The 72,089-nt window shown below is 38.9% G+C and overlaps 2 protein-coding genes across 3 annotated transcripts in view; one reads left to right on the forward strand and one right to left on the reverse strand.

Moving 5' to 3' along the window:
* Positions 1-9,357: 9,357 nt before the first annotated feature.
* On the forward strand, positions 9,358-49,667 carry drd2a (dopamine receptor D2a). Its single transcript, XM_068710900.1, has 8 exons — positions 9,358-9,687; positions 28,369-28,676; positions 34,165-34,274; positions 39,550-39,686; positions 41,899-42,107; positions 45,928-46,014; positions 46,329-46,722; positions 47,282-49,667. Exons 2-8 carry the CDS (start codon positions 28,401-28,403, stop codon positions 47,476-47,478), a joined length of 1,410 nt encoding a protein of 469 aa, XP_068567001.1. The 5' UTR covers positions 9,358-9,687; positions 28,369-28,400; the 3' UTR covers positions 47,479-49,667.
* Positions 49,668-65,415: 15,748 nt separating this feature from the next.
* ankk1 (ankyrin repeat and kinase domain containing 1) overlaps positions 65,416-72,089 on the reverse strand; it is a 10,001-nt gene continuing 3,327 nt past the window's right edge. For both annotated transcript variants that reach the window (XM_068719297.1, XM_068719222.1), the window contains exons 5-9: positions 71,851-72,006; positions 70,696-70,817; positions 67,648-67,681; positions 66,934-67,174; positions 65,416-66,615 (exon numbers count right to left, since the gene is read on the reverse strand). In XM_068719297.1, coding sequence (XP_068575398.1) covers positions 65,583-66,615; positions 66,934-67,174; positions 67,648-67,681; positions 70,696-70,817; positions 71,851-72,006 — 1,586 coding nt within the window. In that variant the 3' untranslated portion in view covers positions 65,416-65,582. The remainder of the gene's footprint in view (positions 66,616-66,933; positions 67,175-67,647; positions 67,682-70,695; positions 70,818-71,850; positions 72,007-72,089) is intronic.

Here is a 72,089-nt window from a genome sequence, read left to right on the forward strand (position 1 = left end):
TCAAGTGCAGTTTCAAGCAACTGGGGTAGACACTACTGGGGTTAAACACTTTCAAATTAAGATTCAGGACAAATGGTTTACTGTATGTGTGCACATTTTTTGCACAAAATAAAAGAACTTACTAAAAAAGAAAAAGATTAAGATACATATTGTGAATGCCATTCAGAAACTTAGCCATTCCTCATCTTGCGCATTATCCTCTAAGAGACCTTAGCAATAGGCATGGTACATTTGGATTTTTAATACTGCTGCACATGTCTTCCTTGAATACTAAACTAGCTTTCACTTGAAATTTGTGAAAGCTGAATGAATGACTTAGCCACGTTTTTGCACAGTGATACAACGAAGCTTAGAGAAAAAAGACAAACACATCAATACTAAATTTCCCCCTTTCTTCGCTTTTCTCTTTGGCTTTTAGTCTCTTTATATCTGTTCGGCTATTTTTTTTCTTTTGCCCAACACTTTTGCCTTTGGATTGCACAGTAGGTCACAGGCACGAGTGTGTTTGTGTGGTTAAAGACCGGGGCAGACTCGGTGACTCTGAGAAAACAGGGGGAAGGGTTCAATACAGCCTCAGTGGAAAGGTGAGACCATGGATGTTGTGTGGATGTGGTTCTCTATATGTGTGGGTAGCAGCAGAGACATCAGCAGCTGTAGTAGTGTGAAGTGTAAAAAGACTCAAGATTAAGCCTAAATTGACTATTATCAGGGTCAAAGTGGACAAGCTTGTGCAGCGTTTTTGTGTTAAAAACTTGATTATTCTCTAATGATTATTTAATTAACAAAGACCACACTAATAACAATATGGGTTTCAAATGGTTTATTGCATGTTTAAGTGAGAGGGATGGACTTCGGGAGCCAAAGGGATGAAAGGATGAGGGTCGTGGGATGAAGGTATGTAGGGTAAGGGATCAAGGGATTTTGGGTAAGGAATGAAGGGGGTGTAGGGTAAAGGAACGAGGAGGGTAAAGAGGGTCGTGGATGATGGATGGAGGAGAGCAATGATGGACCACTGACGTCCGATGGCTAGTGGGAACTCGGGGAGTGGAGACTCTTAAATATGGGGCTGTCTCTTCGGAAGCTCTGATTATGCAGAGTCCCCCGTGGTCCTGTAATCAAGTGAGAGAGAGCGAGAGGGAAATATAGAAAGAAAAAGGTGTTGGGGGAGTGTTGTTGGAGCTGAGTCAAAGAGGACGTTGATGGGTCGGTTGTGCTTAAATACTTTATGCGGAGGAAATTAGATACGTTCGGGGCATGGTCCTTGTTATACAACTTATATATGCATATATATATATATATATATATATATATATATATATATATATACTGGTATATGCAGTACAATATGATTAGCACTTATTAGATGAGAAGATCAATACCACTCACATCTATTTTAAAAAATTAAGATGGATCCCGGAGACAGTTAGCTTAGCTTAGCATAAAGCCTGGAAGCAGGGGGAAACAGCTACTTTGACTCTGTCACTATATATACATTTTACTACATGATTATTGAGGAAAAGCATTCACAGTAACAACAAAATTATTGCAATATCTATAGAAAATTTTAAAAAAGAAATTACTATCAGTCAAATTCATCTTTAATTCAGTTTACTTTGCGTTTTGTATTTTTTGGGGAAAATTGATTCCACTCGTAATACGAATGTAGGGAGATGGAGAGTCTTTAACCATAACTGTGCACAATTTAAGATGCGCTGGATTATTTACACTACATTATCAGATGTGTATTATTGTCATATCAATATTTAATCTTTAAAATAACTTTTCAAAACCTGTATATCACGACAGCCCCAAAGGATCAAAATCTGCCAGAAAAGCAAGAAATCAGCAATCTGCAAGAAAGCAAATCAGCTAGTTCCTGAAATGTCAACCATTCATCAAACGCTTATACACTGCAGCTAAAATTGTCCTGCTTAGTTCTAGTTGAGGCAGGTATAGGTATAAATATTATTTATTTGTTTGTAAATGTATTTAATATGTGAATGAATTCACAAAAAACAACCGTGGTTGCATCCTGTTATGTGGAATACGTTATTAATGACAGAGGTGAGAAAAGGGTGGTAACTAAGAGTCATGTGTTATAACAGGACATGAGATCCCTTTGCGGCTTTGTGTCCACATTGAGCTGATAAAACCACCAGTGAGGCCTCTGAAGGGAGGCAATACTCCAGTCTGCAGCACAATATAGCCAATAAAGTCCGTCACATGCCAGAGTGCTGCTGCCATTAACATCAACATGGTGCAAGGTTGAATTGTTTATGCTCTGCAGTCTTTTTGTGGTTTGAATTTTATATGCTGTTTATCTATAGAATAGCCTGTCGGCTCTTTCTTGAGGTTCAACTATAATTAAACCCTCCCATCCATCCATCCATCCATCCATCCATCCATCCATCCATCCATCCATCCATCCATCCATCTACCCATCCATCTATCCATCTATCTATCCATCTATCCATCTATCCATCTATCCATCTATCCATCTATCTATCTATCATTTAAAAAAATAACTGACAAAGTTGTGAGCAAAATTTAAAAATGAAATCCAACAACAGGCAAGTGCAAACAAAGGCAAAAACAAGAATTGATTTTGGATTCAATCAGACTGTAAACAGCTAATTTTTCCATTTGGCTTCTGCATTGTGTGTAATCACTCCGAACTCACCCAGAGAATAGCTTTTTATATTTTAAATCAGTTTGCAATCAGTTCCAAATAGAGGGAACAGGATACATTAAAGCATCTTAACAAATTCATTGCTGACGGACACTCAGTCATTAGCAGCATAAGGCTAACAAGCTTGTTTGAGAATGCAAAGACTACTCCACAGTGCCCTATCGTACTGTCCACATGCTGCTGGGCTTGGCAGCTCCAGCACGAGTGACCTTGAGCCTCACAATTACCAGACTGTTTCCTCTTTTCTCCGCCTTAACTCGCCTCTCTTTCCTTATTCTGACAAAGCCACAATTTGCATCAGATTCCCTTAATGGACAAATAATCTGTGCCTGGCCATCATAAAGCAATGAAACTGCAACCGATAAGATGTTAAAATATCCACCATCAATTATTTATCTTTCATTCAGTACATCTCTGTTTCTCGCTTCCTCCTGCTTCCCCCTACCTGCCGCGCTGAAGCATCCAATAAAATGTAACAATGAAACTAGATGGAAGGTTGCCATGAAAGCTGTAAAGCTCCACTCAGCTGCAATGAGCAAAGTTCAATCACACGTTGCACAGGAAATAGTACAATTAAACAGCTTATGAAATAAACATAAATCTTGCCAGCAGACAGCAGCTACTTTCTTGTGTTAAAATAAATGTTTCCTCCATAATGTTCTCTAAAATGGATATTTACTTTGCCTGAGCGTACAAGCTATATCTGTATCTGTTACTGCAAAGGAAGAAAAAGTTAATCTGTTCTCCAGTAAATCTGCTGCGCGGGCAGTGGTTTTCCTCCGAATTAATTTAGATTTAGCATTTTACATTTACAATAATTTTCCTCTTTTGCCCTCTTATTCTCTCCTTTTTTCACTAACATGATTAATACTGATTATTTTCTCACAACTGTAACACATTTGTGTTTTATCACCATTTTGATACTTTAGTTTTAGTTCTGTCATTGTATCTTCCCTCTCTCTTTGTGAATTTTCTTAAATCACATACAGACTATCTGTGTTTTATGTTTTTCCAGACCAAGCAGCATGTGCTATGGGAGGAAGATAGTGGTAAGTTATCCAGTGGTGGCACTCAGTGAGAGAGGCAGTAGTTTCCCATCATGTTCTTATTAAAGGATAGGCTGGTGTTATATGTTTCTTGTTGTCAACATATTTCCATGAAAAGACCAAAACCAACAATGTGTTTGTCTGCCTCTCAGTATTTTAAAAATGATCTACCTGTCTGTGGCACTCAATCCAAAACCTGCAGATAATCGTTGAAAATAGATAAACAATAGTTGTATTTTTGTTGTATTGGTTTGTGTTAATGGTTAGAAATGTTATCGAGAAGCTTTACCTTATGATGCAGCATCAGGGGATCACACAAGTTATTGCAATTAATCCAATGGGGATCATGAATGTATGTATTTAGCACATTTTATGGGGATTTGTCCATGACTTGTCCACACATTTTACTCTAAAAAACAAAAATATCTGCCGGTGGGAACTAATTAGCAAATTTTGCCCCAATCCATTTACTGTAATAGATGCCAAGGTACACCTGATAAGCAGATGTCTGCCTTGCCTCTAATGAGCTCTGGGAGGAGCCACAGGCTCTCCTGTGCTGTCTTGAGTCAACAAACAGGTGAACTGAATCTGCCCTGAATCAGTGTTCTTATAAATAGGAGTGTAAATGCATTGAACTGATAATTTTTTTTAGCATACAAATCTGGAGAATTTACTTTGTTCGGGACCTTTTTGTCTCAGCAACACACTTTTGCAAGATCTGGCAAATAAGAGTCACGCATGCCCTTGCTAACAAATTTTGGTAACGATCTATATGGCTGTTAGCTGTGTAAATATCTAATGCTGGCAAAAGAAAATATGACTGACTGGCCACTAGCATGGCAGCATAATTTACTCAATTATATACAATTGCATTGTAGTAAAAACTACAATGCCCTGGCAACTATTTTGAATTAATCCATTTGTTCATGCACTAGTCAGTGGGATAGATTCAAAATAAAAATCTGTGCTTGGAATATGTTGTGCAACATTGTGGCTGACTACACAATAAGTGTTAATAGGATAAATTCCTCATTGGTTTTTGGCTTGTTTTGTGGGGATGTGCTTAGAATAACCAAAGTAGAGAATATTGCAAGACTTATCGTTCAAATACCCGACTTTCCCTGAAGGAAAGGCAGCCAGTGGTGCATCTCTCATACCCGGATCCCTTGTCCTAGTCATTTCATCTCTCTCTTCCTCATCTCTCCAAAACCCTCTCCCCCTTTGTGTCTTTGTCTCATTCAACACAGCGTGTAAGCTCATACAGCGAGTAACAACCAGGGAACGAGCCTCAGTTTCAGGCATAGGATGTCACGCATGCTTATTTGGTGCTAACCAGTGGTAACATCGTAAATTCTTTATAGGATGAGGTGAACTTTACAGCGATGACAGGTAGTGCATAAAATATGATTCACTTTCAGGATTAGTCAATGGATTGAGTATGCGTGTGTGCTGTATGTGTTCATGTGAGTGAAAGAGGGAGTGAGAGCCCTTCAGTAGTGTTCGCCTTCTTTCCAGGCCTGTGCCTTTCCCTGGCTCACCTCAAGTCGGCATGCGTTCACTGGTGGTGGCTTTGTGCCTTGGCCAGGCTTTGAGGAGCAGTATAGAATCTACAATCTGTCTCTCCAAGTCCTGTTCAACATGAAGCTATAATGAATTCCATTCCTGAAGTGAATTTACCCCTGACATTAAGATATAATATTGTGGATCTCTCGGCTGAAATAAATCCTTGGTGGATTATAAAACGTTTCAATAGTTTGACATAAGGTTGAAGCCGGTGTGTAAAATAACATAAACTGAGCACCACTATCTACGTTTCTGTGATTTATTTAGCACACTGCCAACATACACTCCTCAACTCAAGTTAATAGTGGCCATATCAGACAGTACCAGGCTGCTATGTTGCCTTATGGCAGTCTTCAGTTAGATGTGTTTGTGCCTCCCACAACAAGCCTGGGGACTGTGCATGTTTGTGTGTACTGTTTGGGCATATTCATGTGTAGGTTTAAATGTGTATCAGTAGGAAAGTCTGAACTGTGATTTGGCTATCTGCGTAAGAACAGATGGCGCCACAAGAGCACACAACTGTGAGGAGCCATTTATTGAGAGGGCAGCTTCCCATAGAGGAAAATTGCGCACTCAGGATGTATCACTAATCTGTGATATTTCATCCACTGTGAGGATTTTAGGTGTTGAAATGTATCTAGGATCCCTTGTACTGTGATGCTTCAATTACTTGTGTCCTACATATCACAAAATGCCTCTTGGGGGTCTCGGAGAACATCCCCAGACTTGTTGCATCTAGCTGGATTTTACACAGAAGAAAATTTAGCAATGAGTTATGGTAACATTAGTGGCCTGAGAGTGATTGCAGTAAAAAAACAATTCTCAAAACAAAATTAATCTGGCAGTTTTGTCGTATTATGGGTGGTTTAGGGTGCAGAGATGTGTGGTGGTTTCTCTCTGAATGATTACTAAATATAAATGAATGCAAATGTATCAACAAGGTTTTTAATTTAATCCAGTTGATATTAAAGCTTGCCATACAAAATGTCCTACTTGGTACATTTTTTTTTATTTTCACCAGGAACTAATTAATACTGTACTCTTCAGGGACACTCAATATGATAAATCATGCTGTTAGTTGACTATGTCACATTTTGTAATGAATGTTACGTTATTATTAAAAACTGTACTTTCCCCCTTGCTGTGTTGTGGAGAAAAAAGTAAAACATGGCAATATAAAATACTCAAATAAATGACCTAATTCAGTTAATATCAGCAATGTTTTTCTTACAGTGCCAAAGGTCTTGGAACATTATCGTATTTCCATGTCAAATGGAGAAAGTTTAAAGGTACAAAGATGGTCTGCTAATCTCAATGAGAGGCTCTGACAGAACACAACTGTTCAGTGATTGCCCTCTTTTTGTCTTCTGGTAATGAGAACAAGGTGCTCTATTGATTATATTGTGTTGTGTTGTGTTTTAGACAGATTATTCTGTAACAAAAGTCCTCATTTAAGTCTCACCTGAGTGAAGTAGTAGAGCAAGCTGATATAAAACCACTGGACAGTTTAACACATGTTATCACACTGGCAAAAATGTATATCATAAAAACCATCCATGAGTTCCTTGAAAATATTTACTTACACTCTACTCGATTACAGTTAGACGCATAGCTCTAGCTCTAAAATAATGAGATTTAGAATAAGGATCTTCACTGTAACCATACTGCTTTCAGGGATGCAGACACAACTAATAACATCGGTTACAGGGTAACCCAAAGCTTCAATCTCTGAGGTATATGTGGCACTTGAAAATGCTCTTGTGCTATTTCTAACATACATCATACAAAACAAACTTGTGTCATATGTTCTTGTGTCTGCACATAAACATTCAGCTCTCATTTATAACCATTGCGTGCGCACAAAACAGGGCCTGGAAAAGGTGTACGCCACTTCCCACGCAAAAGTTTTAATCTGAAAAAGCAAACTGATGGGAGAATGTGCTCACCTGTACGGTAACTCTGACCCATACATGAACATTTTGGAGACTGGGGAAATTGGCAAGGTGAGGTGGTGAATTGAAGCTGTAGAAATTTAATGTGATATTTAAATTTATTTATTTTTAAATTGAATGTGATTTAATGTGCATCATTACAGGTATAATGATGCCGCTCACACATTTAATTTCACTTCATATCTCACATTACTTTGCACTTATACATTCTCTTTATCATTAACAGTCAAACCAGCACTGACATTGTGCTTGTACTAGTGAGCCATAACTATAAGCACTTTTCAATTCACTTTTCAAAAGATATGAACCAACTCAAAGCTCAAATCAAATTTTGCTTAATATTTCATTAGCGCTGTCTGCTCTCCTCAGCGCAGAGGAGAAGGGCCGAACTACCAACACTCGTGGTCAGCTGTGGAGCAGCTGTAAGATAAAGTCAACCAACATTAAAGAAATGCAGAACAGAGCAATAATCTTCTAATACTGTGCATATATCACCAAGTACAATTTTAGTTTTAATTCACAGGTTGATTTGGGATTTAGAAAAGGAAATTGTGCACTGGCAGGCATATGCTATATAAATCAGAATATTTCTTGGTGTACTTGCATTTCCTCCTTTGAATGTAAGCTAATATTTAGTGTGGATCCTACACACTTTTTTTTTATAAATGAGACCACCGGTGTGTAGTGGAAAGCAAATATATTTAGATTCAGACTACACATATTAAAGCAACAAGGTCAAGAGTGGGTCATGATGCAAATGAAGTTACTAATCAAACAGCTCTTCTCCTGGTTTGTACTTGTCTTCATTTGCACAGACTGAGGCAGGTGATCTGTGTTGTTGGAAGCATCTCAAATCTACCAGTTGAAATAAATCTCAAATGTGATGTGATGAGGAATTCTTGACCCATTGTTTCTCAATGATTGTCCTCGGGGTATAGAATACTACTGGTTTTCAATCCTTCCAAGTTAGTTGCATTCACAAAGCATCCCATTTGTACAATGGCTGCTGTTTACATGGAAACTAGAATAAAAAGCCAGGTGAGCTTGGAGGTGTCACTTACTGAATTACGACAGGGGGTGACCCCACCCATCTCAGAACTAGGCCCTCATCTTGATATCAACTACGCACCTGTAACGTTCCGTTACTGCAGCATTTGCATGGGTGTGACGCTATCACGGTGACACAAATCTGTCCACAGACAGACAAATATAAACACCTGATGATTCACACAAAGACTTACAAGGTAGAAACAATACCAGCGCCATAACTGGTAATAACTATTTTGGGATGAGTTCACACCAGCTGCTACACCAAAATAGGCCAAGGGTGTAAAGTGGGGGGTAAGGCCCTTTCCCCACTTTCTACCCCCATACTTCCACACCCTTGGTCAGACCACACCCATCTTCGAACTTGAGTGTGAGGCTATCACATTGACAAAATCTGTCCACAGGTAGACAAATGTATAAACACCTGGCAATGTGCTCAAAACAGCCTATGTGGTAGTTCCTAAAACAGCACGTGTTTCTAGGATCACAATTACAATAGTAATGCTGACTCACAGGCAGACTCATAAGGTGAAAATAAATAACAGCCACATGGCTGGTATTTATTTTCTAAGATTGAGAGGGATTTGTTAAAACAACCGAAGTACGTGGGTCCACATGCAGTGTTCACCACAGTCCAACTGTTTTATTTATTTTGTTCACTTCCCACTTTATTACCATTTCCCATGTCTTGCACTAATGCACTCTGCAGCTCTTACATGAATGTGCGCTCAATTATTAGCAAACTATTTCTCTTTCAAATCTCGTCCACTTCGCCATCACAGGATGCAATCATTTACATCCCCATACGTGCCTTTTTTAACGTACTAATTAGCAAAAAGTGCAGATCGTGGCGCAAAGTGGAGAGTGCGGTACACGGGAAACGTGAGGCAAACAGAAGGTGATGTAAAGTCTCCCCCATGCTGTTGGCAGTAAAGGAAATATACGTCTCCGCCAGGGTTTAAACAGATGTAACCCCGCCTAGATTTTCCACAGTTCTTTATAGTCGCCGCGTCTCCTGCCTCTGTCAGTAGCGAAGGTAACTCCGTGCGTAAAGCTCCTGGAAACCATACGGACACCGTACAGTTTCAACCTCTGTCGCTCTTCTCAAAACACTGAAACGGAAGAAAATCATTTGAGGTTTCCGCTGAACAGCCGGAAAACATTTAGTGATTGAAAGCAGATTTTATTTTTTTTACTTCTGTGTATTTTCTGGCTCGCAAACATTCTGTTCTGATGCCTCGCCCCCGAGCCGCTGCACCAACTCGGTTAAATTATAAAGAGTAAACAATGTGCAAAGCGAATTACACCGAAGGAGCTAACTGTGGATGCTGTTGGATTTAACAGCCGGTACCTGTAAAAACAAAGATTCAGTCAAACTTATGGCGTGAAGGTAAGGCATTATTTTTTGTGAGTGTGTGTGGTGTAGCAAACTTGACAAAAAAAGGCAGTAAAAAGATAATAATTTATAGCTTCGATCAGTCTAAATATTGCTCAATACCATGAATGTAAAATAATTTCCAGCCAGCAGGGTTCAGTTGTCCAGTCCAGCAGGGTGATACAAAGTGATGTATTGGGTGTGATTCCTGAGATATAAACTTTCAAGGTGAATTTGCTGTAGCCAGATTATTCCGCTTCACCCAGACGTGTGTTATTTGTCCATTTCCAAATGAACACTTTGAGTCCGTTTCTGTGAATGAGTGTGAGCGTGTAAGCGCGTAAACACTCTGTCTTACACACATACACGCATCTGCATTAGGGACGATTTATTTGTAAAGCAGGTCGGTTGTTTACAGTATTGATCCGGGTTGGCCTTTGGTGTAGAACGACAGAAAGCAAACATTTGCTCTGTGCCGTAATCCAGCCCAGGAAAAGTGTTCTAAATGAGCTGCAATCTATTTTAATTCTTGAGATGTGGCAGTGTGCCTGTGTCAAGATGTCCTTTCCAACCCACGGAGCGCTGATTTCAGATCTGTTTGTACCTTCCAGTTTGTAATTAGCTGGGTTCTCCTGAGGCAGCGCGTCCTCGACACGGCGCGTCTTGCCGGGCAGGTGACTGACTGCTGTGTTGGCTGCACAACCCGTGCTGTATCCTATCGACCCTTTAACAACAAGTTAAAAACTGCGGGCGATTAAATGAGGTGAAAAGAACAACAAAAGGTGGTTTATCTGCAGCTCTCATGATAAACCTCTGTGGGCTAACAGCGTGTCTAAGATATTTGCCTGTCACTGAGTTTAGTGGCCTCTTTATGATATATTTTAAATTGCCGGCATGTATATAGACTATAGCCTGATGCTGCACTGTTTTATTTTCTGGTGAGATATACTAATGTATTTGTCCTTTCCAAACTTTACTGCACATTTACAGTATTTTAGTGTTTTTTTGCCAAATTCCAAATAACACGTGGCAGAGAATGGCGATAAAAATAATGCAGATATTGATATCCAACCTGTCACTTTTTAATGAGTCAGTGACGGCTGTAGAAAACAGGGGGAGAATGTGATAGGCAATTGCTAATTATGACCAAACCTATATCAATAACTGGTTACTCAGGTAAAAAAGAAATTGTATAAAAAAACTGCTTCGACATGTGGTCAGCAGCTGCTGTAAGTCAGCGGGTATGGATCTTTGGAAAGCTCACCCCTGGACATAACAGCCAGTTGCCAAATTGCTGCTGTCACTAAAAAGGACACTGGCAGATTCTATTTGACAAGGAAAGTTGGTTGTGTCAACTACACTTGAGCAGAATTAACAATTTGAATGCTCTCCTCATAGAGGAAAGTAAACAACTAATCCCAAGTAAAAACATATTTAGTTTGATTACAATATATTTGCTGAGACTGGATGTTTTCTCCATTTGCTATTCATCCAGTGACAGTCTCCAGACATGCTCATCCATATGGATTCTACATCTTCCTGTCTCTGATCGGTCACATAGTTGTAAAGAAAACAATGTCGTCAGAGCTGCCTGATGCACCACTTGTCAAGTCCAGCTGTTTGACACAGCTCCATTTAATCAAATCTCCTGGATGCATCAAAACAACTGTTAACTTAAAACCTGATATTTATCTCAGCATGAACTACTTTAGTTAATATTAGGAAAATGTATTACTAAAAAGGATTCGGCTATTGCTCTACATTGTGAGTAGACAGTCTTAAAGTGGATTAATGGCACCAGGCACAATATTAGCACAATAGTTTAAAGGCAATGTGATTGCCTCTTAATGGCTCTCAACATGGCGATGCCTGAGCCAGAGGCTCGTAGCTGATGGTGCTAACAGTGTGAGGGGGAACCAGAGGGTGGGTGCTATGCTTCAGCGACGACGCTGTCGGTCGGCACGGCATTATCAGCTGTGACCGCCGCATGAGAGCAGTGCAGAGCGACAGTCGTGAGCCAAACAGTGGGGCACGCTCACATGCACTAACATGCACTAAAAGCACACGCAGCTGGCCCGGCTATGACAACAAATCAAGGAGAAGCTCTGACAACAACACACACAGAAGGAGAGCGACTTCATTCTCTGCTCAGGTAGACATTACTCCACTATATCCTTGCATAGCAAGTCGTTGTTTGCTGCTATATTAATGTTCAGGATGTATTTTCCTCTTTTAAGGGGTTCAAAGTCAAATCAATTGATGCAGCTGATCAGTCAATAGTGACATTTAAATTCAGCACACTGCTCCCAAGAGAGATTACATGTATTCAACAAAAACAACACAGTGTGGCAGCCTGTGCTTATTAAATTAAATTACAATTCCAAACAAATATTGTTTGTTTACAGGGTTCTAGCACCCACATTTGATCCAATCAGTGAAATCACAACCTGATTTATTAGACAGACACTCTCCAGAAGAAAGCCGTTCTCCAGAGAAATTCTGTATGTGATAGACTGGGGTGAAACCACAAGAATGTACTGAAACGTTTAAAATTGAAGCATTACTTTCACTTTAACAAATTGCCAAAAAAAAAAGAAGCTCAAAAACACTGTGCTATGTCACAACTGTTTTTCTTAATCGTTAATTTTCTTTTCTGTAGAGGCAGCAGTTTAGGAAAAAGATAAACTCCTAGAGTAAAGTAAAGGTGTTATAGTGAAGTGCTACATGCCTTAATGCAAGTTAATGATTATAAATTGGTGTCTTTGACATGCATATTTGTAATGCTTTCAGAAAAGTTAAGTCAAAGAAATCCACAAACACCTTCTAATCATGAAGCATGAAAACACCTAGGGTGACTGGATGAGAATGATTCAAATTCGGGACAGGGTCGGCAGGAAGGTAACGTTGTTTGGACCAGAATAAACAAAAAACACTAAGGAATGGACACGAGAGCTTCAGTGACCTTTGCGTGTGGTTCTGTTTGAAACATCAGTGAACTAAGATGAAATATAAATAGTTTACCTTTTCAGTAGAACCTAAAGCACTAACTGGAATCTCAAAACGGCCTCCAAATCACAGACAGTGTAAACATAGACTCCTCTAATATGTAGTGGAATTTGTGTATGTCTCAGTAATATTGCTTATGTAGGCTGTAGGCTTATCTACCTCAAAATCACCAGTGCAGCTCCTCCTGTATGTCTTGTATTTTCCTGTATCTGTTTGTGTGTGGCAGACATGTGGCTCTACAGCTCCATTGTGTTTTGACCAGTAAATCATTTAATTGTATTGAATGTATCCAACTGGCCTACATTCTCTCTCTCCTGAAACCCGTTCCCTAGCATGTCAAATATGTCAACACTCTGGGGACCAGCACCATCACAGAAAGGATGCATCAGCCAATTAGGTCCTAAAGACAATAGAAGATCCATTTGGTTATGCTCCAGGTTACAGTCATATGCTGAGAAAGTTATGTTGGCAGAATTGTCAGTTGTCTATTAATGGTGTGGTATATATTGATCCTCATGGTGTACACAAATAGTATGGTGGATTAATTTTTTTGCAATGAGAAGGCTTTGTTTGTTGTGTTTCACAGAATATTCCATTTTAACTGATTGTATTTGCTCTCACAAATATTTTATTTTCATTTTGAGTGCCTTCATGGTGAGGCGTACACACCCAGCACTGTATTCTGTGCTTTTACAGCGCAGTTACATTTGAATATCACCTCAGAAATTCATCTTTATATTTAGAACATATGCACATGCAAATACACAACGTTGCTAAAGTGACTGCCTTGGTGTTGAAAGCGGACCGAAATAACACACCAAATGCTGCAAACGCTCTGCTGAATGGAAATGCAGCATAATATATTTTTAATTTAAAAATGTGGTCTTGGTCTTTTGAGGTACGATGAGCAGCAGGCAGTCAAAACTCAGGAAGAACAGTGAACCTTTCCATGATTGTCTATCTCACTGATCCACTGGGGAGCTACACATACACACACACACACACACACACACACACACACACACACACACACACACACACACACACACACACACACACACACAATATATCCCCAAAGAGGTGTGAAAGTGCTTTAGCTTCAGTTAGGCTGCATTGTGAGAGGATACCAGGCGCCCTCTTGTACAGCAACATACTGTATGGTTGGATAAATGCGCATGTGCTTCTCATACAGACACATAACGACTGTCATTGGACAGGAACTGTCCTAATTGGTTGTGGCTTCTCTAGAGCTTGATAAAATATCAGTGCTAAATGGCTTGAAGACTACTTCCAGTCCCACAGGGTTGGGGATGCTTTGAATGTTCCAGTGAACAATCCAATGGGATGACAGACAATGCGCAGCGATTGACAGGGTGAATATTAGAAGAGAGGGCAAGCAATGGGGCTTAATAGTACAAGTTGAAAGAAAGACCTGAATTTCCCTGGAGAAATGAAATTTCTTGCCAATTATCTTGATGTGTAGTGTGCTCTGTTGGATACCCTGAAACGGGAACGTGTGGTCCAGAGTGTCTTCCTGCAGACTTTAAATTAATGGCACTATTTCCAGATCATTCCAACACCAGCAGATGGTGCCTGACACACACAGAACCTCAAGGTGTGGGTCGAAAAATGATTTACACTGCTCACTCACAAGCTCTTTTTTGGATCTGAAGCTCTGCCTTTAAAAGGCCAAAAATTAAAAGGTGATGTGAGGTGGCATATCACATTTAAGCTTGGCATGACATGACTCATGCGTCACTTTGAACAATCTTTTTTTCAACCTCTTGTGTCAAGTGCCAAATGAAACCTGGGGTTGTACTAAACAGCCTTTCGGTGGCAGCTTCCTTGACATTTTCTTCAAGAGTCTGGAAGTCTTTTGTTTGGTGAACAAAGCAAGCATAGATCCCCATGTCTGTGTGACCTTTTGGTCTTAGCTTTGATAAATTATTGCTCAATCACATACTTTCATGGCATCTGCTGAAGTCTGAAAATAGCAAAGCCTACAGACACCACAGCTTTGAAATAATCGGCAGCGGAGTTTTTAATTGATGTTTTTAATTGATGATCAAGTGACTCATATTTAACAGGGTGATTAGTCATCTCTGTTTTTTAAATATTTTTACTGTTATTATAATACTGTGCTCATAATATTATCATGTAGTACAAACATTGTGTCTAAATGGTAACCCTAGATTAAGAAAACTGACGAATCCTATCATAACCCCTTTAGGTCAATGCCTTATCTCCACCATCTTGCGAGAGTTTTGCAAATGGAGGGTTACCATCTAGACACGACCAAGTACAATAGTATGTACAAAATTATCTTAATTGTCTCATTCACTAGCAAACACTTGAGCATGTCAGCTCCTACATAACAGACCCTGCAAAACCACCACTTTAGAAACTAACCTACCAGTGTATTAGTATATTTTACCGGGAGCAGTGATTGATTACATTCTTTTATATTCTACCAACCCATCAATAATCAGCAATTTTAGCTTTTTTTGACATAGAAATTGGGGAGAGATTTTCCTTACTTGCACACATCTCAGCGATCACAGAAACAACCTCATCTCTTTCAAATACCTGGCAAAAGTGACAACCACAAGAACACAATGTGGTTTCAGACCATCTGAGCCATGTGGCTCACTTGTTGCATCTCATCCTACTGTTGTCTGTTGATTTTCTGGTTATAAAACTGGTGGAAGCATCTGCTCAAAATCTGACTTTAACAACTTGGGTTGTTTGTCACACTACAAACATTATTCACACTACAAACATTACTCTCCAAATCCCTTTTTCAAAAAGTCATATTTTTGTAGCTTGTAGTATGCTTCAACAGTCCCCTGCGTTTGCTTGTGCAAAGTAGTGATGCAGATACTGATTAGATTTTTGTACTTTCATGAAAGGGAGGAGATTTCTATACAAGTTGAAATAAATTACCAGTACAATTGGCTTTTTTTACAGGCTGCCACTAAGAATAACTCACTAATCACTGAAATTAGTTTGGGTCATACTCCCCTTCCCCTCTCCCGTTGAATGCAATTAAAATAGACAACTTTGCTGCAAATATTTCAGCTGTTCACAGCTTTATTACAGAACTAAAAAAGAAAAGCAACCAAATCATACAACATTTTGACCAAGCTTTGAAGTTCAGTCGTGTCACAGTTAATCTTGGCAATGATAATGCTGTGGTGATGACTGTGCTGTCAGCTTGAACATGGATCAGAGAGGAAATATCCAGTTTTATTCACCCCACCTTTTTTTTAATAAACAATACAGCTGTTGCAGACAGGCACAGTGGGGTCTACAGTAGCACTTGATTTACCTGGGGCTTACAAGCCTCTGTTGAGCAGGCAACGTGTGTCAGGTTGAGCAATGATGCTGTGTGTGGATGTCTGCATCCATTCCTTTGTGTGTGTCTTCTTGGCTTTTAGTGGAAAAGCAGCCAGGAGTGTGTGTGTGTGTGTGTGTGTGTGTGTGTGTGTGTGTGTGTGTGTGTGTGTGTGTGTGTGTGTGTGTGTGTGTGTGTGTGTGCGTGCGTGTGTGTGAAGTATATGCGGTCTCACAAGAGACAAGATCGGTTGTTAGGTTGGAGCTTCCCTATACGACCTAATGAGGTCGATGGAGGCTTGTTACCTTCCTCCCTCTGCTCTTCTTCCAGTCGGCGGATGCTCAACCGTTTTTACCCTTATGGCTTGATTTGAGTAGGTAATAGCTGAAATCACCACTGCAATAACCTTTATGTCTCACTGTATCAATAACATTGATGCATAGGTGGAATTTGTACCCCGGGGGCTTTTGTCTTTGTGGATGATGCATCAGTGCCTTTTATTTAGCCCTTTATGTCCGTCCTCCTTTCTATCAATGTGACTCGTCTTGAGGCTTCCTGGACGGTCTCCAATATTTCACTTGTTTTCACTTCTTTCTGACAGCATCTCCAAAGTGAAACATCCCTTGACAGAGTTCAAATTTGTACTTTGAATGCCATTTGCTATGAAACAGGTTATTGCACACATCAGTCAAATACATGACTGAGTGGTTCCTGTCTTACTCTTAGTCAGTAAGTTCAGCATCCTGACAAACTGTTGTGTCAGGTATTTTCCTCCTCTTCTTATTTTTTCTAAACATCACATGCACGCTGTCTGAAAATATAGATTTGATCCATGAGCTTCATTTCAAAAGCTTTCTTTCCCTCAATCTGCAACTCCTCAAAAACTGTGGTTGTTTGATGAACATATTAGTTCACCAAGAGCAGATCGTGGCTGCAAAAGTCCCTTTTCAGATAAAAAAGGAAAAGCAACGTACAGTATATTCCTTATAAATCTTTCACCATTTTCAAATTATTTTAATTATCAATTATCTCAGAAGGGTGTCCAACTGAATACACCTTTACATAAGAAGGATGTTGCAAGAAAAATAGTTTGTAATGGTAAGTGCAGAGAGAAAGGGGACATAATTGCAATGCCAAGATAATGACACTGTAATTGCTACTCTGAATGTGCAGGTTTATTTTCAGCACAGTAAAAGTCATAGCAGCTACCACCACACAGTCAGTTTGTAGAAAGCGGCTTCAAATTTATGAGTAGCCTCCTCACTCATACAGCAACAAAAGGGAGCTATTTCACGAGAAGTAAAGTAGATAGTCATTGACTTAGCCACCATCAATGATTTTGACCTGGCATCTAATAGGGGCTGTGGCAGATAGAAAACTAATTAGGATGAAGGCTATCTCAGGTTAGAATCAAACACTTTGACAGTATTGACCGAGTGGTATCAGCTTGAGGTTTTGCTTCCCCTTTGCATAGGCTGATACTGGGAATTAGGAAAAGATTTAATGGTGCAAGAGCTGGAGAGGGTTTGCAAACTAAATACCCTATTTGCACCATTAGAACTGCATGCAATTATTATTTTCTTACACAAACGATACGATGAGAAAAATCAATTGTGAATGATAAACTCACATATTATCTACACACATTTTGATTTATGAATCCATTATTAATAGACTTTTTTCAGTTAGTTTTAGTTAGGATGAATATTGCTCTTTGAAACAGGTTTCTAATCAGAGCATTTCAAACAATGCCCAACAACATAAAGGGAACATGGAGAATGGAGCGCAAAACAACACTAATTGGATGTATCGTGTACTGTAGAAGGGTGATGAAGGTAATGTCGGAAATGGTGTGTATCTGTTTTGTTTGCATGCAAATGGGGTTTGTGGCGTGCATGTACAATATAGAACTGTGTCTATGCATGACTGTGTGTCTGTATGTTTGAGGTTATTTGACAATCAAATTTCAGGGCTCGAGAATAGCTGTGATTCAGTACAATTAGATTGTTGATTAAATGGGGCTTATTGTAAGATTAACAGTGTGGTTTATTGCAAGATTTAATAAACTGATGACTGCATCGCTGCTGCATGATTGGATGAGATTATCATTCTACAGCAACAAGGAACCAGCCTATTAGTTTTTCTCTGCCTGATACCAGTTCACACATCATTCAAAATGTTTTGTGAGATTTTATTGCAATTACAAAACAGTTGCTGTGTATGAAGCAGCCTCAATAAGATCACAACCCGAAAATAATGCTGTAAGTATTTTCTACTTAAACAGTTTCTTCAATAATATATTTATGGGTAAAGCAAAACAAGCACAATTTGTGTATTTATGGGGAAATTATGAAGTAACTAGAAGGGCACTTCTCACCTCCAAGGCAATGCCGTATATGTTAATGAAAGTGAAAAATAATCTGTCTAATCTTCCCCATGAATCAGATCTGCTCCAAATTGAATGGGTCCCACCAAATTTGTATTACCCTTCTGACAAACAAATAAACTGAACTGAAAACATAACCTTCCTGGAGAAAGTAATTATGGTTAAACTATTTTTAATTAGATGTTTATAATTACTGGGTAAAGTCATGCCTATATTCCTCCCCCATATCTAAAAGATGTTACCTCCTATTATTATAAGTGCTCCATCATTACAAAATAATAATAAACCTGGCTGCAATCTTAAACAACATCGCAGCAAGTAAACTATAACAAACAACACCCATATAGTCATACTGTTATTCATATAATAACAGTTAGCAATACCAATGCTTACAAATCAGAAGATTCAATCTCTGTAAGTATTATAAGATGTCAATGCTTTTGTGAATGTTTGTGACAGAAATTGCAAGTGTTGGCTATTTACTCTTGGAATATATTCCTTCCCTTTATCTGATGAAAGAAAGAAAGCAGCCAACCCTACATGGAAGACATGTAGTCACTGGGTATAAGACAAACACCCTCACTTGAGCCTCTTATCTGTTTTTGTTGGGCAGTCAGGGCCGGTGTCTGCTGAGAAAAGGTTTGTCACTAGTCACTACTGTGGAAATCCAGAATAGCCAGATAATGCTTCCTGCTGGGCTTACCAGGGAATAAGGTGAATGTTGGATGTGAGTGATTGTGGGTAGATAGTGAGGTCAGGCTATTTAAGGATTATATCCAGGACAGGTCAACTGTTTACAAATTTATAGATCACCTAGTTGGCGACAGCACTATTTTACCTGTTTAATGACGAGAGATATAACTGCTGCTCTTAATCCATCTGTTTAATAATGTAAAACCTTCACCTGAATATGAGTTTGAAGGAAAGACTCCCTTATGAATATATCATGAACAGCTCTCAGCGTGCTTGCAATATCTCAATGTGTCTTTTTATACTGCCGTATGTGACAATAAGAAAAGCGCTTTTTCAAAGTTATAAAGCTCCCAGTGCACACATATTGATTAAACTCAGTCCTAATTCTTAAATCATTGTCTCTATAATAGGGGTGTAAATACATTATTGCATAGTGATCCATCAGTTTAAGAACCAGCTGTGTTCAGTTACTGCATGCAGACTCTCACAAATCTTATTCTCATGGTAAAGTAGCTTTTTATTTGTAACAACTGTCACAATTTTCACATCATTTGTGTGTATTCCGGCACATTCTGCCCTTTCCCCGCCCATCTCTCCACCTGTGTCTCATTTTCTCATTAGCCCAGTCAGTGTCATTTTGTCTAAGTTGACATGTGTCTCATGCATTTTTTTTTTTCCAACATCTATAGTCTGTTTACTGTAACTTGTAATCTGCTGGTTCTGAACCTCTACCTGATCTTTTGGACTTTAAATATCCCATCTGCCCCCTTGGCTTTGTTTGCCGGACTGCCTTGCTGGTTTTGACCTCTCTCTGTCTGTACGTTTTTGCAAATTCTCCATTCAATTGCCTTAAGTTGGCTGTATTAACCATTGAAAATTATATAGCTAATGCTTGTTTTTTTTTTTTTTTTTTCATGAGTTTGTTGATGGAGCTTGGTTTCCTCCTTTTCCTCTTGTGTATGATTTGATTGGCTAGCGAGCCTTTGTTTTTGGGTATGCTACGTTAATTTGGCACTTACTTGGTAATTCCAGCTTTGTGTACCTGGAAGTTGGAACGTTTGTGTAGACAGATCATTGTGAGTTGGCTTTGTCTAGCTGCAGGCCTCGTGCTCGGCACTTGTGATGAGCTCCAGTGCAATTTGTGAGATCATCATTTTGATTTTATACTTTGGGTCAGCAGTTGAATCTCTTTTCCTGCTGACCATACTCCTCACTGTTATGCTTTTTGCTTTCTTATGTTTCAGCAAAAGATCATCTGCATGTTGAGGTAGGTTCTCTTTTACACTTTTAGGTACTTTTTAGGTACTGATCATGAGCGACTGTCTCACGCATGCACTCATAGGCAGTTTTTTCATGTGACTTTTTACTTCCCAATTCATCAGCTTTTTGATTGCTCCACTGGGTCCAAGGCTGCTGGGTGGGAGATAAGATCTAGTAAGCTGGAGGGTTGTTGGAGCTTTAGGTCACTGTTCATATGGGAGTATATTTATTATGACAGCCATTCGAGTGTACAGGGGACACTTGTAAAAAAACAAGCTAAAATTGGATATTGTATTGTTTTTGACTTTGGTTTGTGTTCCAGATGTCAAGGTGGAACCTTGTTCTTAAACAAGGTAGCAAGGGAGGGTCGTGGGCTTAAACCTGGTCCATGTGTTCATTCTGTCTCTCCACCCTACAACTGCCATTCAGCCTGCATTGTTGTCTTTTGGTCCTGAACCTTAACACCTCCACAGCACACATGTCACACATCCATACACTGTTTTCATTGCTGATCTGCCCACTCCATTATTCGTTTGACTTTACATTAGATAAACAAAATGTTTAAGTATAACCTTGCGTGGGCTCCCTCGTCACATTTCCTGAGCCAGTTTGTGACTAATGTAATGCTGTCTCAGGTTGTTTTTACTAAGGTTGCTGGAGTGAGCTTTTCCATGTGCAATGGAGAGGACATGGGCACTAATGATCACCTAATAGTGACCTCTATAGTTGCATCTCTGAAAAAGGTTGTTGAACAGTCAAAGCCAAAATAATAAAGCACACACTCTATTGTATAACACACCAAATAACTGCTTTTCACAATTTCAGCTAGAATAGTCCATTTGATACATTTTTAGCATTGCTTTCACACTTAGTTTACTTTGCTGGTTGCCAGGTTTGTTTAATACAGTGTAGGACATGGAGAACACCCACTGGGCTACTTCACTCTCTGTGATTGTATACTCCACTTTGAAGTTAACGCTCCCAACTGAATCCTGGTCATTTTATTTATATAGCTTTGTGTGAGAGTTTTTCTACCAGCTTATTGACTGCTGCTGTTCTTTACACTCCACATGACAGAGCAGCTTCTGAGCCTAGAGGATGTTGAAGGATTGCAACACCCCTGACAGGTGTCTGGCACTGCTTGCTGTTGCCCCAAATAGTAAACTAAAACAACAGACACACATTTAAGAGTCACATTTTCACAAACGCAGTGAGAATGACGGCTAATTACTGGGGAGCTTCAAAGAATAATATTCCAAAAATGTATAAAAATGTTTTGTGACACCGTTCGCTTGTTTTTAGCCCCATCTTCTTTGTTTAACAATCGCAAAGTGCGTATGTTTGTTCAAAGGCACGGAGCACAGAGTGAAAGGTGTGTTTTCAAAGCAGGAAATTGCAGCACCTAGAAAAATAATTATAGAGAAACTGGTATTGATCAGCAACACATAAACCTTTGCAGATATGGAAAGGTCAATTTGCAGTGTAAGAGTAAATCTGTCATAAAGATAAATATAAAATAATGCCACATACTGTGACGTTAAATATGGTTCACTTTACTTGGAAAAGTAATTGAGCAGCCAGTTTGACTTCAAGACCAGATTTGCACCTCTGTAATTACATGAGGTAGTTTATGTTGCTCCATTGCACTGGCACACACAGACAATTACTCTTTCTGGTCTCATAAGGTTCTGGTGTGCTTCAGTAGTTTTGTCGTTTTACAATACCTAAACTTTCACTAGCCTCTTAAAGTAGTTGTAAAGTAGGATTTTTCTAAAACTGAACATATGTTATATTCTCTAACATGCAACCTATTGAAGCTGTGAGCCGTAGTTCACCTCTAATCAGTTTGGTTTGTGCTCCTTTGCGTTCCTTTTTCATGCATAGTTGGCCCAACAGGATGAACTAATCACACAGACAAAATGACACCAGACTTGGCAGAAGGCCAATTGCTCAGACATCCCCTGTCTAAGAATTTTGTTTTACTGGCCAAGTATCTATTTAGGGTGTTTTCCTTGCTCAACATCTTCAAAACTATGCACACCCAGCTGCTTGGCTTTGAACTAATCATCAGAGGATATTACCCTCAAGTATTAATGTCCTTACATAGCCTGGTCATTGTTCAGGACAGTGTGGTAGGAATCACTGTAATTGAAGGATGCATCAGCTTTTTCCGGGGCAACACACTCCGATCATTCGTGGTACTCTATAGACCACCTGGGCTTTATACCCAGTTTTTAAAAGAATTTGGAGATTTTCTTGGGGATTTCAATGTTCACTTGAATAAGCATCAATCCTAAAGCACTTCTTGATTCTTTTGGTTTCACTCAGTTTGTACATGAACCTTCTCCCTGAAGAGGTAACACCCTGGACTTGATTCCTTCTCATGGGATAGAGTTTTCTGCTCTCACCGTCTCTCCTGTCACATCTGTGATGTCAGATCACTTTGTTATTGTATTTATAGTGACACTAGCCTGGTTGTACTGTTGGTGCTGATGCACTTATCACTCTCACTATTGGTCAGGGTAAGTGATAAGTTGGTTGAGTTGAGGTATTGGTAATTACCTTTGGCCCTGGATCCTTTCAAAGCAGCGACAGGCCCTGTTTAAAATTGTACCAGTCACTTAGAGATTGTCCTTTTCAAGTCGCATGGATTCAGTTGCACCTTTTTCTACCAAAGCAAGATGGTCCGAAAGGTCTGCACCATTAATTCACCAAGTTAAAAAATATATGCTGGTGCTCTCTGCTGTTGCCGGCATTACTACTATTAATAGCTTGCTGAACGAGCCTGTCGCTGCGCAACGAAAGTCGAAACAAACTTTTGAATTAAACCTTGTAGATTGAAGATTCAGCAACTGAATTGACAATTTCTCACCTCAAGTTTGTTCAGAAACAGATTTATGAGGACTGAGGAGAAATTAAAGTTTACTAGCATATTTCCTCTGTTGCCAAATCAGGGGACAGAATATGAATCACGCACATAGGATTGTGGGTATTTTAGGAGCCCGGAATCCTTAAAAGTCCTCTGGTTGAAGGACTCAATCCTCGGAAGAATTAACTATGACAACACTATGACAGACAACAGTACACACGCAGGTGTGCCTGGTGTTTAAGGCGGTTATGGCTGCATGGATCAGGCTTTTCCCAAAGTGAGCCCTTCTGCACCTCACTGCTCTGTACCTCCACCTGAAGGTCAGTAGAGTGAGGTGGTGATTGAGTGAGTGAGTAATGTCCCGTTCTATTGAGGTTGAAATGCATGCAATGGCCTTATTGCTTAGCTCTGCGAGGTTGAGTGTTAGGAGAACAGTTATCCTGGCAGCAGCATTGGTTTTGCGTTGGTTAGTTACGGTTAGCATGTTGAAGAAGCAGGTGGAACAGTACATTCCAATTGACTGAATAATTCTTTGATACGACAGGTGGTGGTGGGAGAAAACATAAAGTCCTTTGAGCTTACGGGTGGCAGATAGTCTTTGGTGGCTCCTTTTTTGCATGTGCACTGGTAGAAGCTGGGTCTATTGTCAAGTGACACTCCGAGGTATTTGAAACTGTCAATCATTTCAACTGTTTGGTTATTGTTAAGGATGGGATGCTGAGGTGAGTAATGACCAATTATTACTTCCTTTGGTTTGCTGACATTGGTGAAGACAATCATCTCACCACTGGGTGAAGTGTGCAACTGTGGTGTGATAGTCCAGAGTAGAGTTGTGAGTAGTGCAGGAATGACTGTGTCATCGTATTTTGAGGTAACTAGTGATGGTTGACTGGTGCAATCCTTGGTGTAAAGTGTGTACAGGAAAGGGCTCCACTCTCAACAAACAATACTGTGGTGCTTTGGTGTTTGTGGGGAGTGGTGTAGCCTCTGGATTATCAGAAGCCTTTGGTTGGTGTTAAAAGCAGAGCTGAGTTCCACAAGGAGAATCCTAACAGAGGTGCCTGGGGAGTCCAGGTGCTGGAGGAGGAATTGCAGCAGGCAGGCCACAGCATCCTCTGGTCCATTTTTATGAGGGAAGGAGTAAGCCTCCTGGAGCTCTTTAGAAAAGATTGAATTTCTCCTACAGCTAACCGTTAGCATTCTGTCAGATGACACACATACAGAAAAATCTGTGTTGACTTCAGACGTGTGCTGCATTGTTTATTTTTTTATATTGGGTTATATTTGCTTTGAGCAAGTCATTGTTAAACATTGTATAATTGTGATACTCGTTACCCAGAGAGGTTGGAAGGAGACGTTATTGTACATACAGTAAATATGAAAAGGAATACAAAACACAAAAAAGTTATTCATGAGGTGCCCAGGTCACAAAGGAAAGAAAATTTTTCCCACAAAAACCTTTGTTAAATCCTTCAGTGCGGAGCCTCTGGCTTGGCCAGCTGCCCTCAACTATTACAACTGACAGTGCTTTGGGGTGGAAGGCAATCAGAGATTAGAATTAGCAGCTCCTGCTGGACTGCAGATGCCTGCGCAAAGGTGGGAAGGATCTGGGTTAGTGTCATTCTCTAAGTACCCACATACTTATGATATGCTCAAATATGTGGGTGTCTGTTAACGTATCAATGCATTTAATTAACAGGGACTCTGGTTCATGTTTTAGTATTTAGAAGGTAACCACTGTTAAAGATTCCTTCTGCAAGACACTGTTTTGGGTCGTTGTCCCTTACCCCTGACTTATCTGTGGTCACAGAGGGGTCATTTAAAGACTAGAAGATATCGAAGACAGCAGGGAGAGAGCAGAGGTTTCTGTTCATAAGCAAGCGCCAGCTATCAGGCCGGCAGTGAGAATAGTCTCACGTACTGTAAGTAAGGAAGTAGACCAGGCAAATAAATAAGATTAGACAGCACAAGGCATCTGCAGGGTACACACGCAGACTGATACCCCAGAGCAATGCTTACACATCTTAACAGGAGCACTCCTCCCTCCCCTCTTCCTTTTTTTCTCCTCTCACTGCTTCTGTCTAAATCCTTCTTCTGCCACCACTGAGGCATTCCTCTGCCCTCCTCTGGTAACTTTTATCATTAATCTGTTTTTTGGGCTCAGAAATGCTAAATGTCGTTGGTGTCGTAATGTACAGAATGTATCCAGTTGTGTACATTCTTCTGCTATGAAGCCACTTTTCGTGCCTATGCTCAGTAACAATCTAAACAAAAGGCAGCAGAAAAAAATTACTTTCTCAGGTCTTAACATTTACGGTCATGTCAAATGGGCAAACCTTTTTGTAATGTAATCAGTGCAGTGACATTCCAATGTATTGTAGGTTAGATGTACCTGACTCTATTGAAGAATTCACAAAATAATCTGTCCTTAGCAAGTGAAACATGCTCTGAAAATCCTTGAGGTCCTTCAAAATCAACAGATTTTCTAGTACCTCTGAATAAGAACACTGTGTGCTCATATTAGGCTTGAAAGGGCACAAAAGGATCTCTAAAGAATTTTACCTTCACAAGTTAACAGTTAACCGGATGAATGTAGCAAAGGAAAAAAAAAGTCAGCGTTTCAGCAACACTCAGTTCAGGGGTTCCATATTAAGGAAAAGCTGTAGGGCGTGTTTTCAGGCATCTACCTCGCTAACCTGGCTTCACAAAAATAACCTGGATGTATGCCCCTTATTGCCTGAAGACCAAAGACATCATGTTTTAAAACAAGAAAACACTGCTCAGCAGCACCACGACTTAAAGGAGAGTTTCATATTTTTCAATGTCCATCTTGATACCTTCTCACCTGTCTTTATTTATATTGCAACCGTTCTTTTCTGGTGCTTTAATTATTCCTTCTGTTCATGGTTTTGAAGAGATATAGCCAAATAATGAGGATCTCTTCCAGACTTGTACTACTCTTGTAGTCCAAAATTCCCTCTGTTTTCACAGACTGTTTTCTTACTGCGCTGAAGAATAACACACAGAAAACCGAAAATGTTCTACTTAAGCACTGTATCTTGATTTGATTTACATTGGAATCACATTATGAGGCAATATCTTCACTCCCCGTGTGGAGAGGAGGAATGATTACAGTGGCCAAAAGCTGTTTTAATGTCCATAATGGACAGTAATCACAAAGCATAATCCAGGGAGCATCTTGGACTTTGCAATTTCTGCAGTAATGCCCTTGGCAAGAGACAGGTGGTAACAGCGACATATAACAGTCAGTACCTGACAAGTACAACAAGCTAGCATCACAATGAAAAAAACATTCTTCAGAAACAATTACAAAGGTAAAAAAATAATTGTTGAGTTGTGGAAATGGAATTAGGTGCAGTGATAAAAGGAGTTAGAAGTCGATGACGATGTGAAGAAGATTCTAGTCAGCAGGAGCAGCAGCCTGAAAGGCTGGAGAACCAATTACAGTGTAAGTGAGCGGGAAGGAGGGAACGAAAATAGAGCTGGCGAAGTGTAGGATGACGCAAACATTAATCTAGGTAGGTATGAGGGAGCTGCACTGCTATGGGTTTTGTAAAATAGGATGTATTTGTATATTTTACTCTGAAAAGATAAGACATATAACTTCATTAAGTTCGCAATAGTGGTCTAAACAGTAAAAGTCAAATCAGAGAGCAGGATGATGTAGACTTCAAATATTCATAACCCAGGAATTTCCAGCCTGTGATCATATACCTTACAGTATATATGATGTTTTAAGCAAAATGCAGATTGACTGCAGCAGAAGCACAGTCAATTTGTGGACTGTCATTCTGCGATCAGGACCTCATGTCACAATACTAAATATTCACTAAATATAAAGTGTTCCACCGATGGACTGACTGAAGGTCCTTAAAGGATTTACATAAATAATACATAATGGTGCAGTGTGGCTACTTTGTGATACATTGGCTAAGCACAAACGTATTCCTTAAATACTTTTTTTCTGCCTGACAATGCAAGTCATTCCATGATAATTGAATATTTACTGCAGTTTCAAATAGATGTATATCATAAATGTGCAGCGGCACTCATTACTTTGATGAAACAAAAGCTCTCATGTTGTGTTTTCCTGGCACATTTCCAGTAATGAGGGTATCCTGATATCATGGGGATTTGTCTGTCGACAGAAGGATCACATGGAAGACAGCTCCATTGTTTTGCCATTTTTTGTTTGTTTGTTTGATACTATGTTGAAGCCCTAAACAGTATACCACTGCCCTTTAAGGCCCACTGTGGAGATTTTGTCCACAAGTGGCACTATGGAGCAATATTTAAATGAGCATGTCCCAGTTTTGTTTGTATATCAGACTCTCCAAGCATCCGATATAAACAAAACCTAGAGGTAAACAAACGGTTTACCTTTAAAAGCTTAAAAGCAAAAGTATTTAGTATGTTTGCTCTGCCTCAAGGATACACAGTGTGTTTCGATGTGAAGCACTCGATGTAAACGCAACTGTGTTTGTATACAAGGAAACTCCACAGGGTACCTTTTTCAAAATTCTCTGTATTCTGTTTTGAGGATCACCTCTTACATCCTGAAAAAAAAGAATGAAATGGGAAACACATTTACGTGAGCAGACACACATCACATGCTCACGTCACATCTAAGAGGGGTTTTTTCTTGTGTTGTGTTACAACTAGTAGTTGTAAAAGAGAGTATTCTACACTGGGGGAAATATATGGCTTTAATATCATGATATGTTCTGGTTAATGCAGACTTCCGGCTTTTGAGTAGTTTTATGTACACTCACCAGCAAGCAGCTGAACTGTATTTTTGCCAGTTCAATAAAGGAACTTTTAATGTCTTGGTTTTTCACTTTAGGTTTATTCAAGGTTTTTATGGTTATCATTTTATCAGAAGGAAGTATGTTAAATGCCTTTGACATCATTTTATTCGCATTTGGAATATCCACTATAATTCAGAATAAAGATGCATCCAGTACTATGTTTGGCACGGTTTAAGCGATTAATAGACAAATGGCCTCTGCCTAGCAATTACTGCAGGAATACAGATTATCCAAAAAGTTAGTTTTTATTTTCTCCAGAAGCTGCAAACATTCACATTAAAGTACATTAAAATGCTGTTTTCTCTCTTTGTGTCTGTAGGGCCCGTTCTTGGCCTTCGTCACTCACAGCTAATGGATGTCTTTACCCAGTATGCCTACAATGACAGTTTCAATGACAATGAAACATGGCTCAACAAAACAGATCAAGAGCAGAAGCACCCTTACAACTACTATGCCATGCTGCTTACTCTGCTCATCTTCGTCATTGTCTTCGGCAACGTGCTGGTGTGCATGGCTGTGTCCAGAGAGAAGGCCCTGCAGACCACCACCAACTACCTGATTGTCAGCCTTGCTGTTGCTGACCTCCTGGTGGCCACACTGGTTATGCCCTGGGTCGTCTACTTAGAGGTAGGATACACAACATTTACACACATATACTGCATTCTCATTGTACATAACTTGACATGCTCTGAGCAGCCGACATGCTCTCTACATCTGTAAAGCTACAGATTACATCTTTTTTATCGTTTGTCATTGAAAACAAAATAAAGTGATTTGCAGACTTGCAGGATAACATCTATGGAAAGATTCCTGTTTTTATAGTATCTCCATTATAACAAATGTGTATACCGACAACAACACATCAGAGGGTAGGCTCTGAAAGCAAGAAACACGAAATAATCAACATTAAAGACAGAATACCATTTGGCATTAGAAAATAGCAATGCATATTGTGCCAACAACATTATATGAAATCTGGTGCCAGAAAAATACTGGTGAAAGGGTTTTTTCAGCCATGCAAGCCGTCCGCAGTTATCAGCAGGTCAAAGGCTTAAGGTGGCACAAGGGTGACGGCTGATATGTTCACATCAGCATTGTAAATATCAGACCTGCAGTGGTTAAAGACCTGCAATGTAGCAACACTGACAACATCAAAATGTCAGACTGGTGTATTCAGTTAGAGGTCAGATGTCTATGAATAATTTTTCCTAATTCTGGGATATATCATTCTGCATTCACTGCTGTGTGGGATAATGCAGACCTGCTTTTTTGTTTGTTTCTTTAAAGCAATTATGACACATCGATGCCTGCTAACCAGTGCAACCTAAAACAGAACAGAGACTCGGGTCTGCATAAAATAATCTCCAATCTACTGAATCAATAGCAAGCAGGATGTGAGCTATCTTTCAGACGAGTCTCTTTCTATCTCTTGATCGTTGCTCATTTCTTCTGTCTATCTTCTCACTCCCAGCATTATTTCTGACCATCAGGCTTTAGGTCACGCTGTCTGATGTAGAGAAAGGCAAACTAAGACTACAGGGACTCTAATCCTCCTGTGCCTCTCAGTGATTCATGATAATTATGACTCTGATCAGATTACAGTGTTTAAATCAATAGGGTGTCATGGTGTCTGCCTGTCTCCATGGATGTATGTTTGTACATAGAGCACAGTGGTGACTAGTATTGTATCAAAGTAATCTTACAGGGATCGCAATACTGTATGTGGGTAATGTTATAAATTACCATTGTAATAAACTTCTGATCAAAGGCTTGTTTATCCATAAAGTATGCAACCTGCACACTGTTTTTTATCAGAATTATTTACTTGGGCAGCTGAGTCCACACAGAGGGAGCCTACATTAAAGTAATATGGAAATGAGAAAAATTACAATTTGCCACATATCAAAGATCCAAATTGTAGCATAAAACATTCTCAATAAAATATGAGTTTTGATATCGTAGCAGAAAAGTGAGTCCCTCATGGTGTAAAGTGTTATAGCTGCACAGGTGGACAACACATTTTGAGAGTGGTGATCCCCGGAGCCGCTCTGAAACTTTCATCAAAAATAAGTAACACAACAGTGACACAAATTTGCCAGTTGTGTTTACCAAGATGTTTACCAAGATGCATATTCAGCAGTCAGCTGCTTTCTTGTTTCTACTGGCATCCCTGCTTCTTTCCATTTATCTTTAGAAAAACACACTATATTTCGTCATAATAAAGACATAGCAATCATCAAACACAGAACTTGTCATCACACATGTTTGGCCTCCAAGCCAAGATAACCATGACATCATTATGACATCGTCAGGGTAATTTTCTCAGCTCACACCAGAGCCACAGATTACATATTCAATCATTTTCACAGACTGAGTAGTACTCCTAATGATGAGTATACTGTCAGTCATGTGTAAAATCTGCCGAGTGCCCCTTTAAAAAAACACATGATTTGAAAAGTTTAAAATGTATCTTCTGACTAATTTGTCATTAAACTTTGAGCAATCTGGTGTTTCTTATGTGTTCTGTTCCTTAAGCTAATTTAAACTGGACACAGTGAGGGTGGATCTACAGTGTAGGATTGTTGCTATATTTCTCAACTTATTTAATGGGCTGACACATTTAAATTTCAAATTATGTCACACATTATTTATGTGAGCCACAGGAATCCATATCTAGATCAAAGAGTGCCATGATTATTATTTTATTCAGGCTTACAGTATAATTGATTCCAGCTCCATCTTGTTCTCCTGAACACTGTTTGGGGGGTGCTTATGGTTTCCTGTGCCAATTGATTCTGTGACTATAATATAGAGAACATACCTGTTTAAGTTCAGTTCAGTTTCACAAGACTCCAACCATCTTCCTGTCTTATTTCATCCTTACACACTAATAACTCCAATTTGGGTGAAAGCCTCCTCAGATTAATATGCTGAGAACTAAATACTGGCGTTTTATCAAAGTCAAAATGGATTATCCAGCATGTGTTTGGAGTGGAATTCTCAACTGATTTTGGTGTGTCAGGCCTCATGCTAATGTGAAGTAACATAAACAGAGAATTGTATAAATCCTTGAAAATAAGAATATTAGGTAAGAGTGGGAATGTTGATATTTAAACATGTTCAGAGGAGCCAGTTTATAATAGTAATCTCTAGATGTGCGTTGTGAAAGGGAAGGTGACCTTAAATACATATGTTGTTGGAGACTCAAAACGGCTTGCAACTACCTTTATCTGGGAGGATTTTATTTATTCATTTCAGGACAAGTATCTCCCACTAGAGACACGCCCAAAAATCATGCAGCTTCAGATAATGACAACAAACACTTTGCTGTACTTCTTCAGTGTTTGGTAACAATATTGTTCTTTTGTTTGTCTCTTCTTTGTTACAAATAATAACCTCCAGTCCCACTGCAAATATGCACTATTTTTTCTTCTTTATTTATGGCAGACATTTCATTTTTTATGTTCTAGTGTCAACGACCGTGGCCGTGACTAAGTTTCTCGTGTTAATAATGTATCAGCATGAACTTTTGTGAGAGCTTAGTCACAGAGTGTGGGCAGGGCATTCTACTTGACCTTTATTATTAAATGCTGAATTAGCATTAATTATCACAGTTTTTGCTTTCTGTCAAGTGTGACTGATTTGAGAGCATATGGAGAGAACTTTATGCATGGCTTGAGGATTCAGAGCTTGTTTAAAATCAAAGTGAATTAAAATACAGTTTTTTTAATTAGTGGATTTCTTAGTCATTCAACTTTGGACAGCCTTCGGAACTGTTTTCAAGACTATCAAATGATGTAGTCCCACATAAAGAAATGTCATTTAAAAGTATTACTTGCTCATACAGTAATTTTTGTACAGTATATTTAAGGTAGTCTCACTGAGGTAAAGAGAGACCTAAGAATTGAATTTACATTCAAACAATTACAAAAACTGTATACAAGAACAACACATGTAAAGCCAGACAACCAACAATTTGGGTACAAAACACGCTTAAACATTTCCAAGGAAAATTTAAAAAAAGTCCAGTTTAAGATCAGCTTACAGTTCATTCTATTAAAAAGGATCATATGCAAAACCAAGATTAATGTGTATCCATAGATGAATATGATCATCCATCCAACATTGTGATACAGAGATAAATGATAATTAGTACATGACATGTAATATGTTCTTTCTAAACTGCTGTTTGAGTCATCAACTTAGTCTTAGTTTTTTTATGCAAGCGCCTAAACATTTCTGCTATGAATGGTCTTATATTTATGAAGTTTGTTATGAAAGACTGACAATTTTAGATGAAAGAGCAGATAGCGTCAGTTTCCTTTTGCTATCTCAAATTGCATTTTTTTAACCACGTTCTCAGTTCCCCAGACAATGTTATTGCATTTTCAATTTGCCAACACTTTACTTTTGCAAATTAAATCAGAATGCTGATACATTCTAAATTATCATAGCTATGCACAGTGTGTTGTTATAAATGACATTTGAAAACTCCCAGTCTTTTGGCATATGTTTGTTTTGAATTCATTTCCTTAAACAAGCAATAACATCCAGCGAACGTGTTTCCCCACATTGATAAGAATGGATCCGTGTTGCAGCCACAAGGGTCTGTAAATGGTTTTCAGGTATTGTGAGGCTCTTTAATTTGTTACGGGCTGCAGCACTGATGTGGATGTAAAAATGCACGGTTGAGTGGGTGTAGCTGGTGAGAGGAGCTACCAGTGGATTGTCATATACCTGTAAAGATCAAGAACAAGGAAATTAAGTGACGGGAGAGAGGGAGCGAAACAGAGGATGTAGAGAGATTGAGAAGACAAACTGAAGCAAAAGGTTTGAAAAATGCAAGAGAAGGAGAGAAGAGAGAAGAGGTTGTGACAGAAAGAAGGACATTCATTAGGCTGTCAGATGATTCATAATCACCACTAGTGTCGTGGTCACTAGCAACCACAATAAGCTATCATTTAAATTATAAAGACATGTCTTAGTGACATAGATTAACCTGCCACAGAGAGGAAAGAGTTGCCCCCCGACTTACCTTTTTCAGAGCTGTGGGAGGAGGCGGGTAGGATGTAGTGACAGGCAAGGTGGGTGGCATTGGACAGCTCAGCATCACCGATGATAGTGGTTTCATCTTGGGGTTTGTCTATGAATTTGAGAGCAAGAGTTTTGAATACAAAAAGGTTTTGGTCATGTCTTAGATTGAAAGCTACCTGGGGCAGCAGACCAAGATGCATGTTAAAGGATAATTATCTCATTAACACTAAGGGTGCCTATAGTTTTGCTATAACCTATAGTATTTAATTCCGCCTGTTCTTAGTGTCACTTAATTATTTGTGTACTTGAGTCAAATCTAGAAATGTTTTGTCTGTTTAATGTTTCATTTGTCGGTTTAAAATTTGTGTTTGTGTTGTCATAGGTGCTTGTTTTTGATTGTAACATGCACTGATTTCAGGATTTTGAACTGTAACATGTAACTTCAATGATAACCTAAACTGTGAATGCCCATCAAGACAGTGGTGTTGGAAATTTGCTTCAGCTATAATTGTACATTAGTCACTGCTTCTGTTACTGTCAATGTTATTCTGTACAATATGTCCCCTACAATTAAAAAAATAAAATCAGATAATTGTTCCACCATGTCAGGTGTAACATTATTTTGATTAATTAATAGACTATTTGGATTCTGTGTATATTGTAAAATGCACCTGCAATTAATCACTTCAGTTGAGACAGCTCAAGCCTATTCAATCTGTTTCCTATCAGACACCACTCACAACTCAGAACATTCAGATTTTCATCATGCTTATTCAAGCATGATAACTGCATGACAAAACATTAATTGATTTTTCAGGACCTCCAGAGTCAGGGCTAAGTGTACTGACTTAAATAAGCATGACACTCATTCATTCTTTTATTCTTTAATTTCATTCATTCTTCTATTCCCTCTCTTACTTTTATTGATGTGGAAATAATGTGAAAAAAATCCACAAGAAAGCTTTATTATCGTGATTGCTTTTTGATGAAGTAATACATATTGTTTGTGCTAATGTGCAGCATTTTTTTTTCTGTTGACTGTTGCTGTAAACTGCCATTTGTTTATGTTTTTGTCTTCTAGGTAGTAGGAGAGTGGCGCTTTAGCAAGATCCACTGTGACATCTTTGTCACTTTGGATGTGATGATGTGTACAGCCAGCATCCTCAATCTCTGTGCTATCAGCATTGATCGGTGAGTTTGCCAGTGCATACATTGTTTAGGGCTGCCTGTCATGCTTTCTTCATTGATTTTCTAAGGAAATCTATAAGAGCATGACCATCAAAGCTCATATGTCTATATACAGACTAAAAACGTTCACCATTCACAACACCTTTATTTTATTTATATCTATATGGTGCACACTCGTCCTAATTACTGGCTGCCAGATGTTCCAGAGTTATAGATTTGAATATCTTAAAATGCTGCAATTTCTATAAAAGTGTGCATAATGTATTGAGACATGTGCTCAGGAGAATGAAATCTAATGGCAAAGTCGTGGACTACTGCACACTGTCAGCACAAACTTTAATGAAGAAGCAGTTATGTTTCAGTCATGGACCAATGTCGTGTTTTACACCAAAAATACAATAAAATAGTACGCTTTTAGATACAGACTTCAACCACCTATCATAAGTGGGAAAATCACAGGAATACCTAAAACAACTACACATTTAGTAATCAATCTAAATGCATATATAAATCAATAATACATACTTAAAAAGACAAACACATTGTTTAATAAAGAGAATGCAGTGTAAACCTCAGATGAGGAAAAGTAGCTACAAAATATATTCTTTCACAAGAAGGTGGAGGACAGGCGACGTATTCAGTTTATGTATCTTACAATACCCAAGTAAATATACAATCTTATACTAAGCTCCAATGAGATCAACAACATAAAGATACAAAATACAAAGGATATGGAGAGAGTTGAAAAACTAAGATGTTAACATACCACTGAGGAAAACATTAACAAAACTAGAAAGGTGCAATCAGGAAAGTAGATCTCCGCCACATGTGTCTGCAACAACTATTGCAGATGTGACGTTATACAAGCATTAGACTTGAAGCCGTCATATAATACACTGCATACAATCGTGACAAGACACAAAGGTAAACTCATCAAGCTGTCTGGCCACTTAGCAGCAGATGAGGTACAGCAGTGTTTGCACTAGTCCTGTTAGCCAAACACCCCGTCCTAAAAACAACAGTAAAAGTCAGCAGCAGACTAGTCAATGGCAGAATAAAACAAAATATGTTTTGAGAAAGTGTGTGTCACCACAACCGCCAGAGCCATCACATTTACATGCAGCCGTGCATATTCAAATTAACTTGAAAATCCCCCATGGGTGTATACGTCTAACTATATATAACATTTATCTCTGGTCCATTTAAGGAGCTCGCCGCATCCTCATCACCCGGGACGGTGAATCCCATGCCAACGCCATTCTCGGCTGTATTTGACTTTTAACATGTCTTTTATCTCGTCAAAATATGGAAAAGTGGAACAGCAGAAGTCACTTGTGCCATTTTGCTTCTTTGCGTCAAAATATGTTGGTTTTTTTTCAAAGTTTTCCGCTGTGCAAACACAGCCTTCTTTTTCATTCCTTTAACCACCTTCTTGAAAAGATCAACTGCAATATTTGAACATATTCAAAACCCTGTTGATATCCTTCATAATGTTTGAGAGTAGCTGTGTTTCTCCTTCTGACCAGATATGTGAGCATTTATTTTGGGCATGCATCTTTAGTCCACCTTTACAAACTGTTGGCTTGTTGGTTTGTATACAGTGAACGTAAACAGGCAAGAGGCCGTGTGTCACAAAGTGCTGTGAAAACTCCAATGGAGACACATTTTCCACAAATACGCCGTCTACATCTCCATCCAAAATTGTTAGCCACAAAACCCAAATTATATCGGCACATCTTGAAATGCTCCATTCAGAGTAAGGCCTAAAACATTCAGAATATCCAAACGTAATATGATGTTAACCTGACCCGTATCAAATTCAGAACATTCTGAATAATAGTGGAATATGAGTGTGCATGTAAATGTAGTCTCTGTTGGGGTAGTTAAAAGTGCAACAGAGCACACTTCTAACACTGCACATCTGACCACACCCGCATTCATCAGTGATGATGGGTATAGTTAGAGGTGCAGCAAGCTTGAAACTTTCAGACAGAGAAGGTAGTGAAGGTAGTGAAACACTTCTTTTCAGCCTGATGTTATCTGTAATAATGGGGATAAAATCTATATATTTAAAGGTCCAAATCCATTCAACCCCAATGGAAACAAATGTTAGATGTAATAAAATATGTGTATGAAATATATGAAACTGAAAACGTGTCAAGTTGATATTACGTCACTGTCTCTTAACTTTTAGTTTATTTTAACTTGTCTTGTTCTATGTTTTCTGTCTGTAACTATGTGTCTCTTATGTTGCTGCCTATCTTGGTCAGGTCTCCCTTGAAAAAGAGATTTTTAATCTCAATGGGACTCTCCTGGTTAAATAAAGATTTAAATAAAAAAATTTAATAAATATGTTAATTGTAATAGCAAGCTTACTTTCAAATTCAGCTGATATGGTGCAACATTTGCATACATTGACAGTTGTGTCTACGGCCACCAAAATGTGCTCTCCCATAGCTAGTTTTTGGTCTCTAAAAAATTCCTGAGGGAAATATCTGGCTTTAGCTCTTAAATGCTCCACTGTATTCACCAGCAACTCACTAACTGTAACTGTCTGCTGCTTGGTGCAGCGCAGGTGTTGTAAAGTGGATTGTTAGAGCTTTTCTGCTGCTGCTGAAAGCAATGCAGTGAGAGTAAATCGATACAATAATGTTGCCTTTAAACCAAAACAATGAGCAGAAAGGGAACCGCAAAGTTAAGTGATCATTCTCTGTGAGTGTGTTACTACGAGCAACCCCTTGCATCTACCTATTGATTTGTTTTAATATAAAAATATTGATTATAGAAGGGATAGGTACAAAGTTTTAGACAGAGTTCTATTTAAAAGGAGGTGCGGTTCACGACAGCACCTCCTCATCCTGGATTCATTAATGCCTTGTCCAAAAACTAATTGACTTATTTAATTGTGTAACTGGCGTGATGACTCCTTGAATGATGACACAAATGATCACAAATTGTTGAACGGAGCAGAAAGCTCAAGCTTTTAATAAACTGTAGGAAGTAATCATGTAATGTTGACAACCAGAATATTTATTTAAAGTGTGAGAGCTATGTCCTTGTTAGCAAGGACATAGAGTTACCCATATTTTCCTTTTTATAGAATTATGTCAAGTTTAATTTGGTGATTTTCTGCTTGGCTGCATTTTCAATCTTAAATCCATATGCGAAACAAATACTCACCGTCATCACACACATACACAATTTCAAGTGAATAGATTACATCAGAATGCTAGTGTTTCGTATGTGGAGAAAAGCTTATCAAAAGCTACTCTTGAATAATGTCATGGTCAGATCATTGTTTGCGTGTTTTTGAAATGAATGTTACAAGCAGAGAGGAATAGCATCAAAAAAGAAAGAGCTTTGTTAGTTGTTCTGTTGTTAAAAGGATGAACGAATTTACGCAAATCAGCTACTCATATCCTCTTTAAAAGCAGAAGACCATAGGCATAAGGCAAAACTGCTTTTGTGTAGGAGGTGATATGAATATGCACATGCCAAATGTGATTTAATAGAACTTAAATTATGTTGCCAAAAGGCAGACTGTTTTTAAATTGAACCACAAGACACTTTACTATCATAACGCTCTCAGTGAATCATAATGTGCACTTAAATATCAAGCATATCAGGAGTTAGCCTTCAACTTTAGTGACATGAAGTAAGGCAAAATGAGTCATATCTGAATGTGTTTACAGTAAACTACTTCAAATTTCATGAGCAAAAACTAAAGGCTGTTCAAACTGTTTACATAGTAACATACACTCTGAACTCCCAATGATATTCCATTAATGTGACATAAAATATGATTATAATGTTCCTGAAAAAAATAGATCTGGAGTCATGAGAGTTTCTCCGACATCTCCAATGATTTGAGCTGTACGACCTGTGAATATATGCAGGATGTCCCTCTCATTTGGTGTGCAGAAAAGCATAAACATCTGTGGACTTGTCTTGCCTGAGCTTGGTAGCGTGTCACAAGATTTAATATGCTGCTTTTATGATTGTTCTAATTACAACTATATTTAGTATATGTGATTGGCAAGCTTTTAATGAATTTGGATTGTAGATTAGAAGCTGTACTGTACCAGTACTTGATGTGGGATGCAAAATTGCACATCCCTTTTATTAAGAACTGCAGCTGTAATGCACGTATCATTTATGCTGCTATTTATGGCAACTGTTATTCAATCATATGAGAAAAAAGGCCCTTATTCACAATAATGGTAATGATTAGTTAATAATGAATCAAACCCAGCGCAGATTCTCCCTTTAATTACATTAAATACCCTTTCTCATAAGTCATTGACAAAGCTGACTTTATAGACACATCTTACTGTGAATTGTTCTTGCGTCTGTGTGTATGTACACTGAGAGCAACTTAGACTATCTTTGTGTTGAGTTGTCCCTTTTTAGGGAAAAATTGCACGCTCAATTTTATTTCACAATGAATAACATAGTATTTTTCCTAGGCCTGATCTTTTATGCATCTAAGTTGTGCTATCTCTGTGTTGCCAAGTGTAATCTATATCCAGCCCCAAAATTGTGATTCAGGAGCAAGTGGACGAAAAAATTTAACTGTCAGTCATGTTCTGGAAATACACTTTTCTTTTGGCCTTGCAGCAGCACTGTACATTATAACTTTTGGGCCTGTTGGTCAGGTTTTTCCATATACCCAAGGCTTCTTTTACCCAAGACCTTGTTACAGTTCGTTGCACAATCCTTGATAACAAACATAATACAATTTAGATTTAGATTTATTCTTATTTCTCTTGTGCGTTTCCATAAAGAAACCTAAACAAAACGGCCTTGTCTTTCAAACCACAGAAATCAATGCATGACACGTGGTAAAAAACTGCCCTGGTGATTACAGCAAGCTCACCAATAAGGTCAACTAATGCAGCAAGCTTAAATCATAAAAACACTACGTTACAGTTGCTCCTCTTCATGTAAACTGCAGTTCACAGCTCAAAGCTGTTTCCAAAGCGCCTGCCAACATCAAACACTTCCTGATCAAAGATGACAGGCAAGATCTCTTGGTTTTACCACTTGTAGGCTTCATGTTCTCGGTCCCCTTTTGAGCTGAAATCCATTGATGAAGAAAGAGAACTAGTAAGAGAAAGGGAATACATCCAATACAATTGAAAATGAATAAATTCAAACCATGCAAATTTTACAACAAAGATTTTTTTCATAGTTTCCCTGTTGTCTTGTAGAAAGGTGTTTTTTGATGTTATTTTCATACATTCAAATGAAGTGGCTATTTTTTCTTCACTCCTTACAGTTACACAGCAGTTGCAATGCCAATGCTGTACAATACTCGCTACAGTTCCAGGAGAAGGGTCACAGTAATGATCTCTGTGGTGTGGGTACTATCTTTCGCCATATCATGCCCCCTATTGTTTGGCCTAAATAACACAGGTAAGAAAGGGTACGATTCATACGATAAATGTTTTTTTTTTATGGTGTGTGACTTAATTGGTGGAGCAATAGCGGTGCCATACTGTATTATTCATGGGTGCATCCACTGCACAGTATAGTACAGCGTGTACAATATAGACACATTGTAAAGATAGCTGATGTATCTTTTAAATTATTGCCCATGTTTGCACTAACATTGCACTAAGGAATGTCAATGGCAGTGCCCATTGTGCCCAAGTGAATATAAGCTACCCATGCCAGCAAACAATTACCTCATGTAACAAACGAACTACATCCCTTTAGGTTGCTTATTACAGAAAACATGGGCTTTAATGTAGGATTAAGGTTAAAGCAGATTAAGGGCTTCTAAGACTTGCTGACCAGCTCCTGTGGCTCGATTCCTGTCTCTTTGAAGCTTCACTCATCCCTTTGAGTGCCTTGATGTGACGTTGATTCTGCCGGAACTCAAATGTTTGGATTTGTGAGCCCCACACCCGTTTTTAAGTTGAGGAGTGGCTGCTGATCTATACCACTGTGAGCTTTGAGAAATGAAAAGCAGAGAACCATGACCAGCAGGAACCGCTAAAACTGAAGCAATTTGTTAATATGCTTTATCAACTTATATTTAACATTTTTTATTAAAAGCATGTAAAACTGTGGCGGGTGAGCACATTTGTCAAAGGTCACGATCAATCATTTCAAACACTTTAATTGATTACAATGACTTTCTATTTGTGTAAACATACTGCATCCTCTGTAGTGCTTTTACCCAAAGCACTTTTCAATGTGCCTTCTATTCACCCACGCACACACAGTCACTGGTTTGTGTGCTTGGCTGCATGCATGTGCTAGAATGTACATTTGGAAAGTGATTCAAAATTAAAGGGATATTTGAGCCAATTAGCATGTAACTTCCAAGTTGGGGGAATCAAGCGCTGAAAACACTGGATCCTACATTTCCCATGATGCCTAACCTCCTGTGTGTTACACAGGTTTCCTGTTCTTAAAATGACATACAAATAACAGAGTTATTTTGAAGGGTTATCTTTCAGACTTAGAAGATATTATATTGTTCTCACAGGCTGAATAGGAGTCCTACTGACAAATAAACAGAATTTCATATGTAAAATTGGGCTTCCCCTTTAATGGACAACCCGCTCGGTCTCCTGAGCCACAGCCATCCTGAAGTGTGAAGATAGCAAGTTGTGAACATGAACTACACAATTACTGTGACATCTACAGTATCCATGACAACTGTTGTTATCTAAGCCTGTGTGGCAACAATTGTTGCTTAATCTGGAGCTGCCCTTTAGGGAGTGAAGTTTACTGGATCCATTTTTGAAAAGAGAAGTGAAGCCCTGCCACTTTCTGGTGGACCACCACCTTATTTTGGAAAAAATATGTCTGGTAGTCAACAGCAAAAGATTTTTTTTTCATCCCGTTTGAATTGTGCCACTTGTGCCGACTGAAAATACCTCATTAGAAACACTACAAACCAAAAAGTTGCGTAATTGACATCTCTAAATAAAGCTACAAAGCCTGTGCGTTACGTACTGGAATGTACACGAACAACTTGTCTTGCTCGTTCTTTTGCTTCCTCGCTGATATAAAGAGTCACTGGGTAAAACATGTCAGGTAAGACACTGTTACATATGTGCATGGAACATTGCTAAGTTACCTACCTAGTTAGTAAACCAAGGTAATGGCCATGCTGGTGTTGGTCACATACATTGTGAAAAAAAGAGTTATAGTTCACTGAGCTATTTCACACAACACTAAAATCATACTAAAACAAACTGCAACTTTCTTGAATTGCAAAATGATTATATATTATTATTATTATTATTATTATTATTATTATTATTATTATTATTATTATATTTAATCTACTAACATCGTATGTGTATGTTGACTACCATACACATTTTTTCTGAAATGTGGGACACCAGAAGGGGAAGGACTTTGCCTCTCTATTGAGTCCAGGAATGAACAGCTCTGTCCAAACACTGTCACCTGTGTGTGAGTGTAAGTGTAGGTGTGTGTCAGTGTAGGTGTGTAGGTGTGTGTGTGAGTTCTGATGTGAAGGGAGTTAAATAACCAGTGATGTAGCTCAGGGCAAATTTGTCTGGCTTTAAAAGTAAATCAGCGACATCTAAAATTAACCAGTGCAGCCAGTGCAGGGGCCTTTTTCACCCTTTGCTTATCTCCACAGCTACTCGTGATGAGTCTCTCTGTGTGATCGCCAATCCGGCCTTCGTGGTATACTCCTCCATAGTGTCCTTCTATGTTCCCTTCATCATCACTCTGCTGGTTTATGTGCAAATTTATGTGGTACTGAGGAAACGCAGGAAACGTGTCAACACCAAACCGAAGCAGCGCGTCTGTCAGGCTGCCCAGCCTGATGTGGCCACTTCGCTGAAGGTGAGCTTGCAATATAGCTGCTTTTACTACAGTCATAAAGTTATTACGAATTCAAAATGAAACAGATTCATTTACAACTTTTATTATACTAGAGTCTTTATTTTTCTATACTGTCTGAGCAGTTTAGAGAGATGTCGTTTACGACCAGTGTGAAAAAAAACAGAGTTTGAGGTCATTTGTTTATTTATGAAACTGCAATCAATAATCTTCTCAACCCAATTATACTTTATGGTTTTATGGATGGTCATTGGATTACATAATAACATACCATAAAGGGGAAAACCCAGACAAGAAGAGTATTTTTCTTTGGCAACATTAAAAGGGCAAGGCTCAGTTCTAACTCATACAGGCTCCGCCCTCTACTGGACTTTATGAGCAATGCTCTCTTCCAATCATGAGCATGTGTTTACCCACCCACCCATATACCATAGACTGTATATGAAGTGGGCATAGTCCTCGTGACGTCATTCACTGGTTTGTGTACTGCCGTTATGAAGCCCCGAGTTTGGCTTTTTGGTTGTGCCATCTTGGATTACAGCCGTCGTCATCTTGGCTTTTTGCAACAATTGATTGGAAGTGACCATATTTTGACTGGGGAGTTGTGACATAGAGACCCCGTAGACCCCTGCTGGCCAGTAGAGAGAATGCAAGTTTAAGATACTTCCGCATTGGCTTCACTTTTATCAGAACCGGAGATTGCTGCCTGATTTGCACACTGACTGCCTACCTCCACAGATGGAGTTGCTGCTTCAAGAATCTCATCAGTGCCCGTCTTCACAGGGCCTGCTGTGTCACTGCCCAGGATTTGACGCCAGCAGCTGTTTACATCTAAAGCTTAGATCTGATGCTTTGCTGCAATGAGAGCGAGCTGACGAGAATGACACTGTTGAAGGCCCTGTTCCAGCTGCCAATGTTTCGCTGCAGCCTTCCGTCATCAATGATATGATGCATACAGTGCATCAGTTTCCCATGAAGGTCCAAAGCCAACATCTCCAAGCTTGGACTTAAGTGATGACCACTGCGAGCTGGGAGTCAAATTACTCCTTTGAAAGGACAGAGATGATCTCTTGGGAGCCCCAGTTGTTACAGATGGACTCTTTGGATCAATTTCATCTGTCAATCAGCGCTTTAAAGAGAAATCACAGTTCAGCCGTCACCTGCAGCTCACTCACCCTTAGGGAAGCTGAGGCCTTGCATAACAACACAGCGATTAGAATGAGAGAGCGTTGGCGGGAAAGGACACCCACTCCACTTCTCCCAGCATTGCCCACAGCGCAGCCGAGGTGAACGATTTAGCTTAGCACAAAGTGGGCAACGGGTCTGCTTGGAGCAGACTGACAGTGACTGTCTTGGGAACGTCTCAATAGTGTGGGACGTGTTTCCCAGGCGCCCCCAAACAACGCAATGGTGAGGATTTGCGCCTCCTTCCTCATTCCGTTTGATGTTGTTAATTAATGGCTTTATTAATAAATAATACATATTAAGATTTAATTTCATGCTGTTGATAATGTGAATTTTTTTTTTATTGAACAATTTTGCTTTGTATAACATATTTGCCTGCCTTCGGCTGATGATGCAGACCTCAGCCTTTTCCACCCTGTTGTGGTCAATAGGGTGGAAAAAGCAGGCATTTCCTGGGTTAACGGTGGGATGTTTGGCAGTATTATTTTGGGGGAAATACACCTTTACAGCAACTGAAACCTGCAGGGGGGGAGTAAACACTTGTCTGTTCCTCCTTCATCTATATCTCCACACATGGCAAAAGGAGGGAGACACATTGACACAATGTCAGCTGCTTTGCTTACTGGTGAGCTGGTGATGCTTTCATTGATGCAATCTAGTCTACGGCTTGGCCATTTCCATATTTTCCCTCCCACTCGGGAACCAGAGGGATTAGACGCAGTGCAGTAATGTCTGCCAATTTTGGTGTAAGAGTAGTGACACGACTGCGTGCTATTGAAATGGATGGACAGGACATTGACACTGGGTTATTTTCTCCAGCTCTACAGGTTCCCCTTTTGTTCATGTGCATCAAGGAGGTGAATCTATCCTTCCAGAAGGAGATGGATTACCTCTCAGCATCCAAGACCTGTTATAGAAACAGGCAGTGTTCGTCGAAAAGGTTTACTCAGCGTACTTTCTGGTTCCCAAGAAGACAGGAAATTTCAGGCCTGGCTTGGTTTTTCGCACCCTAGATCTAATCTCTCGATCTTCTGCGCCTGCAGAGGTGATTTGCCAGCCTTCATTTGGATGCAAGGGAGCACAAGTGACTTGGTTACCACTCCCCCCTCCCTGACGGTTTGGAGAGGGAACTGCCTCGGAAGAGTGGTCATTCTGATAGCTCCAAGTTGCTGAATGGTACACAGAAGTGACTCCGACGATGGCGGCCCAGACCTGGACCTTCCCCCGGTTCTGGGGCAATCAGGAGGTGGGGGCAATATGCACGCTGCCCACTCTGGGCCATCCTCTCCAGGCTTGGCTCTTGAGAGGAACAGGCTGAAGAGGACTGATCTGTCTGCTCAGGTTGTGCACACCATCCAGGTAGTTAGAGCGGGATGCACCATTGCCTATTACAAGGCAAAGTGGTCAGAATTCTAGCACTAGTGGGAGAAAAGGAGGCTAGATCCCCTGTTCTGTGTGGGGTCTTTTCTCTCCTCTTTGGGCGAGAGACCTGTCTTTGGCCACTCTTGTGTGAAACGATTCCTACAGGGGGTCAGGAGGCAACGCCCGGTATTGCTTGCCTCCTCCACGCAGTGGGAATTGCTATTGTTGCTTGAAGCCTTGGTGAAGGGTCCCTTTGAAACTCTTGAGCGCTCTTCTCTTCATTTAAGGACCTATCCAAAAAATGCCTGGCAGTCTTTGTGAGTTAGAACAAAGGTTACACTATTTTAACCCTAGTTCTATAAGCACAGGCAGAGCCCTATATCAAGGGGCCTTGCAGCTTCTATACCCATCGCTGGAGAGGGTGTGGTATAGCTTAGCAGTAGTTAAGCACGTCCTAAAGTGCCAGCTTTGCTAGTATAATCCATTGAGTCCAGTGGACGGCTCTGCCTGTGCTTATAGAACTAGGATTAGAACAGTGTAACCTTCGTTACACCTAAGGCATTTTAAGTGTTTTTCTTTCCCCCTGTATGTAAATGAAGTACTCTTTAACTGGTTCCATCCAGGAGACCTATTTGAATCTTAAAGGTACATTTACTGGCAGGTTTTTAGTATTGAAAGCCGTCACACAACTTGAATCATGATGGCCCTCAAATTACCTTTTGCATTTCTGATTATTGATTTTACTGACATAGTGCAGCTCATTTGGCTCTGCACAGGAAGTCAAGTAATAATTTTCATCCAGTGCACTGCATTACTCATGTCCGTGTGTGTGTGTGTGTGTGTGTGTGTGTGTGTGTGTGTGTGTGTGTGTGTGTTGTAGAATGAGGTCAGGAAGTATAATGGACATGGGAGTTTACAGGGAATATGGAATACACATTATTATACAATTTAATCTATGAAGTGGTTACATGGCAGCATATTGACTGAGAAAAAGAACATAATTTAAATAAAACACTTACACTGTCAATTGTTGGATGAGTTTGCATCATCTTGGTGAAATAAACTCAGACAATTGCTTACACTCTCAGGTAAATGGACTTGCAGCTGCAGTTGAAGCTGCAGATCAGATTCTTGCTAAACCACCTTTCTTTACCAGAGCTCGATATAGCCTCACTTGACTCGGTAGGCTGTTGGACCTGTGCTTTGACAGCCCTTTTGTCAGTTGTGCTTTGACATTGTAACCTCTCCTTGCCTGACACAGCTGTTTTCTTTTCAGGATAAGTGCACTCATCCAGAGGATGTGAGGTTGTGCACCATGATTGTTAAATCTAATGGGAGTTTTCCTGTCAACAAGAAGAAAGTGGTGTGTGCTCTTTTTTGTCATTTTGTGTACTGCATTTTTTTCTAAGAAGTTTAATTGTTGGAAGCATTTTTGTTCTAACAGTAAAACATTTATCATGGTGTCGCCTTGAGGTTTTCTTCCATTTCTCATGAGAAAATATAGCTTGAAAAGGCACCTTTCTGTTTGTGTGAACACAGCAAACCTAAGCTAAAGACTAAAAGCGTGATCATTTGTTATATGTTCATTACCTGTTTTTTTTAGAATGCCACCCATTGCCTCGATAAAAAATTACCATCTGAATCCTTGTTTTTTCTGCTCCTCCTCATGTTGCATAGATATTCATCAAAGATGTAGTTAATGAGGGGGAAGATCTGGAGCTGGATGAGCTGAACAACAGTGGCAGCAGCCAGAAACAGAAACAGAAGCAGCAACCACAGTGTGCTCTTGGAGACACTCCGGCCACAAGCCACCAGCAACTGATGCCCAACAAGGCCAACGCTAGCCCTACCTCCACACCTCCCACACCTCCTGAGGAAGGCCAGGAAGCAGAAAAGAATGGAGATCCTACCAAGGAGATCATCGGGGATCCAGCACCCGTTGTTGCCAAAGCCTTCCAGACGCAGACCTTACCTAATGGCAAGACTCAGACCTCTGTGAAAACCATGAGCAAGAGAAAGATCTCCCAGCAGAAGGAGAAGAAGGCCACCCAGATGTTAGCCATTGTCCTTGGTAAGTTGGTTTACTTGTAACTTAATTTTTCTCATGCATTTCACCTTTGATGTGAATAATTTACAATAAGTGACATTAAAGTTAAATGAAATGCGGTTTTATGTAAATATGCACGTCAAAGTGGAACTCTCGCCGTGTGAAATTATGCATTTCCATAACCAAATAACTAATAAGTTTTTGTTTTTATCTTTGCACAACATAAAAACAATGCGGGACTCTATTCAAACTCATCAGGACTAAATATTTGTTTCTCTTCTAATTTACCACAAACTAATCCTGTAATGTTCACTTACACCAGAAAACATTGTTTCTTTTGAATAAGCCCCAAGCCCTCTTCGTTCTAGGCTGCTATCTCAATTTTGTTTAGTAAGACCTAAAACGGAGCTTGAAAACAAGAAGGGCAGTGACGCAACAAAAATAAATTGTTCTTATACTTGTTATACTTTAGTCCGACTCCCATACAATTACCCATATTGTTGTCCAATATAAGAGCCTGCTTTTTCTTTACTTTTCTGAGTCTCTCTTTTTAATATTCCCCTTTGTTCTTGTATCTCCTCAGGAGTATTCATCATATGCTGGCTGCCATTTTTCATTACACATATCTTGAACACCCACTGCACAAAATGCAAGGTTCCCGCTGAGATGTATAATGCTTTCACTTGGCTGGGCTACGTGAATAGTGCCGTAAATCCCATCATATACACCACCTTTAATGTCGAGTTCAGGAAGGCATTCATTAAGATCTTGCACTGCTAAACTGCAGCCTCACTTGTCAGACTGAAGGACTGAGGGAAGAGTGATAAATAAAAGAATCTCTTCTGGCAAATACCTCATCCTCTTAAGGAAAACTCACCACAGGGGGAAACTGCGTTCTGCTTTTTAAAGTTATGGAGCTGAGTGACTAAAAAACTGGCAGTGTCTTATTGAAAGGCATGTTGGCTCTATGTGTGAATTGTTTGTGGAGTCCTGTTCTCCAAATCACTGAATGTAAAACAAAAAATGTCTGTAACAATGACCTGTTTCATGGAGAAATTAAACATGTAATATCATTGTATTTGTCACATAAGGAGCCATCTGTGTATACCACACACATACAAGTTGCAAATTGCTATTTATTGTGTGTATGTACTTTACATTTTGATGATGGAAATTTACTGCAAATCTTATAGATATCAAGTCAGTGTTCATTGCAGTGTTAAAACTGATTCGTGAAACCTATCACTGATTGGAATGTGTGTTAAAGACAAGAGACAATTTACTTGCTGTATAATGTGGCTATGCCAATATCCACATTTTTTATTTGTTTTGCAAATTCATGAATTTAAAAATATTATTGTTTTTATTTGCTGTACATAATTTTTATTAAAACATTAACTGTGATTATATGCCTGCAATGGGAACGTGATGCATGCTAAACTGCTCCTCTACTTGACTTCTCATGAAATGTATGTTTAACAAAAACTTACAAAAGATGTCCAATAAATGAAGTTATGAGACACTGTAAAGTGTCACATGAATATCAGTGTTTGCTGTGTGTATACAGATACACCCATAAATGATTTGACATTGGTCTGCAGCCTCTCTTATTCCCAGGACTGGTTTGCAGTTTGAGTAATGGTGTTTACTGGAGGTAACTCTGAATTGTTCCAGGCCAAACTAATGACCTGCACTGTATGTGGACTTTGCAGCGTCTAGATATAATCATGGCGTTGTGTGCAACCCCTGAAGCAGCTCCCAGGGGCATTTGCTGAGTAAGAATGAGGTGAACGTGGCCAAAACTGAAATAACAGATACAGCAACACATCTTTGTGTTGTTTTGGGTGACAAGTCCTGCATTTCATTTCAATTCAACAATAAAGACATTGGGCCTCATTCACCAATATATTCCTAAGTTTGTTCTTAAATTTGTTTTTAAGAAAGATCCTCTTTTCTTAAACTGCAGAGTTGTTTGTAACTGTGTTCTTGTGATGATGAATCCCATTGTCTTCATAAATTGAAGGCATGAGCCAGTTATTTTAATTAGCATAGGTAAACGCCCTGCCAGTCATGAGACTGAAGGGCTGTATACACACAGAAAATGAATGAAATGTTAAGAGAATTATGTCAAGAATGCCAAAACAACTCTAAACAGGGTGGGACTCTGGACCAACGTTTATAATATTTGGTAATTGGTAAATTAGCAATCAAGTAACCAACCAAATTATTCACTTGCATGCTTTAAAATGTTGTGACCTAGTTGATCTTAAAACTGCACAGATAATGTACAAAGGCCATAGTGCTTTGTGAAATAATGAAAATATTTATTAGAAATGGTTTATGGTTCATTTTAAATGATGGAATATATGTGAAAATCAGTGTGTAAAACATCTGTCCTATCCAGGTGCTGGATCCAAAAATGTAATGGTGATTTCTGCTTTCCAAAGACCCACAACAATGCAGAATGCTTCCTTAAATACAAATAATAAACACTTTAACTTTATAACATTTAGAAAAAGTATAACATTTAAAACCCAAATGTTTCGAGCAACTGATTTGGGTGTGTGTCTTGGAAGTTCCACCATGGTAGCTATATCACCAACGCTTGAATTGATCATGTATGACTTTCTCCTGTTATTGTGCTTTTAGTGATTTTCTTTGTGGTTCTGTACATATGTTTGTAATTATTTTACTTGATTCCTTGATAATGTTTTGTGTTGTTCACTTTTGTGATAAATTCCCTATGTACACAACGATAGTTTGCATAGCACTGGTCCTGAGGCTGTAGCCACATGGTATGGACTGAGACTATTTCTTCAATGGCACACACCTGAGTCAGTAACAGTTAACCTCTGTGCCCGGTTTTTCAAAATGTAATAAAAGTAAAATTATTTTTGGGAAGTATTCAACAGTTATTTGGAAATATTTGTGGATAAAGGTCAACAAATGGAAATAAACGTTTAAAAATATTTCTTTACAATCCGGTATCATGTCGACACAGCTTACACTTTAGGAGTCAGAGTACACTGTCAGTGGATGGATATCACCATGTCTTGGACAGGGAGTGATGCCAAAGTTGTGGCTGTGAATTGCAGTCGTTCATGAGTAGTTTACATCACTGATACTAAATCGCTTAAGCGTAACATCCGTCTTTGTGATGACCAAAGACAGTCTGGCATTGCATCATTTTCTGGAAAAAAAGAATCCTTATTACAGCAGGGCAAGTGAAAGCAACAACAACAATATATTGAAGTTCATGTAATTCTGTTAACATTCACTGAGTCCAACCCCAGTGAAAAAAGTAACACAACAAAAGTTCTCACTTTTTAAGGCAATATATCACTCGTTGTGTGTGCTGCTGCTGCAGAGACATTTCTCAAGGAAGGCAGACTTCACCTCTTCTTGTTGTGATGTTGTGTATGAACTGAAAGAAACTAAATTGTCGATGAATGGATGTCAGAAGAACTAATAGTTTTTGTCCTATCTGACAGCAGCAAATGACTGCAGTGCCAAACCAGTCTCACTTCCAACTTGTCAATCACAAATGCTTGGTCAGTACCCCTCGGCGTCTGATACTGAAGTACCAGGCTTCCAACTAACTCCAATATAAACCCACCTGCATCATTATTAGCCACTCAGTGCAACTGGCATTGTACAGAGCAGGATAGTCCACAGAGGTTCAGTGGCACGGGTGGTGGATAGGCCAAACAAACACAGGGCCTTCGTACAGGAGACCGCTGTTCATGTCCTGTGAGAAACTAAAAGTACACGTTGTTAGTCACATGTGGCGCTAAGTCACAAGACTCGTTTGGTGCAAAAGTACTAGCCTCAAAGTAAAAAGCACTCCTTAATCAGAATGGCCCATTTCAGAATAATGTACATTAAGGATTATAATTATTGGTGCATTAATGTCTACAGCACTTTTACGTTGAAACTAGTAAAGGGGGAGCTAATTTAACTATATTATAAACTTTATCTACTGGGGGGGCTTGTAAAAATGTTTTATCTCAATCTACAAAGTAACATAAATTATCAAATAAATGTAGTCAAGTAAAAAAGTAGTCTAAAATTAAAATATTCAAGAATGTACAAATCCGTACAAAAATCAAAGTGTAAAAATAACACTGTACAGTTTATGAGCGGTTATGTGCCCTTGTAAGAAACAAGATATAGATGAATTAGTGATCTTTAGATGATGTAAGTAGGTAGTTGAGATACAGTTAATTTGTAACCCTAACCCTAAGGACTCAGTAGCAGTTGCATTTTCTTTGTACCATACCAGCCAGTAACAACATACAGGGAATAAAAACTGTTGTAAATTCCTGATTGCAGCTCAAAAAGGTCTTATCTCTATTAATTCCTTTTTTTTCTTCGCTGAACAACAGCAAAATTGTAGAGGGTGTTTTGTCAGTTACTCTGAGTCCCTTCAGGCAGCAGCTAACTGGTGTACTTGGTGACACAGCTTAATGGACTTGCACCTATCCGAGGACATTTGGATTCTATTTTCCCCAGGCAATCACTATCAGAGCGAAATTGTTACGGAAGAGCCTGGACACAGGTTTTTCGATAACAAAGAAAAACAATAATTTCTATTAGCACAGCCAATAACATGTGATGTGTCTTAAATTTGACAATAGGTGCTCCCACTGGTACACTGTCTGAAATATTTTTATGTAAAAAGCATGTCCTATCGTACTATTCAGTCACAATCAATCTTACAGCATGGTTTATTTGTCTACTTTTCTGGAGCAGATCCATATATGATCCCTATGGATTCACTCTGATATGGATCTTCCATAACTCTGTGTGACACATGTATCTTTATGTTATTCCCATAATAAAATCCCAAGCGGGAATTTCCCACACAAATGTGCTTGACCACCAATCATGTCTGGCACATATTGTGAGTTGACACTGTTCCCGCCTTCATAATAGCTACTGAATCATTTTAATTAGCAGCTGTACTGGTTAACAATTTGTACACCATTATTTAAGAATGTCTTGGCTTGTCAGTTAGCCTAAATCAATCATGCATGCATAAAGTATAGTCTTAGAGCACTGAAATATTACATTTTTTATGCTTTAGGTTCTTGCAATTTATATCTTTGAAATTTTAATTTGTGGTGTATTTCCTGGGTATGTAAATTATTAACACTTAACTGTCATTGACATATATCTAAATTTAGTATCAGCAAGAAATTTACTTGAGAATCCCATTTGAATTCATAAATAGATTAGTATAAATACAATAAGTAAGATATTACGCAGTGAATGCAAGAATCACATACTGTTATTCACACTGACAAACACAGGCAAGAAGACAAAGACACATGGCCACACATATATTGCAGAAACATGTTAAATGATTATTCCTCACAAAGACCTTAAATTGTAATGCAATCTTTTTGTACTCATTCCTATTTTTGTCAGTCTATAAATTGCTATGGTTTTGATTTTATCATTGTTGCTGCAGGGCCGCTCCATGTTTCTGAATATATTTCTGATTACATCAGAGGAAATCTCTAAAATGCTGGCAAGCCTGCCCCCAGTGTCACTTCTTTTGCTTTACTGAAGCTGTCAATCTCCGGCCTCTCTTTTAATGCCACATCTGACATGACACGCGTCCAAGCAGCGCTATTCATCACTGATTTATAATGTTACACACTATATCATTGATTCTGCTGTATGGAATGTCAAAGGTGTTGATGACAAAAAAGGTAACCTTGACAGTCAGTTGTGCATGAAAAGAGACGCTGCAGCAAGAAACACTGGGTCTCTGAGGAGGGACTTTCATATGTCTGCCCCTTTTCGTCCCTCTTCAGTCTCCAGTGGGTGTTTTCCCTCGTCACTTCTTTATGGAGCTCAGTGACAGGCATCTTTCAAAATAGTCCCAGAGGTTGGAGAAGGAGGGTTCAAATAGTGGTGGGGCACACTGCTATTCAAGCAAAGGGGGATACTCTCAATTAATTGAATCACAATAGCTTTCCTGAATTATTAAAATCTTCTTATACCAAGGATTTCAGTCCTTAAGTCTGATTACTGTGGACTATCAACCAGCAGCATTTATTCTCTGCCTAGGACCTGCAGGATATAATATGTGCTTAATGAGACAAAGTGGCAAAATATGGTAATACCTTTGGAGCAGTTATCCTCGAAAGTCAAAGAGTTGCAAACTCAACTGTTCTACTTTCTCAAAAGACAAAAAGAAGATATGTAAAAGACATTACTTCATCGTCTGCTTTCCAAGAAATGTGGGCTAGTAATGAGTTTTGATCATATCTAGGTCTCAGTCCCCATTTACATGCATGTTTGCTTAAATTATATTTGTAGAATTTTTCGTCCATTTAGTTCCTACATTTTTTAAATAACATTTTGTACATATGGTTTGTAAAACACAACTCAATACTCACTCCGTTATACTGCATTAGTTGAAGCTCATGCTTTTTGGCAGTTTTTCACTTGCTTTAGCTTTTAGCTGCAAGGGAATCTGTTAAATTGCAAATATATTTCTGAATATTAAATAATAAGTTTGGTTAGGAGTTGGGCTTCTGAAGTATTCTGAAGCCTGACCTTTCTGAAATGCCGAGAAATTATTTTGGGCCTTGACTAACTCAAAGACACATCTTGTTTGTGTTACATGCTGACCATCTGTTCAACATTTAACGAAAGCATGGAAAACAAAAGATCAAGATTTAGTTTTACGTTTTTTTGTGATTGTCATGAAAGGAAAATTACTGTGGGTTTTCCTGTTTTCATCTTAAAGTAGAGGTTATCTACCAAGTGTACAGTGAATCACAAAAGCTGTGAAGGCATGCCCCTCGCTGAAGCACAAAGGGAAACTGTCAGACTTTAATCATTTCTGAGGAGAATTACGATTGTTGACAGACACTGACCTTCACTGTTTGGTTCACCTGTAATGACGTATGACGTGTATCCTGCGTTAGACGCACATACACATTATAATACAAAAACATCCTGACTGGTAAGCTAAGATAGTCTGAGGGTTGTAATAATGTTTGACTTTCTTTTTTTGCAACACTGCAAATGAGCTTTTGACATTACATCTAAGTCAAAGACTACCATTACCGCAACATCTATGAGCTCCACTACAAGAGGTCAGGAGTGTTCATTGGTGTTGGAGGGAGAACTTAACCTGCATGACTTATTGTGTGCTCCCCACTATAAAGTATAATTGGCTGATATCATATTAGGAGCATCAATTAACTTAATTTACATTAATTACCTCAGTATTATCATTGTTGCATTATGAATCATTATGTTGCTATTAGTGAAGCATTCGGTTGGCCTGTCAACAGTAATTGTTAAGAAGCTGATATGGCATTTGAAGAAGTCCCCTTTGAAGCACAGTCGCCCCTGCACTCTTATCATCATTCAGGCTCCAATGAGACACTCACACCACTCTGAACAGCTCTTATTCTGACCTTTTTGAAAAATGTGTTTGTCGCAGTAGTTATTCAACAGCTTGAGCAACTCCTCCAGGATATCAGCAACTATTAAATTTGAATGGATTTGGATTTGAATGCCTGCTAAACGTATTATTATTCTCCCCATTGTCACAACTCTTGACTATGGCATTTATTGCCTTCAATGTGGAATTAACCTCATGATTCTCACACATATTGATTTACTTTCTCCACTTAAGTGAAGATGGATAGAACAGAGTTTAAAAGGGATGGCAGAAGACAAAAGAAAAAAGGCAGGCAGAGAGATAGAGTGCAATAGGCACATCTCATTTTCCTCCCCAATTGTTAGTAATAACTATAATAATAGTGTGCTTTAGTGAATGTTGTTGTTTTCTAGCAATAATGGCTGAGATGAGATTATGAGAGAAAATAAAGGGTGAGGAAAATGCACAATTAAATCTAAATCTATATTATCTTGATGTATCAGTTTGTTTGGATAGTTAACCACTTACCGCCTTTATTAAAAACAATTGATGGATTTATGTCTGCATTGAGAATTTCCTGCTTGATGTAAGACATACTTTACACCTTATTTCAAAAGGTGTTTCTCAAGATAAATGGTAATTGTGATTAATCTGTTCATCTGCATTCACACTGAGCCTTTTACATCTTTAAAAGAGGTGAAGCAGTACCAATTGTGATACCATTAGAGAGGAAGTAGTCCCTCTTACGCAGTGGCAGCAGTATCGAATCAATTGCATGGTGAAGTAAAGTCAAAAGTGTCCAACAAGAACACAAATGAAGCTTCAAAACGTGGAAGTTGCTTAATCTTAAAGTGTGCCTGAAGGGGAGAAATTGTAAGACAAGGAAAATATTGCAATGATTGGATCGATTGGATATGCTTCACATCTTATTTCTTCTCTGATTCTGCAAACTTGGCTTGATATGCATGACAGTATGATGTTGAAAGCAAATGACTGAAGTGAAGTTCAGGGAGCTGAACTTTTTAACTAAGCCCCCTTCTACTTCTCTCCTCTCTCTAACTGATTCCACCTGGCTTTTTGTCTGCTTTAGTGGAGGTCTGTGAAGATGCGGGTCCAAGTCATTTGTAATAATTTATCCCCCTATGTTGAGTATCAATCTAAATATTCACACAATCTACAAAATCAGAAGTCTGGAATTGGTATAGGAACAGTAGGAAGTGGTGTTGATTGTGCTGGGGTCGAAAGTGAGAGATTGGAGAGCTCTCTCGGTGCAGATAGTCATAATCACATCCTTGGCCAGATGACTCCTTCCTTCTCTCTCTCTAAAGTGGACAGCAAGTATACACAACAAGGTTGTAAAGGCGTGATTACATTTTGTAGTATCATTTAGCCCAAGGGTCTTCAATTAAAATTCAGCTAGGTCCAGTTCGAGAGAATTTCCTCATGCAAAGGTCCAGAACATCACAATAATGTCTAATTAGCATGATAATGTATTCCCATACATATTGGAGTAGCCAACAGTTGTATTAACGTCTGTATGTAGTCAACAACTGATAAAGAAAATAAAGAAAGGTCAATTGAATAATATCTAAACAATATTTATTACAAATTACAAATTTGAACTATATTAATTATAAATAATACATACTCTAATAATAAATAAATGTTCTTCTCTCATTTTAAATAAAATAATGGCTGGATAAAAAACAATGCATAACAGAAAGCTTTTGAAAAATGTGTCTCTTAAAATAAAGTACTTTATTTGAGAAAAAATAATTTAACTGAATTGTCAGTTGTTTCAGCTCTATTCCTCTCTGTTTATATCAGTTGGGCAGTGAATTAATGTGTTTTAGGTATTCTGACACATTGGGCTCTTAGGTTTATTTTTTGTGGCTTCATCGGATATGAATAGGTACGTTTGCTCAAAAGATTTGCGCTTTGTCTCATTAGTGGTGCTTCACATTGCTGCTTTAATAATCTTCACGGTCTCTGAACATGAGTCATATTGCTTTTGAACTGGTTGTGGGAAAACTGAACATATGAAGCTCTAGCGTAAATTCAGACAGGAAGACTATACTTTTGTATGTCTAAGCCCGGAGTTTATTTCCCATGCATCACTCCTCATTCATGCACACTCAATATTTTCTTGCTGTTATCGGTTGGGGCTGTCAATCATGATATCAGCTGTCTAGATCAGCTGGTCTCTCTATCCAACAGCACAACGACACAATTGCATCGTTAGCCTATCATCTTGCTGCTGTCTCTTTTTAAATATGATTGTCTCTCTACCTTCAGTACGTTCATGCTGCTGTTACGCAACCCTCCACTTCCCCATCTCCGCTCAATCTTCGCAGATTCATCAGCTTCATCAACTCATCATTCTATCAACCTCATCAGCCACCATCATCACCAGTGTCTGGACTCCACGGGGGGATTTATATTGTTGCCGATCAGGGCAATCACTACTTGATCACAAATATCCTCGTCAAGTTCAAGCGCCAAAGAATTTCTGTTAATCATTAATGCATCATCTGTCATAATAAATGTTAATTACTAATTATTCACTTGTCTCTTCTGATTGAAATAAGAGTCTGTCCCTTTTTGGCTCTGATTGTCCACATTTCTCTTTTTCGAGCATGTCATGTGAACTAACTTATATAACTTGACTCATATACTTTTTCTAACTGTTGGGTCTCCCTCCCCGTGTCTCCCCTGGGTGTGAATATGGCACTCGAATCGAGAGCGACGCTTATCAGATTACAACGCATGTAATTGTTTGGTGTGTTTCCTGGACCGCTGAACGAGGGCCATAAAGGCTAGAAAAGCTGCACCGGTTAAAATAGAAGCGCTCAGTGAAAATGTCATAATTCTCAATTACCTATTATTTATAAGTCCATGGTCCAGACACTCTGGGTCAGGACTCGGACCGCGGTCCGCCTATTACTGACCCCTGATTTTGCCACTTGTTAACCACAGCCTTTTTTCAAGAATCGTAAAAGTTTAAAAATTGACTTCAAGGGGAGGGAACTGGATGTGCAAAACAGCTAACCCATTTCCTGGTTTTAGGACTGATTCCTACAGCACTCTATTGCCATTGACAGAGTCACACTGTCACACTTTAGGGGGGAAAAGTCACATGGTGTGTATATTACAGGCTGATTACTGTGATTTAGTCTCAATATAGTAACTACTCTGACTATTTTTCTCTCCACAATAATACAATTTCTTGCATTGCGGAGACGTGTGTTGTAAAATGGCTGTTACAGTTACTTTTTCTGAGGTTGGCTGTGGTGCGGTGGCAGGACTCATGACATCAGTTTTTCTAAAAAAGGCTCTGGCTCCATGCTCATCTATACAAAAATCATTGTTACAGTAATCAGCTATACTCGTTCGTTCCACTTGAGTGTGAGACAAGGAGGAGCTCAATGATCCTCCTTGTCTCACCGAAAGGTAAATTGAAGTAAAGGAAATTATTTTATATGTATGGATTCACAGATCACTAAGTAGGAAATGTAAAAAGAATAAAGAGTTTAAAGCTTTGCTACCCTGATTATGCTGCAAAATAATATTGGAAAAGGTCATTATTTTTGTGCGAAATAGGCAGAATTTCAACATAGTAACTATTATCAACTTTGAGGTTATAAACATCCTTTTGACTGTTGTTTTATGCTACCAGTGTAGTAAGCACTTAACGGTCTTCATAGGTTTAAGAGGCTTCGCTCACTGTCAACTATATTGACCCAAGATACCACATCAACATCTTTGTGCCTGAAGCATCAGCGGCACAGCTTGACAGTCATTAGGAGTGAGTGATTTCAAGGGGATTTCAGTGGTGCTTTTGAAGGAGATTTGGCCCAATTTTGATGGACATTTAACATTTTGGAGTATTATAGATGAAGGTGAAGTAGGGGGCTACAGTGTTAACAACACAGCTGAATACATCCAATGTGTGTTATCACGTTTAGTATTATTATGAGGTAAAGTTTCATTTTTTTAAATGTCAAAAACTCCTGCCACCCACAAACAACTAAAACAATGAAGGCATGGTGCAATGGAGCTGCAATGTCACTGTGCTATCCCTCAGCTGCTTTAATAACTGGCAGAAACAGGCCTTCCTGCATTTTCACAACTTTCCACCTGACAAAGGACTGCCAACATTGTAACCTGAGGAACTGTAATGTCCTAAGCTAGCTAGAAACTGCCAGCAGAATTTAACGTTAGAAAACAGATGCAGCAGCATTGTCCGGTACTTTTCCTAAAAATGGTAAGTAAATACTTATTTCAAAAATTGAATATTTCGCTTCCAACATTATCGCAATAAATTTGCGCTATCCTAATCTACTGTATTTGATTGTTAGGAGGTAGATAGCATTAGCTTCTAGCCCAAATGTAAACAAATATGTACAGTACAATTACAGTCTGAAGGCAATTATTACTATTAACAGGCTGTACTGTGTTTTACTTTAGTTTTTTTATTTATTTATGTGTGACAACAATGCAAACACAAACTGCAGACTGTAGGTTTAATTACAGGTCTATTTTTAGAAAGCAGCCTGACCCAGACTGACCCTCTTTGCCTGTTGTCACAGTATACAGTAACTGAACAGTTATTGGCTGTATGATTCTAGGAAAATATGAGGAGTGGTGGGTAAACCTACTAAGGGTCTGCATTCTGCAGTGGGATACTTTAGACTGCAGTATGTTTGTATGTATTTAGGGGTTTATTAAGACATGTCTAACCTGTGACTGCAACATTTCTTATCAAAATCTTAAGCTTTGCTGAATCATGCTGTGTCATATATATTTTAACTGCTGTCCCATCTCATATAGCACAGTACATGTGTGTGCCTGCATGTGTGTGTGCTGTTTGATATGCCTGCATGCCATTCCTTACTTAATAATGCATACAGTAAGTGACTGACGAGCCTGTTAAGAGTGACAGGAAGAGAGCAGCAGCATTAACTGATGCTTTAAGGTACGTGGCTTGTGATGAAAACTATTCTAGTTCATCTGCAAAGGTATGTAATCTTCACTGAAGGCTGAAGGACAAGAGGGGGAGGTAGGAGGAAATGAAAGATACATATCTGAGAGGTGTTTGATTCACCGTCGGTTCAGCTTGTCCAAGGAGAGAAGTGTTTGGATGTTATGATTTTGTGATCTCATCTCCACTGCACTTGCGCTACAGCAGCAATATATCATGTTGTCATTAATCTGCACCATAAAACTTTAAAAGATTTTGGTCAAAGTTGCTCAAGTGCCATGCATAACTTTTCTCTTTGTTTATTTATGGTAAAATTGGTGCACAAATAAATTCAAAGAAAAAACACTATATTAAAACATTATATATCCCACTTCACCCCCGCAACTCCCCACACACACCTCTCAAAAAAAGACCCCCAAATTATGAAACCCTGCTGGCACACAACATTCATTTCTTTGTAAAAAAAAATTGTTTAGATATCTCTTTGCTATGATTATTTATAACTTTCAATTTGCAATCATTGATCCTTAGTAAATTAAGCTGTGTTGTATGATAAAAAAAATCTTGACAGCGTGCGGTAAATTAAGTTAACTTTCTTTGGTAACGCCTCATAGATAACTTGAGACGACAGCCCACAAGTCTAACACATACAAGTGTACCCGTGTAGCAGAGACTATTGTTTCAGTTGCAATGCTCGAAGGCAAAGACCAACAAACAAACAAATATGCTATAGAGAGAATACATCTTTTATGGTAAATTGTGCTCTTTTTCTTTTTTCTGTGTAACCTCTGTTTATAAGTTATCCATTCAATTTGATTAGAGCCTTAGTGACAGAACACAAACAACTCAGGCATTATGTGAAAATGCACAGGGGCGGTTCTGCACTAAAAGCAGCCATCAAGTCTTTTTCTTTGTCTGAGTAAAAAAAAACACACAATGATATACCACTACAAAATATTTTAATAATTGCTACTTTTGCAAAAGATTTCGCAAATGACACTTTTAAAAACACTCAAAAGACTGTCAGCATTATGGCTGTTAATGGCAATCTCACTCCTATCTCAGGCAGGATATAATGATCGTATAGTGACATGCCTTATGCTAAACTATGATGCTCTACGTAGCCCTCTAGCGTCAGTTTTACACGTGTCAGTTTACGCCTGTTACATGCATTCACTGTTTTTTCAAAATAAACTTTGCAGGAAACAACATTGGTTTCGGCAACAAAACTACTTGGTTAGGATTATTTCATATGTGGACCATGTCTTTACATCACCTGACTTCCTCCTTTCCTCCCCCCATAACTATGGCCACATAGAGCATAGATTGAAGAGTAGGGCCACTGACCAAGGTGCTGTGTTTGATTTATCTTACCAACTGTCTTAGTACTTGTGAGATGCTGCTAAACTATGCATAGTGTACTATAGGCCTATGGTATTCAAATAGTGTAAAGTGTTTGGGGTTTCTACTCTGTGCTAGGGAGATAGGAGTGAGATCCACCATTAATCATTTTACAGGAACATGACAAAACCAAGGGAGGTGAGGGGATAATAAGAATACACTGCAGAAAACAAGGCCATTCAATTCCAATAGGTCAATAGATTTGAAAATACATTCTGCAGTATAGGAAGAGATTATGATTTTAAAATTATAATTAAGAATAATCTTTCTCAAGCCAATATGTGCCCTTTCTTTAAAGGCTATTCAAAGTGTTGATGTGATGAGGAAGTAAACGCTTCCATTCAATAACATTAATGGAGTGTCACTGAGGTGGAAAAAGAGAACTTGCAGCAAGCAGCAACCTTGGGGACTTAGAGAGACCGATGTGGGGGTGTTTCCCCACTGTACTATTGACAAGTGAGAAGTCGCTAAGAGATGACGGGGGAGAAAAATGTTTTCCATATCATCACTCCCTCAGGAGAGATGATAGATCACTCAATCAATTACCGGGGCAAGGACCACAGATGCCTGCCTGGATGTTTGCTTGGCCCTGCTGAGCCGGCACACCTGGATCAAAAGACGGAGCTGCATCAGTCCTGATTGCAGCTGCTTAACACCACAGGATGCAGCTCAATGGCGAGATTAACCCTGCCAGTTAAGAGGAGCTCTGGAGAAAGCTTGTAATGGCTCTCCGCTGAGAAGATAAATATACCAATAAGTAGCCAGATTACATCCTATCATTAAGATGAGAGATGTGAGTAACAGACAGAACTTTTTCATCAGTGCAACAAAAACATTTTTTTTTAAATCTTTATGCAAATATATCATCTGTACTCTTATACTCTTAAACAGGGTGAAGAGTGTACAGGGGTTTAGGTAAAGAAAATAGACAAGATAATCAAACTGCTCACAGACGAAAGGCTCATATCCAAATTATCTAAACGTGCAAGTTATGTTATTATATATGCCAATTGCTTGAGATACATTTATAGTGACTTTCGACTTTGGAGTCCATTTCAAACCCATTTTTAAATTGCATGGGTGGAAAAACACTAATGTGAACTATACTCCATCTTTTTTAACCCATCCAGTTAAACCAATTAGAAAGATGAGTTTCTGTTTAATTTAAAACAAATCTAAAAGTTGGTATTATTACATAGCACAAAACACAAGCAAGAGCACAAGGTGGACAATACATCATTTAATTAAGCAATTGTTTTAATATATTTGAATGATGTATATGTTACAAAGTCAGATTCATTGAAGAAAGTGAAGCAACATTGCAGCCTTCTTCTTTCTTTCCGTGGTGTTTGTTGTACCAGCGACTTACATGACATTATCTTCTTCCTGCTTGTGTCCCCATTAGACAATACAATTAGTTTAGGTCCCTGCAAACCCAATTACTGACTGATAGAAGGTATCCGATGTGTCACCGTATGTGTAAAAAGGTTGGGGCAGCACCATTGATTTAGGTCGGGCCTGATTAGATGTTGTTGGAAAAGTGAGTTTAATTTTTCAGGAACTGTCAGTAGAACAATGGTGTAGTTTAACACAAAGGCTTGTTTCGAAAGAAGGACAAAAACACAGTTTGACAGGTTAGACAATGACACAGCTTTGTGGATTCCACAGATGTATGTCATTCCCATCTGTTAAATTGTCACCAGATGGTTTACTGTTGATAACAATCACACAAATGTGGTTTGCTTCCCATGTTTGAGACACTGAGGGCCTCATAAATTTAAAATGGGAATTGCTGCAATAGAAAGTACACTTTCAACTATTAATCATCCTACCCAATCTGAAATACACATTCCTCTCCAGGGAGCCTTTTCTCAGAATATGATAGCTGCTTTTCAAATTAGTGGATAAATTACAATAAAAGCAGGATCAGCAGATATTTTACTTTGTCAGGCTCCTGATAGAAGCCATGTGACATAAGTGTTTCCCACACGGACTTGACTTGGGAGTGCCTCCCAGATATACTAACGAACACCCTACTAAATTTAGCGTTCAGTGGCAACGTGAGAACAACAGCATCCCAGTTCGATCAAGTGAGTACTGCCTCCTGACCACTGTTTGAAAATGAACAGGGCCAAAGACTGAAACTAGAGAGAATAAGCAATGCTATTATGCTGGTAATGTAACTTTTTCTCTTTTATTGTGAAGTTGTCATGTACACAGCTTTTTAGTAGGTTATAGTTGAGGTGAGAGGGTAATGTAAGTCTGTATTTGTACAATATTTAGTGTTTTCTGTTGGTGGGTATTACACAGTACACTGCTTAGCTGAACAGCCACAGGTGTAGCCTAATTTTAGTGAACATAAAACCTCCAATACACAGTACACCTATTCCAATTTGTCTAATTCCTCAAGGATTAGAAGAGGACGGAAGGATTTTCTGTCTGGTCATACAAACACTCAAAAATGTCTGATAGTTGGAGACAACCCAAACAAGCCATGTTATGGGGAAAAAAATTAAGCTTTGGAATAAAATAACCATTTAAAAACAACACAACAGACACTCACGTAGCAACCAAAAAAAGAAAAGAAATCCAAGATCAGTCTGAGTCCATCTTAACTCTGCTCTGTCTATTTACAGTAATTTTATTCTGCTCACCTTCCACCCCTCCATCAGAGTCAGTCTCTTGTGGTTTCAGTGAAAACCCTTTGAAGGCGCAGGTCAATACAGCTCCTGATTCCCTGCATTTCATTTCAATTTAATAAGGTGTCACTGTGGTAAATGAGTGTGGCATAAGCTGGGCAGTGCTCCCCTCAGCCTGGGAATGACTGATAATCAGAGTTACATTGCCTTGTCATAAAGCATACATGTATTAGAGTTCAATAGACACATCTAAGTAATGCCAACAACAGTAATCCATAGTTCTGTTGTAATTACTAGACAGACAACACCCTCATAAAGTCGGACAGAATTAATCAAATAAATGCCTCTGTAAATCATTATAACGGCAGCTCTTTTATATTTTCATTTTCACATGGCAGCAGGCAGCAGCATTAATTGCATTCACCAGGAAAGCATAAGCAAGCAAGGGAAATCAGAGAGGGAAATCAGTATTTTGTCATTATAAGGTACTTCACCTGATTCTGACCCCGTGTATATATGGTTCCCTTTATCCATTATAATGTTTCTGTAGGATTTTATATTATATACTTGATTTGGCATCAGAAAATAGCAAGGCCGTAAATGCTATACGTCTATTGTAACAAATGACAAATTAATATAATAGTAAAGCACAAAACTTGTTTTTCGTAAAATAAATGTTATTTTTTTTGTCTTTAAAAATGTATAATGAAAATACAATTATCCATCTAACTTGAAATGATACAGCTTTTCTTTTAAAATATAAATCTTGAATCTCTAAAAACAGTGAGTAACATTTAGGGGAATTAATTGGCAAAAATGGAATATAATATGGAGAACTATGTTTTCATTGGTGTATGATGACCTGAAACTAAGAATTGTTATGTTTTATTCAGCCTAAAAAAAGTAATTTATATTTACATAAGGAGCGGGTTTTCTTCCACAGAGCACTGCCATGTTTCTACAGCAGGCCAGAACGGACAAACACAAACGAACACTGGCTCTAGCGAGAGCTGTTTGATTTTTTGCATTACTCAAAGGTAATGATGGCTACCTGAACTCGGTATTGAACGTGCAACGCTGTTAAATTTATAAAGATCGAAATGTTGATAAGCTCCAATGTTACTGGTGCTTTTTATTCATGCTTTTTAATGTTTTGGTATAATTCAATTTCATGCTGAAGCGAACATTTCCAGTACTGAGCTCCTCTACACACATGGACAGAGGCACTTACACATGATGCTTCAGCGAACAGAGAGGCAGAGGTCGAAACAGAGAAGTGAAGATGAAGATTACTCAAGTTGATGGCAACTACGATCGTCACAAGTTAATGCAATAAAATATTCACCGATACTTTACCAATATATATATTCAACAAGCATGAAGATTAAACCTAATTCATTGGCTGCTCTCATCCAGTGCCGCTTATTTGTTTTTAAAATACTATATATGTTTTTAAAATCAAAGTATTGATAAAAGTAGCTCCTTTTATTAATGTCATCATAGAGAGACCTATTGAGGGCCACTGTAGTTCTCCGAACTATAGTGGAAAGGGAGTGGTGTGTGGAGGGTCATATTGTTGTGTGCAATCTGCAACCTCGCCAATGGATGCCACTAAATCTTACACACTGTTCCTTTAAATAAGGACCCACGGTGTCACAGACACTTTAAATATCGTGGAAAGTTCCTTATGCAGTTTTATCCTTGATCTTAACTCTTGAATCCCAAAGTGACATTCTGAACATCCTGGTAAGGTAATGCGACAGTGAGTTAAATTGTGTACCAATGACATCACTTCCAAAATGGCTGCCTGGCTGGTCAGCATTTTCAAAAAGCTTGTTTTTGTTGCTAAAGGTAAGTTTCAACACCTTTAACAATTTGAATGTGTTGATAGCATATCTTACATTAGATCTAAACTGTTCTAACCATGTTTATCAAACTAATTTATATATAACAAGTTATGAAAATATTGTTGTGACAGATACGTCACATCAGACTTTTAAACTTATAATTGTCTCAGAAAATGTGATGTATTTGTCACAATAAGAAAATAGTAATGAGCTGCTCAATTGATTTAGCTGATTCAATTATTTTTATTTTAAATATGTTCTGTTGTTGAATTCAAAAGGCATTTAAACAAATATAAACAAAACAAATGTCAAATTGATTAAATTATTAGTCAAATTAATTATGAAAGAAATATGAAATTATAAAATTATGAAAGAAAACTTTACATATGAGTAAATAAAACACACAAACATACAAGATTCTGTTGTATGACTATCCTATTTACAAAATATTTTTAGAAATGTGTTCCATGATCCATTTAGTCTGTTTTATATTCCCTATAATTTTCCTTTCAGGAAAAATTGGTTTGGCTGCTTATGGTGGAGGATATCATTCCAGCTGTGGCATTGTTGCTTTCATTATGATCCTTGCATTGATATTGTTTTCACTACTACTTCTTAAGTAGTTGCACCATTTCCCATTTCTCACACCTCTCGGCCACATTCAGAGCTGTGGATCCAGAAGAGTCCACCAGAGTACTTTCTGCTCCATTCAGCAGCAGAGCCTTTACAATAGGCATACAGCCATGCTTGGCAGCCAGGTGTAAAGGTGTCGCCTTTCCTGAGCTTACTGCATTCACATCTGCATGATGTGATATCAAGTGGAGGACACTTGGGAAACTGGCACTGGTACAAGCTACATGTAGTGGCGTCCATCCTTCACCGTCCTCTGACATGTTTGGATCGGCTTTGGCTGCGAGGAGCTTTTCCACCACTTCCGGCTTGCCCTGGTGGCAGGCGAGGTGGAGCGGGGTCCATCCATTCTCACCTCCAGCATTCACACAACCACCCTGACTCACCAGCTCAACCACTGTGGCTACATGTCCCCTTTGGGCAGCCAGGTGCATGGGAGTCCAGCCTTGGAGGGTCCTGCAGTCTGGGCTGGCTCCTTTTGTCAATAGCTGCCTGCATATGCCTGTATGAGCCTTCAGAGCAGCCAGGTGAAGAGGAGTGTATCCTCTGCTGTCTGCACAGTCAATGTTCACCTCACTCTTCATCAACTGTCTGACTACTCTGTTATGGCCTTTCTCAGCTGATACGTGAAGAGCAGTGGAGAGAGAGCAGTCGGTGGCGTTGGGATCTGCTCCCTGAGAGAGGAGGAGCTTGGCAATATCCGGATGCCCGTAGGCGGAAGCTAGATGGAGCGGCGTCCTCCCTTGTGCCTCCCGTTCTCCAACTGCTTCCTCTGACAGCCGTGAAAGCAGCAGGCACACCACTGTTTTATGGCCATTCTGGCAGGCAAGGTGGAGGGGTGTCCAACCGGTTTTTTCCCGAGCTTCCGCAACAGCTCCTTTGTCCAGCAGGAGACGAACAATCCTGTCATCGCCGCTCTGAGCAGCAAAATGGAGCGCTGTCCACAGGTCCTCATCTCCCTGGCTGGTAGCTGCACCATGTTCCAACAACAAAAAGATGATGTCATGAAGTCTGTAGAAAAGAAGTTTAATTTATAGGGTATAATAGTACTGACTCTCATCATCACCGTTGGGTTGCCAGTAGCAACTCCAATATTTATACTAAGCTAATCGTTTTCTGGGTCTACCTTACAGACATGAGAGTGGTAATATTCTTCTCATCTAAGTCTTGGCAAGAAAGCACACAAGAGTATTTCCCAAAATGCTGACCTATTCCTTGAACTTCGAATAGAGGGAGACTAGGTCTTTGGTTAACCTTAGAACTGCAGACACTTTCAAAAATGTCCTTGTGTCACTTAAAAAACAGTTTTTAATATATTTGTATACACACCTGTGCATAACAGCAATAACAAGAGGAGTGTAGCCTCTGGCAGTCGTACAGTTGACTTCAGCACCCAGACTCAGGACACGCTCGACACTCTCTGCATCCCCGCTGGCTACCGTGTAGTGGAGGAGGCTCTTTTTACCTGAAAACTGTTTGTATACATGCTCTCTTTTCACTGAATGTCTGAAACTACCAAATTCCTTTTTGTGCAGCAGAGAGAGAATGCTGTCACTGGCACGATGGTCATCTGTGAAATGACAGCAAAGGGCATTGTGTGAGAAACATAGCTGCAGAGATGGTGATATTAGTGTGCCCAGGGAACTTTAATGATTTTGAATCTTGCTGTATTAAAGTTCCCTCATTGTATTGTGTACAGTAAAGTGCATGTGTACATGATGGCAGAGGAGGAAGCTCTCTGGAAGCTGTGGTTCTTCGTTAATACCTTGTGCATTAGTATTTGAACAAATGTAGCTATAGATTTATATGTTAAAGGGGAGTGGCAGTGAAATGATCAATAATAATTATTATGAATTATGAAGAGGCTGGGCGGAGGTTTCTTTAATTCACCTTTCCACGAATAGTTGACTCTGCTTTTCAGTACTAAAGGTAATATAATATGATATACAAATATGACAGCACTGTACATAGCACCTCTTAAATGTCAACCCTCCAGGCTTCGTACTGCAATATGATTTTCCATCCTACTCTATATGTGTTTACCTGAGGGAAGGTCAGGCATCTCAGGCAAAACAATCTAAAATGGAAAAGAATGAACAGAAATAGTACAAAAGTTATTTGCTGTGACATCAGCCATCACAAGTGGTTAATTAGCACATACATCAATCAATAGGTGAGCATGGGGATTCAACAGTTAACTCAAAAAGACCCACAATGACCTGTATTTGTGTTTTTTGAGATAGAAGGTAGTCAGTAGAATCAATTAATTAAAATAAATAAAATGTGAAAGTGTAAAAGGGATTAGAACATTATAATGTAAGTATTTGATGGCCAGCATGCTCTATTTTGTTGTATAAGTTGTTGCAACAGTTTTTGGGTTGATACCATCTGTTTCACAGATTTGGTGCTAAATAAAAAAAAGAATTTAACACTTGAGAATTTGAAAAAAATATCAACAATCCATCCAAAATACCACATTAAGACACAATGTCGTTCAAGAACAAAAAGCCATGTTATCAAAAACTTTTGACATTTAGAGATTTCTGCAAGAAATGCATTTTTCGGTGATTGGATGGTGAGCACTTCTGTTCTGAAAACTGAACAGAAACCCTGTTATTGTCAATAAACCTAGGAAAAGCCTTATAGACTCTGAATGCCAAAGGTGTCTTGTTTGTGGTTGTAAAGTTTCATGAAGCTATGATTACCCTAGAAGTCACAACAGGTGTATTTTATTAAATTATGTCAAGTTTTAAAAAATGGTCTCACTATATGAAATGACTACTGTGGGGACTTACAATGTTTCAATGAATGTTCTTAATTGTTTTTAAATCTCCTGTTCTTTTGCCTTATGTTTTGATGATTTTAATGGTTTTATGTGAAGCACTTTGAATTACCTTGTTGTTGAAATGTGCTATACAAATAAACTTGCCTTGCCTTGCCTTGCCTTGCCTTACATCGTCATATATGAATACAGTTGGGCTCATTGGATTTACAAGAGTCTCATCTTTCCAGTAATGTCCAATTAATGCAATTCCAAGAACGTTTAGAGATACCAGTATGCAGAAATGTAGCATGACATGGTACCAATTATTTCTTTAAGTTGTGTAATTTAATATGATACCAGTATATTCACTAGCCTTAAGGCTGGGCCCACTACAGCCTCTTAAAGACAGTATGTTGGTGACCCTGCAAACAGCTACAGTATAAAAAACTGAATACGTTATATGTTATTACTAGGGCTGGGCAAGTTAACGCGCTATTATTGCGTTAACGCATTAACTAATTAACGCCGAAAATGATTTTATCCCGCATTAACGCAGTTTTTTTTTATTATTATTTTGTAAGTCTGTTACTCACTGGCAACGGTGGAGGGAGGCTTCGGCAGACTACATTGGATGCAGCGTGTGGGAGAGATAAACAAATGCAAGACAAGCTAACAAATGCCACAGCGAAGTGGATAGCTACAAACTGCAGGCCGATTAGTATTGTGGAAGATGTCGGTTCTGAGGAACGTTCTTAGGATCGCAACAAATAATGACGGCACGTATGAGCCTCCCTCAAGACACACCATCACAAGACGAATACACGAGTTGTATGAAAACGAGAGGACTACAAAAGGCGTTACGACGAGCGTTACGACGTGCACCAACTGTTGTTCTCACTGGAGACTACTGGACATCGCTGCAAGAAATATGATCGCTGCTGCGAGACATCTGCCTTTTGAACACGTCCCCTGCATCGCGCACAGTCTCCAGCGTTCTGTCATAGTGTGTAAAGGGCATACTGCTGTAAAAAGCACCTGATTTGTAGTGTTTGCAAACCAAATGTTATTGCACTATTGTTCATATAGCAGTACTTTTAAAATAAAAGTGCGCAGTACACTACTTTAGAATTCATTATTGAATTTTGCGCATAACATTGCGATTAATCGCAGAAAATGATGTGATTAATCACGATTAAAAATTGTAATCGTTGCCCAGCTCTAATTATTACGTTAATGTACTTGTGTACTTTTGTGTTTCAAACTACACTAGCAACCACAATTGCCAGTCGGATGATACCTACTGACATTGGTTACCCCTGGATTTTATTCTAGCGCCACTATGCAGTTGACATTTTTGGTTTATTGAATTGTTTTAAAAAGTTACCGATGGATTGCTTTGAACTTTTGTATGAATAATCCATAAATCCTAAAAACATTGGTGATCCACTGACTTCCAATGACATTCCCATCATCTCAGTTGTACTTGTGTTTATTGCTAGAAAATGTTCGTATTCTAACCCAGTAAGCTGAGATGATCAACATGATAAATGTTACACCTGGTAAACATCATTAGCAGTGTAATTTTAGCATGTTAGCATGCTAATTATAGCATTTACCAATTTGAAAAGAATATGTCTAAGTGAAAGGAGTTGCGTGTAGCGATGAAACCACAGGGAATTGCCATCCATAGCTTCCCTTGGCTTTGCAGAGATTTATAGTGAGTTTCAGCTTACTGATTTGCTGTTCAGCCTGCAACTTTACAGTTTTGGCTTATTCTCATAGTGTCGTTTTTTAGCAGCAGGCAGCTGTTTTCAGTAAAATAACTCTAAACTCTGTGTACACTATCTGTTCAGCATGAAACGGCTGACAGACACAGTTAGCAGCTAATTGGTGAATGTAGTGAAGCATTTAGTGTCTAAAGAGCCAGATATTTCCAAGAGGAGTTAGTAGAGAACTAAAACAGCTAAAGGAGACTGAATATTGGACTTACATTTGCCAGGTGGCTCCAAACGAATGCTACTGTTGCTCCCTAACTGCTGGATATGTAAAAAAGCAACTATTTGCTGACAAGTTTACCATATCAACTTAAAGGTTATTATATGTAAATGTTGTGTTCACAGCTTGTTTCTGCTGCCCCCAAGTGACCAAATAATTAGTTATTGTAGGTTCAAAGCCTAATTACATCCTCAGAGAGGCAGGAATCCTGTGTAAACTGCATTACCTTTTCCCATTCTTTCTTATTAGACCATTAACCATAGCTGTTCACTCTGCCAAAAGTGGAGCATACAGTAGATACTACAGTTCCATTCAAATAAAGTATCAAGCACCTTTTGTATCGGGGAAACCAGCCACAGATTATCTGATTTCTGTCCCTTGTCAGCGTTTTTGTTTTGGATTGGTCCTGGGATCTTCAGGACTTTGCTTAGAGCCTCAGTTTTCCTCACAGTGTCTGCAAACAAAACAGCAGTGAAGGAATAAACTGTTATTAATTTGCCAAATCAAACAAATGTTTTCATACACTCATAACTTCAAAACCAAGTCGGATCCTTTCATAATTCTATACAGAGTATGAGGAGCCATGCACAAATTACAGGTTTGAGTCTTTGTGAACGTCAGAAATTGGAATATCTGCTGTTTATGAATAAACATGGCACTTGTGTATAAACACAGCTTCTCAAGCCATTTATACTTGTCTAAATATAGGTGACCCACTTGAATTATTGCTGTTCGCTCAAGAAATGTGTTTTCTATGAGCAATTTGATAATTGTTGTTGAGTTCAAAATAGCATACAAGGCTAAAGGGGACAATATGATTGCTCTGTTTGTTTTTTCTTTGTCTTAAGATAATGTGGATCAAAAGAGGGACAGTTGCCAAATGCCTTTGATGGCGACAGATTAAAACCCTGATGTTTCAATATAATGTCAAAATTTGGGTTTTCAATCATTTGGCACATATTTATGTGTTATGTTTGACAATCTCATTAAGGTAAAACAACTTGGCATCAATTTACACTCAAATATTACTTTTAAGATGTTATTAAATTGACAGCTGCAATAACACACAACACCAGACAAATTTGACAAATTAGACACCAACTTTGGATGCAGCCAAGATATTGTGCTTGCTATGATCCTTTCTCTGATGTACGTATTTTGTTACAGGGAGAACTGGCTATAAACCAGTCTTTGTATAAATAAGCCTTAAAAATTCAGGATACTGGGGAAATATAATTCCTTGAGCTTAGAGAATTAAACATTTTATTAAAATGTATGTCTTGTGTCTATATTTGCAAGGTTTTGAGTCACCAGGAACCTTCTCTGTTACATGACTTGTTAAATTGCATCATCTATAAGAGATTGTGTTCTTTTTCAGTGCAATGCATTTGGGAAATCAGCTTTTTTGTTAAAGCACCAACTCAGTAACTTTGAGAATAAGCAAATGACACAATGAGCTGCAGCAAATAACTTTTTGACTTCTGCACCTGAGAACTGTGGCCTCTTCCTGGGGTTCTGGTCCCAGCACTGACTCATGATGTTGATCATCTGATCACACTCCTGGGGCTTCTGTTCGGGTATCATCTCCACACAGGGTCTCTTACCACGTGACACCTGTAATAGTACTGTTGTCATACTGCACCCTGGGCCAATAAAACAGATATAAGCCAATGAAGATAAACACAATCATATGACAGTATTGGACATTGATTTAACACACCATTTA

Source organism: Cebidichthys violaceus, unplaced genomic scaffold (assembly GCF_023349555.1).
Source record: "Cebidichthys violaceus isolate CVI_PGR_0920_01 unplaced genomic scaffold, fCebVio1.0.p SCAF_1, whole genome shotgun sequence".
NCBI lineage: Eukaryota > Metazoa > Chordata > Actinopteri > Perciformes > Stichaeidae > Cebidichthys > Cebidichthys violaceus.

Excerpts from the sequence above, each read along its gene's own strand:
- drd2a (XM_068710900.1), top strand. The coding sequence starts at position 28,401 with ATGGATGTCTTTACCCAGTATGCCTACAATGACAGTTTCAATGACAAT. Across the intron at positions 28,677-34,164 it reads CCTGGGTCGTCTACTTAGAG|GTAGTAGGAGAGTGGCGCTT; the intron begins GTAGGATACACA and ends TTTGTCTTCTAG. Across the intron at positions 46,723-47,281 it reads GATGTTAGCCATTGTCCTTG|GAGTATTCATCATATGCTGG; the intron begins GTAAGTTGGTTT and ends GTATCTCCTCAG.